At 38.5% G+C, this 71,427-nt stretch overlaps 4 protein-coding genes and 1 pseudogene across 5 annotated transcripts; all 5 read left to right on the forward strand.

Moving 5' to 3' along the window:
- The first annotated feature begins 10,860 nt into the window (after positions 1-10,860).
- On the forward strand, positions 10,861-23,359 carry LOC133420721 (E3 ubiquitin-protein ligase TRIM39-like). Its single transcript, XM_061710500.1, has 8 exons — positions 10,861-10,984; positions 12,300-12,784; positions 12,885-13,076; positions 13,923-14,018; positions 18,644-18,877; positions 19,908-20,055; positions 21,714-21,740; positions 22,366-23,359. Exons 1-8 carry the CDS (start codon positions 10,963-10,965, stop codon positions 22,893-22,895), a joined length of 1,734 nt encoding a protein of 577 aa, XP_061566484.1. The 5' UTR covers positions 10,861-10,962; the 3' UTR covers positions 22,896-23,359.
- A 5,491-nt stretch (positions 23,360-28,850) lies between these two features.
- LOC133420851 (nucleolar protein 58-like) lies at positions 28,851-31,719 on the forward strand (annotated as a pseudogene).
- Positions 31,720-31,903: 184 nt separating this feature from the next.
- Positions 31,904-44,481, forward strand: si:dkey-46i9.6 (E3 ubiquitin-protein ligase TRIM11). 2 transcript variants are annotated; one of them, XM_061710238.1, is made up of 7 exons: positions 31,904-31,965; positions 34,147-35,098; positions 38,118-38,213; positions 38,308-38,538; positions 42,514-42,661; positions 42,761-42,787; positions 43,659-44,480. In XM_061710238.1, exons 2-7 carry the CDS (start codon positions 34,190-34,192, stop codon positions 44,210-44,212), a joined length of 1,965 nt encoding a protein of 654 aa, XP_061566222.1. In that variant the 5' UTR covers positions 31,904-31,965; positions 34,147-34,189; the 3' UTR covers positions 44,213-44,480. The 2 variants fall into 2 exon arrangements, with proteins under 2 accessions (XP_061566222.1, XP_061566223.1); XM_061710239.1 differs by having other exon boundaries at positions 31,951-31,965; positions 34,215-35,098; positions 43,659-44,481.
- A 4,637-nt stretch (positions 44,482-49,118) lies between these two features.
- Positions 49,119-55,586, forward strand: LOC133420549 (E3 ubiquitin-protein ligase TRIM41-like). Its single transcript, XM_061710243.1, has 6 exons — positions 49,119-49,779; positions 50,611-50,706; positions 50,791-51,024; positions 52,437-52,584; positions 52,659-52,685; positions 54,855-55,586. Exons 1-6 carry the CDS (start codon positions 49,213-49,215, stop codon positions 55,394-55,396), a joined length of 1,614 nt encoding a protein of 537 aa, XP_061566227.1. The 5' UTR covers positions 49,119-49,212; the 3' UTR covers positions 55,397-55,586.
- Positions 55,587-60,236: 4,650 nt separating this feature from the next.
- On the forward strand, positions 60,237-68,951 carry LOC133420547 (E3 ubiquitin-protein ligase TRIM47-like). The gene is made up of 3 exons (XM_061710240.1): positions 60,237-60,295; positions 64,033-64,590; positions 67,686-68,951. The coding sequence occupies exons 2-3, from the start codon at positions 64,051-64,053 to the stop codon at positions 68,010-68,012; spliced, it is 867 nt and encodes a 288-aa protein (XP_061566224.1). The 5' UTR covers positions 60,237-60,295; positions 64,033-64,050; the 3' UTR covers positions 68,013-68,951.
- The last annotated feature ends 2,476 nt before the right edge of the window (positions 68,952-71,427 follow it).

Below are 71,427 nucleotides of genomic sequence, written 5' to 3' on the forward strand. Positions count from 1 at the left end.
TGTAATGATCCGGTACAGAATCAGTATTTCAAATGGAAAATGTATTTTGCAATTTGTTATTTAAAGTCAGAGGTGTCAAGTAACGAAGTACAAATACTTCGTTACCTTACTTAAGTAGAAATTTTGGTTATCTATGCTTCACTGGAGTAATTATTTTTCAGACGACTTTTTACTTTTACTCCTTACATTTTCACGCAATTATCTGTACTTGTTACTCCTTACATTTTAAGGAATGCGAATACTTTTGACACCTCTGTTTGGGATATTTAAGAATGCAGATGCTATGGTTTTGACTTATCGCTTTTTTTATTTTTGTTAGAAATGGCAAAAATGTTGGGAGAATTAAAAAAAGACAATTAAAAAAAAATTAAAGAGCCCTGATTCAAATAAAACTGGTAAAAAGGGAATCTAGTGCTAGTAATAACTGAGTAATATTTCAGACAACAGTTGATTGTAATGATCCGGTACAGAATCAGTATTTCAAATGGAAAATGTATTTTGCAATTAGTTATTTAAAGTTGAAAATGTGAAGTACTATATACTGTATATCTCTTCATTGCTTTGTATTTTGTCGGTTGAAAATACTACAACACTTTCTGAGATTTGTACGAGGTGTCAGGGCGATGGTATTGAAACTGTAAGGACAGCCTACCTGGAGGCCGGTTCAGGTGGAAGAGCAGGGACGCAGCTGTGATGAAGCCTGGCGGGCCGGCGAGGTTGTGATCATTTAGCTGACATGGTTACCCCGGGCTGCCCTCTGCATCACTGAGCTTCGTTCTCAGACCCTTCCAGGCCGACTCACAACCAGCTGTGGTGGTCTGTTTGTTTGTAAAACCGCTTTTTGGAACACAGTTGGTCCACAGAGACTGACTCGCTTTTGAGCCAGCCTTCAGTAGCGAGTCAAGGAAATGCAAAAATATGAATATTTGTGGTTTCGCATCAGGCCAGAAAACTCGATGTATGTGGTGTGAGGGCCTGTGCAGCCAGGCATGTTCAAAAGTTACAAATCTCTTGAATCACATGTGCAATTCACACACAGATGGGTGCTGGACTTAGAAACATTAAAGCCTGTAAGCTTTTCTAACACACTCACTCCAACCAAAGTATGTGGTTCAAGTGAATATTCCTTACTTTGAGTAGATCTTCTGAGACAAACCAAAGCATATCCACCCTCTAGGAGTGAATTTACAGCTTCCTAATCGACCAGCAGGTGAGGTTAGGACAGCTCACCCCTGAACACCCCTGAACCCAGGGATCTATACTCTCTCCACGTTCTTCTCCCTCGACACTAATGACAGCACCTCCTCCCGTCTGTGAAGCTCCTGACGTTCACTATAACACCACTGTTATCAGTCTTCTCATCCAGAATGGAGATACGTCTGCGTATCGATGGCGAGTGGATTAGCTGGTGCTCTGGTGCAGTAGGAACAGTCTGCAGCTGATGAAAAGCCCATTCCCCTCTCTGACAGTCCTCAACAACGCTAACTTTTCTTGCATATTTTTGCTTTAAAAATGTTATATTTTTCCCTATTTTGCACTTTTTTTTTAAAATTCCTTATTTATTACGTTTTTGTCCACCAGAGAGATGAGGCCTGTGTGTGTAGACGTATTTGTTGAATAAAATTGATTCTGAGTTGAAAGATGTTTAAATTTGTGTTGGCATATGTTTTTAAAGTATGGCACATCTGACAATAAATGAAAGTGCACGTGTGGAAAGACGATATAGCAAAAAAAAATAATGAATCCAAAGCCTTTTATTAAAAAATGTATATAAAAAGAAAAACTGTGAACAGTAGTGCAGTAAAAATGTTAAATGTGTGTTTTTGCATAAAGATTGGTCATCATTCCTTTGTGAACTACTGTGTAGTTGCATCAACAGTGCACATCTTCAAAAGGATGTGAATACGTAAATATATATATATATATATATATATATATATATATATATATATATATATATATATATATATATATATATATATATATATATATATATATATATATATATATATATATATATACACACACATACATACAGGGCCGCCACCCTGTATGTAAGGGGTGTAAGGGGTGTGCGAACTGTGCGACCACACGGGGCCTCGCGCTATGGGCCGTTTTTTTTTTCATTTTTTTTCCTTCTTTCCCTTATAAATATCAACTAAATGTGTACTAGTCTGTGCATATCAATAAATATATGTGCAATGATGTGCTTGCTGATTGATGTCGCTGCGCGTGTCTGTTCAATACAACTGCGTCAGACCAAGCGCAGACACAAGCTGCTCTGATCCAGACGGGTGTAGTGTGGAACAAACTGTCACACAATGTCGAGAGAACGAGACAGATTCAGGAAATTTCCATTAGGGAATGAAAAAAGAAAAAAAAAGAAAGAAAATGGAAGAGTTTAATGCCTCTCTGAAAGGCTCGTTTGATAAATTTATTTCAAAAATCACTGATCCGACCGGGTCTCAAGCAGTCGCGGGGCCCCGTGTTGAGGCAAGCCAAATGATGATGAGGCAGGGGAAGGTATCCAGTATTTTGCTAATTGGAGAGTTAAAATTGCGCATATAGACACCCGATCCGACCCGAAAAAACCCCAAAATTTCGAGGGTCCCCCCCAGCCATTTCGCACAGGGCCCCGCAAATCTCCCAGACGGCTCTGTATATATATATATATATATATATATATATATATATATATATATATATATATGTGTGTGTGTGTGTGTGTGTGTGTGTGTGTGTGTGTGTGTGTGTGTATACATTTAGAATATTAAACTGTTTTCTAATAATGAATCAATGACCAGACTGATAAGGATCACTTGTCATCTGTAATAGCTACAGCATGTTTCAATTGGCTAAATGCTGCATAGCGAAGGATTCATGCAGGAGCTTGTTCTCGGAGCCTTCAGCTCAATGAAACTGTTTGGCCTGTTTCCAAACTTCAAAACAGCGTTTGGATTGCTTGTTACTTGTATGAGGCTTATCCAAAGACCACCTCATCCTGCAGCAGGTTAGAGCAGGACTGATGCATGTTTTCCATATCAATGTATGAATGTGTTGTATGTCCATATTCATGTGTCAACCATCTCTATAGCTGATTGGAAAGTTACAGTAAGTTAAAAGTTTAAAAAATGAAAAAGTAATGCATGTTCAGTCACACAAGACTTTGATGCACATTAACTCATTTTAAACCAGACAGTCCAATCAGAGAAATTAAACCGCTTTTCATCATGTTGGTCTGCAAATGAAACAAATCACAGTAATGAAAATCGCATAAACTTTGGTTTTATTTTATTAGTTTTATTGGGAATACAACTATTTTATGAACACAGTTTTAGCAGGGAGTTCAATTTAAGTACATTTATGTTTGGATATTTTTAGATCCTGCTCCCCCAGTAATCTGCCATTGTGTCTTTGGGAAAGACACTTCACCCCAGGATTTCCAGTTATGGACCAATAAACCTATTTGTCAGAATTAAAATGTGAACACCTGAATCAAATATTCATTGGGTGATTTGACAGTCTGAAAGATAACAGTTCTTACTCTGCAGAACGTTACTGCAAATACCCAGAGTTGCATTTCTTTACATCCAAAATATAATAGTGGTGTCATCCTCATTTGTTCTCAGAAAATGAGCTCAGTTCTGTTATTTTTTTTCTTTTTTCTTTTGTATGGAAATCCATCCATCCATCCATCCATCCATCCATCCATCCATCCATCCATCCATCCATCCATCCATCCATCCATCCATCCATCCATCCATCCATCCATCCATCCATCATCTCCATCATCTCCACCTGCTTATTACAAAAGCACACTTTTATTCTGAGTTTAATCTGCACATAGAGAACATTTATTTAAATAACCCAAATAACACAGAGAACTAGTCAACTAGAACTAGTCAAAGAGAGACCTCTGTCCTCCCTTTTGACCAGTTTGATGTTCTCTTCTTTAGTCTTGTTATTTTTTTTCCTTCTTTTCTTTTTTATCTTTGAAGCAACAACCTCTTCTGCCGCTGGGACGCCAGTTTCTACAATCAAGCGTGGAATAAGCGAGTCATGTGTTGTAGTACCTATCTGCGGTGGAGGGAGCTCCTCATTGATCTTGCACTCATCGTACTTTAGAGGGACTTCTTTGTTGATCTGATGTTCATCATTGTTTGTAGGAAGCTTTGGTTCTTCTCTTTTCTTTCTCCTGCGTCTACATCTCTTTTTGGTCTCATGTCCAGGCATCTCTTCTGGTTTGGAGACCAGTTCCTCTTCATTTACGGGCAGCAGCTCAGAGACCTCTTCTGTTCCTGCTGCTTCAGTTTGGCCCGTTTGTATTTGGTCCTCCGTCTCAAAGGACAAATTCTCCGTTTGGCTGACGGCATCAACTTTTGAGACGTTGGTCACATCTGGGACTTTTTCTCTGCGCTCGGCCATTTTCCACTCAGGGTCTTGTGTTGCCTGTTCCTTGGCTCTCAGTTTAGAGGTCAGTTGGTGGACACAGTCAGTTCTTGTATCTGATTTTTCAAGTTGTTCAGCTCATCACTCTCTGCTTCAGATGTTTTAAGTGACTGTTGCAAAGATGCAACAAGACCTTTGCAGTGACTGAGCTCATCTTCTGGGGCCAGTAGACGCTGCCGTTGGTCCTCAAAAGCAGCGTGCATCCCCTGAAGCTGTTGCCAGTAGCTGTGTACGTAGAACTCCGCTGTAGCCCTGCTATTTCTTTCTTGAGAAAGAAATGAATTATATTTCTGAAGTCTGCTTCTCATATCGTGCAGTTGATATGTCAGTTAGTCATTCTGTTCTCTGTCCTCCTCCGGTGGTGGTGGAGGAGAGTCTTGGGCTTTCTTTTTAAATGATGGTTCTTCAGAGCTGAGAGGTGGTGTTTGGGGTTTCTCATCTCCGTCTCCTCTCAGGTTGTTAAAGACGAACTTATCCATCCCCGGGTGTTCCCTCTCAAACCCCTCGTCATCCACCATGTCGCCCCACTGAAGTTTAGGAGAAGTTGTTTTAGTTTGACTCATTTTGCTCATTTCGGTTTTTCAGTTCTGGTAAGAGACACTTTTGTCAACGGTGTTTACTACAAGCTCATCCATCCCACCTTCCAGGGATTTTCTCACTTTCTACGGAGAAATCTCCTGTTTCAACACATCTGCATTTGAAGTGTTTTTATTCTAATTATTACCTGGTCTTAATACAGCTTCATCTGCTGCTTCCCTCAATAAAACACTTTCCATCGTCATGGAAACTCATCATAACAAATGTTTAAAAATGTCAGAGTTGCGATTAGAAATCCCTTTGAACATAACTGTATCAAAAGGGGAAAAAATAAGATAAAAATGCTTAAAAATTACAAAGTTGGCAGAAAAAGTGAGGAAATCTGTTTGGTGATTTATTTCTTAGTTATTTCCTTTTTGAATGGTCTTTAGACAGCTTTATCTGCAGCTTCCCTAAAACACGTTCCGTTGTCATGGAAACACATCACAACAATTAAGATTAATGACTCCAGAGTTTAATAAATTTGCTAGTTTGTTCATGTCAGTCCTAAAATTCAGACAGAAGCTGTTCACTTATTGATTCATGATATTCTGGAGCTGGTTAGTTTTATTATCTTCATCAGGAAATTGATTGAAAAAAATCAAAAGTTAGAAAACCTTATCCATGTCTTTCTCCATCTCTTTTTCCAACTACCTTCAGGTTTGACGCCGCGTCTGCCATCACTGCGGTCTGTGATTTCCAGCACAGATTCTGGGTGGGATTCATGTCTGAATTCTAGCTTTCTGATATTATTTTATCTTAATTATTCATGAATCACTTTAAATGGCTATTTCACGTGAGAGGGTAATACGTGTTTTAAAAAGCACGTAAAAATCATAGTCAAACTTAAATCATGGCTTTGTAGGTCTATGGAGCCAAATCAAGGCCAAAAGTTTTGCTAATTTGAAAATAAAATTTGAACCTGAAAATTCTTTTTTACAGTTTCAATTTTTTTTTTCGGTATCAGATCTTTTTTTCAGTTTCAGAACTTTTTTTTCAGTTTCACATCTTTTTTTCCAGTTTCACTTCTTTTTTTAAAGTTTCAAATCTTTTTTTTTCAGTTTCAAATTTTTTTTTCAGGTTCAGACTTTTGGCCCCGATCTGGCGTGGGGGGCGTGGCATCAACGGAGAGGGGCGTGGCATCATGAGTGACAGCAGAACAGAGAAGGCGGGGGACGTTCCTCAGTCATGTTGCCTTCAGGAAACATAGGTTGCAGAAGTTATCAGTAGGAGTATGATTCAACACTGTATATACACTATATTCACGTGATTGGCAGTGGAAAAAACGGATACTAGTGACATATTTCTGTTTAAAAAGCTGTTTTAGACCGTACTTGGTAGTATGTGGAAGTGGGAAATGTCAAACTTTAAAGTGTGGCTGTTGAACTGTACAGTCTGGCATAGTTTATTGCTTTTATACTGCGATTGGTGCCAAGTACGGTCTAAAACAGCTTTTTAAACAGAAATGTGTCACTAATATCAGTTTTTTCCACTGCCAATCACGTGAATATGGTGTATATACAGTGTTGAATCATACTTCTACTGATAACTTCTGCAACCTACGTTTCCTGAAGGCAAAATGACTGAGGAACGTCCCCCGCCTTCTCTGTTCTGCTGTCACTCATGATACCACGCCCCTCTCAGTTGATGCCACGCCCCCCACGCCAGATCGGGGCAACTGGAAAAAAAAGATTTGAAACTGAAAAAAAAGAAGTGAAACTGAAAAAAAGATCTGAAACTGAAAAAAAGATTTGAAACTGAAATAAAAAGTTCTGAAACTGAAAAAAAGGATCTGATACCGAAAAAAAAAATTGAAACTTTAAAAAAGAATTTTCAGATTCAAATTTTATTTTCAAATTAGCAAAACTTTTGGCCTTGATTTGGCTCCATATTGGTCTACCAGAAAACCACAAGCTGAAAGCTGGGGGGCCTATCTGCTGACTCGGCAAGATGTTGCAGGCAGCTTAAATCAATTTAGGTATGAACATATTTGCAAAGGGAAATATATATTCTGATGAGTCCTTTGAGCAGCTGCATCAGTGTAACATAAAATTATATGTTTCCCATTTAGTCCTTTCAGCCATGAAAAAAAATGCTATTCAAATTATCCAGAAATTACCAGAAAAGTGAAACTAATGAGTCAAATGATGTCCAGATGTTGTCAGACCATGACATGCTCCACAAGGATGTGTCATTACTAAAGCTGATTTGAACACAGAAGATGGTTGGAAATTTTTTTTGGTTCACTATTTTATGCCATTCATCAGTAAATATATAAATACCCTGATTTATCACTCTGATCATTATCTTCTGTCCTTCGCTGACAGATCTCAACAAAGTTAACAAAGATGCAGGCTCTACATCATACTGAGCACCAAAAACTAAAAGATGTATTTTATCCCTTTTCTATATGTACAACTATTGACCCCAACCTTTGCAGGGCCTTTGCTTACTGGCTTTGATGACTTAGATGAAAGTCATTCCAGACTTCCAGTTAGACCAGCAAACTGCATAGAAAGAGAACAGTTTATCTGCTGCAACTCAAGGTCTGACCCCAGGTGAGCACTACTGGGAGGTCAGGGTGCAGGAGAAACCTGCAAACAACGCACTGGCACTGTGTCCAGAAAAGAGCAGTGGACTGGATGAAGAGCAGCTCTTTGCTTCATTGTAAAAGGGGGTGGAGTGTCTGTTGATCATGAAAAGGGACGGCTATTACGTTTGATATGAGCTGAAACATGTGTGATCTTTCGCTGGTACAGAGAGAAAATTATAATAGTAACGATGTACGGCAAAATGAAAAACCTTCAACCTCATCAAAAACATCAACCAACCAGAAATCAGTTTGATATCTCATGTTACACAGAGATGACTTTGCTATTTGTTCATTGCATGTGTAGTTATTTATTCATTCAATTTGGTCTAGGATACATTTCCATAAAAGAGGAGGATAAAATCAAATATAACTGCATTTTCACTAGTATTACTTTTAACTAAATTCAGCAGGCTGTTGTGATCAGTTACCACTGAGGCTGTTTTACGTCATGCCTTGCAATACGTCTCTAAACTGATGCACCTGATTTATGATTTATATTTCAGGCTGCAGAATATTAACTCGGAGGTTTGTGCAGCTGCAGTCAGCAGCTATAGTCTCGCTTAGGCTGAGGTGTGAGACAGGAAACCAACAATAACAAGGTTATAACAAGGTGCATGCTTAATATGTTACAAAAGTGTTCAAATGTCATGTGACTTTTTCAGGTTTTGCAGTTGCCATGGCACCAGTGGAGGGCGTCATTGCTCCACCACATCTATGGCTAAGATGAAAACTTAGCCTTAAAAATAAAAATATCCCCACGATAAATCATAATTATGAGATAAAAAATCGAAATTATGAGATAGAAAGTCGAAATTATGAGATAGAACGTCAAAATTATGAGATAAAAAGTCGAAAGTATGAGATAGAAAGTCATAATTATGAGATAAAAAGTTGAAATTATGACTTTTTATGTCATAATTATGACTTACTGTGGGGTATTTTTATTTTTAAGGCTAAAATTTCATCTTATTTTTTTCTTTTACTGGCGGAAATGGGCTTCGATAGACATATGTTTTAACAGCCCCCCAGGCTGGGACCCCTGCTCCGCCCCTGAGTCACCATTTCCATTATTATCACAATTTTATAAATGCCCTGCTGTGTCTTGTGAGATCTGCTTTGTTTTTCTTTTAATTTATTTATATCTTAAAGTGTAACAAGTCAAATTAAGTTCATGTCTACCAGAGAGTAAACATGAAGAGCTTATAAGTGCATCCATGTTTTCATAAAATGTTGTAAATTGAATTAAAAGTAAAGCTGAAGCCTTTCAATTAAATATATTGAAATTAAGAATTGTATTGTTTGTAAAATGACACTGATTCAGTCAAACTTCAAGTACTTTCTCCTTTAGATTAACACATTTTGGTGTTCTGGCTCAGATCCAATCAATCCCCATAAATCAGGCACTCTTAGAGATATTGATGACTATATTTTATCTTATTTTTGACACAGAAGTAGGGTCAGACAATAATGTTCAGGTTCAGAGTGGATTGGGTAACTTGCCGGGTAACACCGTACCGCTGACGAGTCACCAGAACAGCTCATTCCTGATGTGCAGGATTTTGTTTTGTGGAATGAGGCTGGAGTTCCCGGAGAAAGCTCAAATGTGCTCATGGAGAACATGAAAAGCCAGTGAAGGAAAGTCCCAGCGGAGATTCGGGAATTTAGCAACCTTTAGTTGTAAATTAAACGGGTAAAACACCTCTGTCCTATTTATAATCTCCAAATTTAAACCCTAAAATCGTAGCACGTGGCATTCAGAAAACCGATCGGTCCTGCAGGCCGGCTCGCTGGCAGTGGGTTTCCTCCCGCCCTCTTCTCCCCTCTGTGGGGTTGCTGGCCTGGGTTCCGGGTTCTTCCTTGTCGGCCTCTGATCTTGCGGCGATTGATTAAGTATTAGGTCTATGCCATTTCAGTTATGCTAATATTCAGTGTAATCTGGCTACTATAATGCAAGTTCAAGTGGATAATTGTGTTTATCTTTAATATTTAAAATTCATCTTTCATCTCCAAATTAAGTACCGTATTTTCCGCACTATAAGGCTCACCTAAAAGCCTTTAATTTTCTCAAAAACCGGCAGTGCGCCTTATATATGATCATTACGGTAATTTCTGTTACTGTAGTCAGGGGGATTGTAGGTAATGTAGTCGGTGTCGCCGAAGTAATGGCGCTAAAAATGTCAGGAATCGTCACAGACGTTCAAGACAACAGCAGCGACGCTGACTCGCATAATGGCGACTTAGACGAGATGGAGCAAAGCTGGTTTTTATTTTGTTAATAAAGTTTGACATACGGTACTTTTCTTCTTTTTTTGCATTTGCAGTAGGATTTTGTAACATTTCCTGTAGCGCAGCTCCATCAGGTAGATACGTAACTCAACCCCAGCCACTATAGTACGGTATTTTACCATATATTTAGTGTGCCTTATAATGCGGTGCGCCTTATACTGTATATGCAAAACGTTTTAAAATACGTAATTCATTGAAGGTGCGCCTTATAGTGCAGAAAATACGGTACAATTTAAATCAGTAACATTTACTATTCAGACTTTCTGAGGTGGAGGGGGGTGTATGAGGCTGGTTATTTTGTACATTATACATTATACATCAGACATCCACTTCTCTGTGTTATTGTGCTGCAGTTGAATACTACCACATATGGAAAATAAGCAGCTGAACCAGGATGGTGCTGATGTTCTACAACTCACACAAGATGATGAAATAACTAGGTTTTTTTTTTTTGGTCTCGGTCTCAGCGTTGGAAAAAGTGGTTCTCAGGAGAGTGGGGTTAAGAGTGCAGAGGAGGAAAATCTTGCAGGATAACAAGTTGGGCAGTGTTCCTGTTCATTAGTTTGGTGTGTATGTTGAGTGTGCATGAGCTGAACTAGTCTTGGTCTTGGACATGTCTTGATACTCTCTGGTCTCGATAGTGTCTTGGTCTCATTTTAGGTGTTCTTGACTAAAAGTCTATGATTAGCTACGGCTAAATAGTCATCCAGCTAAAAGGTACAGAACAGAAACAAATCAAACTAATTAAATGAATAAAAACAGCGTATGAATTCAGATTAAATAAGAAAAACGTCTGTTGTTTTCATTGTCCCACAGAAATGAGTCTGAGCAGCCAGATAGCTGCTCAAACAATAGGAGCACAGCGGGATCCGTGCTTTTAGAGCTTTGAATATCTGCTGTTCACACCCACCAAACTAGGGGGAGGGCACTTGGGGGAAGTTTGAAGTCTAGGTGTGTCGCACTGAGAGTGGGAGGGCCACTTCAGGTTTCAGGAAGAGCAGAGTACCTGTCGTTAAGATTTAAAGCAAAGTGCATGAAGCGGAGGACTGCGGCATTCCATGTCTGACAAAAACATGCAGTGTAAGTTGCACTTTTTCCTAAAAGCTTTCATCTGACGCGTTTAAAACATATAATTTTGTTGAATCATTTGTATTTCCTGCTGATCTTGTGTCATATACAGTAAAAGAGGTCAAAACATGTGAAAAGAGAAGTCTCATAAGAGATTTCAGAAAGTAACTTTGAGTATCATATATTATCAAAATACTTTAGCAAAGTATTTATCTGAATATCTTTTGTAAAGAAAAAAACAATCCATACTAGCTTGTTTACATGTAATTGTATTCAAATTAGTGGAAGCCAGTCTGCTTAAATCTTTAATTTATTTCAAATTTGCAACTAGTTCAAATGTTGGCGTCTGAGGGCTGTTTATGTTTGAGTTAAAGTGAAAAGCAGGCCGGGTTACATCAGTGCTTATGCTGTTGTTTCTTCCTTCCCGGACCTGGAGCAGATGCTCTGTGGAGGAAAGTCCTGATTGTCTGCATTCTTTGAGTACTGTCTCGCTTATCACTGGATGTGGTTTGAATGCTTATTGTTTTAGATTCCTTAATGTTTTATATGCATCAGAAAATTGTTTTCTGGAGATGTGACATAATGTTTTTCTTATCTTACTCAAACTGATTAAATTGCCTTTCCTGCACCGACTGTTTGCAGACCTCGGTTGGTCCTTCAGGTGCAATGCATCGTTCTACTGTTTGGTTTGTTCCCTCTCGTCTTAGCGCTTCTTTTTCCCGATTTTGTTGTTTCCATAGCAGCGTACAAGCTTGAGTTCTTTTTTATGATTACTCGAGCTCAGTAAATCCAACCTCCCAGTGAAACAATTCAGGTAGAACAGCTCATCCTGTGTTGCTGGATTGGTGGGTCAACCCTCAGCTTCCCCCACCTACATCAAAACAAGATAATGATCCCCATTAAAGTGGTTAGACCAGCACCTCTCATCCCGGTTCACTGCCACTGATGAGAGGGTAAACGTTGGAACGACGATAGAGGGTTTCAACGACCGTGATATAAAAGTGAGCCACGTTTTTCAGGTTGAACGAGTGTTTCCCAACATTTCTTTGTCTTAACTCTCATGCAGCAAAAAACATAGAGATTTATATTCAGGTTAAACTTCTTAACTGGTGTCTGAAACTGATTCAAAGTAAATAAAAGTTATAAAATGTATGCAAGTAAACTGTGTCTTGGACCTTCTGTGGTTAGCAGACAAAATTAAGTGTCTTGAATCAGTGATGCAGACTGTGGGTTCATGGTTTCCTTCTTCTGGATGTGGTGGACGTCAGTGATACGGAATCACGTCCAAAGACTTTAAACCTGTCCCTTCCTTCCTTGTACTGTCCAGGCCCGAAGTCCCCGGGAAGCCCAGTCCTCTCTGAGGACCAGTTCAGCTGCTCCATCTGCCTGGAGGTGTTCGTGGAGCCCATCTCCACCCCCTGTGGGCACAGCTTCTGCAAGGCCTGCCTGCAGGGCTACTGGAACCACAGCAAAAGGTTCCAGTGCCCCATGTGCAAGAAGTCCTACTCCAGAAAACCCGAAATGAGCGTCAACAGAGTGCTGGCTGAGATATGTTCCCAGTTCCAGGGGCTGACGGTGGCTGGAGGGGCCGGGGGGGCCGGTGGGGCCGGGGGCACCGTCTCCCGGGGGGGCCATCTGAACGTGAACATAGACACAGGCCACGGTGATTCTCCAGGACCAGATACCGGGGAGTTTGCTCGGCCCGGGGATGTTCCCTGTGATGCCTGCATCGGGAGGAAATTAAAGGCCATGAAATCTTGCATTAACTGTGCCGGATCTTATTGTGAGACCCATCTCAGGCATCACAAGAAGGTCTGTTTTACTTTCCCATTTTTGGTTTGTTTCCATGGGCTTGTTCCAGTCTGGTATCATGTCTAAATTCGGCTGTCTTCCTCCCCGAAATGCCCGACAGGTCAAAACTCTGACATCGCATCGCCTGATCGAACCCACCTTCCACCTGGAGGAAAAGATCTGCAAGAAACACGAGCGCCTTCTGGACATCTACTGCCGCACGGACCACGCCTGCATCTGCGCGGCCTGCGCTGAGGCCACGCACAAGTCCCACGACATCGTCTCCATCGACCACGAGTTCAAGAAGAAGACTGTGAGCCGCCTTCATCTATTCATCTATTCCAGGGGTCGGCAACCTGCGGCTCTAGAGCCGCATGCGGCTCTTTAGCGCCTCCCTAGTGGCTCCTGGAGCTTTTTCAAAAATGTTTGACCTTTTTTTCCCTTTTTTTCTTCTTTTTTCTTTTTTCCTTTTCATTTTCTTTTTTCTTCTTTTTTTCTGCTTCTTTTTTTCTCTTTTTTCTTCCTTTTTCCTTTCCTTTTTAATCTCGACAATTTGACTTTTTTCTCAAAATTTGGACTTTTTTCTCGACATTTTGACTTTTTTTCTCGAAATCTTGACTTTTTTTTCGACATTTTGTCTTTTTTCTCGAGATTTTGACTTTTTTCTCGACATTTCGACTTTTTTCTCGAAATTTTGACTTTTTTCTCGACATTTCGACTTTTTTCTCAACATTTTGACTTTTTTCTCAAAATTGTGACTTTTTTCTCAACATTTTGACTTTTTTCTCTCGACATTTTGACTTTTTTCTCAAAATTGTATTTCAACATTAATCTTGACATTTTGACTTTTTTCTCGAAATTTTGACTTTTTTCACGACATTTTGACTTTTTTCTCGAAGTACATAATGAAAAAAAGAAATCCTCCCCCAGCATGTGTTGCCTTCATTCTAAGGTTTATACAAGACTTTTCATTTTTTGCGGCTCCAGACGTATTTGTTTTTTGCCTTTTTGGTCCAATATGGCTCTTTCAACATTTTGGGTTGCCGACCCCTGATCTATTCTATCCAAATAAGCGTCACTTCTGAAACAGCTTTTCTTTGATGGTGAAAAACTGTACACATTCAATTCGATATCCACAATTTGGGTTTTCCTCTTTCAGAATAATCTGGGAAAGAGGAGATCCGAGCTGAAACATCTGATCAAAGAAAGGGCTAAGAAGCTGGACGAGATCAAGCAATCCATCAAGGTGATAAAGGTGAGTCTCGTCAATCACTTTTCTAAAGAACCAATCATTTAAACAGTTATATGAGTGTGATTTATGGCTTGGATTACAAACTCATGTCATAAAATAGGTATGCTAATGATTTAAAAACCTCAACCAGGAACCTTTATTGTCGTCTTGTGAGTGGTACCAATGGTCCAAACTGACTAGTTAAGAGTAGGGTTGCCACCTTTCAGAAATAGAAATAAGGGACGCCCTGATTTCAGCAGCGCAGGAGCCAAAAAAAAAGCCCTAAAACTTCTAAACTGAATAAAAATGTGTTTATTTTATATGAAAAAACAAAATGCTTTGATTTAAGGTTTAAAGTGCTTTAATAGCATTGAACTTTCATGACTGTAGAGACAGACAACCATATAGCAACTGAAATAGCCTCCTATGCTACGTATGTCCATATCAGCCCAGATGTATAATATAGCTACAGGTGAAGAATATGGTGTAAAAGTTAATTTATTTCAATAATCCAACTAGAATAAGGTGTAAAAGTTAATTTATTTCAATAATTCAACTAGAATATGGTGTAAAAGTGAATTTATTTCTATAATTCAACTAGAATAAGGTGTAAAAGTTAATTTATTTCAATAATTCAACTAGAATATGGTGTAAAAGTTAATTTATTTCAATAATTCAACTAGAATATGGTGTAAAAGTTAACTTATTTCAATAATTCAACTAGAATATGGTGTAAAAATTAATGAAAATACGGGACAAATCATGTCCCGTATTAGTTCAATACGGGACGCAACATTTTTTTCTCAAATAAAGGACAATTCCGTATTTTACGGGGCGGGTGGCAACCCTAGCTAAGAGTGACTCAATACCATGTTTGTTATAAACTGATCTTGGTGGTTTCATAACCAATGGTTATGAATCCATCCGTACCGGCTGTTAAATATTTATTCAATCTGCGAAGTAGCCTACTCCTCTGAAGTTCAAAGGCTTCATTAACACCCTCTGATCCCGGCTGCCTCATAAAACATGGACTGGTTGCTGCTCAAGGGTCCTTTGATGCAAGGCAGCACAGATTTTCACCCCTCATATCAGTGATTTCTCCTGCTTTGTCAGAGATTAGGAAGCGTGTATTGGCACAGCGTTGTCCTCTCCAGGTCTGCGCCGGAGAAGAGAGCTGTTTCTTTTTCTCACAAACACACAGGCACACGCTCATATCCAGGTCTGAACCCGTCCAACCGGTGGGACCGGTCCAAACACTTGTACCTGTCGTCCCTCACACCCAGCCGGTGCTCACAACCTCGTTGCTGTGAACCGCAGCAGTAAGAGAGGACGGCGAGAGGAACGACATGCCTGAAGGCTTTTCCGTGACAAACATGCGAGCGAGGGCCAAACCCTTGAGACAACATCTGATCGGGCAAACATTGAAATAGATGAGGTGGTCCATATTGCACATTTCAGATCGCAACACTTGGACACTCTTCCTCAGACTAGTTAACCCTCCAATCTTTGACTCACATCAGCAACATTTAACAAGTCAGGTTCAGTGTCACTCTCTGTTTCCTGTCTGACATTTGTATCTGCTTTGTCAAATACATTGAGGATTCAGTTACAACAGGGTTGTATACCTGGATAACCACATTGGTTTGTTTACCACACACACACACACACACACACACACACATACTCGCATTTGTCACTCTATGGGGCCACCCGTTTTACACCCACTAATGGGGCCCACCCTTTCCAATGGTCCCACACACACACACACACACACACACACACACACACACACACACACACACACACACACACACACACACACACACACACACACACACACACACACACCTGTAGGTGTGTGGATAAGGTTATATAATCCTTGATGTGTATTCCATAGACACGGAAATGATTTATATTTTAAAAAGTAAACATCATATAATCTTTTATGTGAATTAAAACCATTGTTGGAAACTGAAAAGACATTTAAACACTCTTGCAAAGATACATTTGAGATTAAATGAGAACAGTGTTTGCTTTATTTGGGTGTTTTTGGCTCGGCGACGACACAACCTGTTTGTCCAGTTGTGTAACCGTGAGTGTGCGAGCCACACTGGAGACGAGCGCCCGCTGAAACCTCACTGGGTAAAAGTCTGCGTATTTGAAGTCTGACTGCTTCGGTCATGAGGGACTGAGGGGAGAAGACAAATAGAAAAAGATAACATGAAGTATGTTTCTTATTTCACACAAAAAGCAAAAGAACGGACACTTTTAAGTTCCAGTTAGATGAAAACCTTGAAGCAGACCTTCACATGCTCCTTCCACATATGTGAAGAACTGCAGTTTGGGAAAAGTTTATCCCACACATCTATGTTTATCACCGTAAATCATAAAGCTGAACCCCCCGAAATGGAATCCTGGGAAATGTGGGGGTAGTAATGTTGCACTCAGTGAAAAGATCATGTTTATTTGCTGTATGATGGGGTTTTAACCTTTGTCTGGTGTTAGCTTTCTGTTACCATCTCCGATGTTAACGGGTGGGTTTTGACCCGTGTTTTAAATCATCTCTAAAATACACTAAAAGCAATTATCCATCATCCAATTTGTTTCTCATCTCTTGGTTACATTGTTAGGCTTCCTTATCCATGAAAATATTGGTTTTAATATTTTTGGTGTGGGGACTCTGGGCCTTTTTTTGTCAGCATAGCCCTTAATTTCAATTTTAAAAACTGGTAAAATGAGCCTCAAGAGAATCATATGAATAAATAAAAGGTTGTTGTGTTACCTGGCTATTACGGAGAGGTATTAGAACACATATCTTAAATAAATTTGTTTCAGTTATTTTTTCATTTTAATATTATTAACTATAGTAACATCTATGGTGTTATGGGTAAATTTCAACCCATTTACTTCAAGGAAATGGAAAAAAAGTAAAAGGTAACAATTTCAACCAGAGCATTTTGTAATTTAGTGAAAAAAAAATGTTGGATATTATTTTGTTGAAATAAAGGTTCCTGACGAAGTCAAAAAGCCTTGATGCAATAAACGCATTTTTGTGGTAGTTTTATGAATTTAAAACCTAAGAACGGGTCGGTGGCGACCCTAACAACAGACGAAGGTTAACATCCTCTTAGTTTTGTAAGTTATCGGGAAAAAAATCATCCAAAATGCCAATAGATCTTTGCCGTCTACGTGACCGTAGTGAGGAATTTTACAGTTTTCATTTTCTTTTTCTAACTGAATCAATAATGACACACCTGGGAAACGGCACACAGTGTGCTTTCCATTTACCAGGGAACTGCATACTGGTACAGTATTCATTGTTAGGTCGTAATATTCCACAAAAACAATTATGTTGTTGGTGGCTAATTGCATAATGGGATGGCAGTACGCCAGGTAGACTGCTCAGTTGCATGGTGGGAAAAACCATGTGGGTGGTTATGCATACTGCAGATGTTTCAGCCGTTTGATTCTACATACCATATTTATGTAACAAGTAATACTACAGTAGGTACGTACTTGTTATGTACTTGTTTGAACGACAAGGTTTGGAAAACAAACTCAGTGTTCGCAGATGGATGTGACGTAACGATATTTGGCAGTTGACTCAAGTTTTTACTTTCCGTTGATTCAAAACAGCCTTTTGCTAGATTTACCCTCGTTTACAGTTTTTCACAATTGTTTAAACACATTTCCTGATATACTACCTCACTTTCTCAAAACTCTAAACAAAAATTACAAAACTCACACACAAAATGCAAAATCCTACACTTCACTTGCAAAAGCACACTCTACCCTCAAAACAGTGTTAACTCTTCACTAAATGGTATTTCCTTCTCAAATGCCAAACACATACATCATTTGAGTAGACATTTCTAAGCACCTACTGAACACTGATGTGCAGAATGGAAGACACTATAGTATGAATGGAAAACACTATATGAATGTCTCAGTAGAATCATGCATTTGTATGTTCAGTGTTACACCTTCAGCTGTTGGATGTAATATATCACCATATAGTATTCTTATGTATAGGCTAGTCAAATAGGAAACAACACACAATTATTTACTGTGACGACAAATAATATTTTACAGTATTTGGACTCAAAATGTGCTGTCCACTGGACATCACAGCAAGCTGTGGATGAAAACTTGACAGAAAATAGAAACAAAACAAAAGTATTACAGTAGGCTGTATCCCGCCTTTCATCCCTGGCGGGCCACAGGACCTCATCCACGTCGCAGGCGATGTTCTCCCTGGCCTCAGCAGTGACATCGCCACATGTTCTCCAAACAAACCAGGAGCTCACCTGTGACCATTTTTATGGCAAATGGCTGATTGCATATTGCACAGCCTTTGGAGTTTAGAAATGTGATTGGCTGTGTGTTCTGTGTGAACAGCAAGAGAGGGAATTCAGGAAGAGTGTGCAGGATATTGGGAATTGTGTGTATTGTTGTGAGTAATGTGTGGTATGGAATGGGAATTTGAGTCTAGAGCAGTAAATGTGCTTGGAGTTCAGCAGGATTGGTTTAGCCACCTGAAACATGAGTTTCAGGTTGTGCACATTGTGTCTGATGTTCCAATAAATGTGTTTAAACAATTGTGAAAAACTGTAATATAGCTGGCGGATGACGTTCCTCCTGTTTTCCAGGTCAGCGCCCAGAAGGAGCTGGAGGAGAGCTGGCAGGTGTACGCCGAGCTGCAGCGGCTGGTGGAGCAGAGTCAGGCGGAGCTGGTGGAGCTGATCGCCACCAGGCAGCGCGAGGCGGAGAAGCACGCGCAGGAGCTGGCCAGAGGTCTGGAGAATGAGCTCAGCCAGCTGAGGAGGAGGAGCAACGAGCTGGAAGCCCACGCGCACACCAAAGACAAAGTGGTTTTCCTTCAGGTACGAGAGGCTTTCAAGTGGCTCATCACACACAAACACGCTGCAAAAGCATTTGAAGCAGGACTTAAGAAGCTATTTCTGATTTGAAAGAAATAAAAGAGTCTCTCCTCAGCATGTTATAAGTTATTCATCCAGCGGAGCCTACACACCTACAGAAAACAACATGAATATGCATCTGGTCACAGCAAGAGAGCTTTTTTCCTAAAAAGGTCAATTGTAATGGAAATCTGAATTATATCTGCCTCAGAAGATGAACACATCTGATAAGTTATGTTAAAACACGGTTGGAACAGCATATTGTAAAGGACACATATGCAAAAGTGTCCTTCCAACCTCCCATGACGCGTCTGATGTATGCTGCAAGCGTGAAGCACAAAGCTGTCAGATTTAAATATAGCCGAACCCACAGAGTACGAGCTGGAAGAGAATCAAATGGTTGATTCAACTCATTAAAACATCCTGCCAAGGACAGAGCTGTAGATACATGACTAAAAAGGGAGCTTTTGCACCTTATCCCTGTGGACTTTTAGTAAAAGTATGTCACTTTAGTTTTCATTGACCTTGTGTCAGGTTTTGAAAGAAAAAATGTTGCAATTATGCCTCCTTTAAATATTTAACTGTAAAATATATCCACTGTAAGTGAAGATGCTGTGCCTGGCAGCCAGAGGACCTTCGTACTGAGCAGCTGTGGTTATTAGAAGATCTGAAACACAACTTCAAAAGCCTCCAAGAACAGAAGCAGCTTCTTATGAATACCCCGCCTTTGTGCCTTTATCCAGGACTGTTTATGTGCTTAAAATGGTGATTGTTTCTCACATGAAAGATGTCTTTGAGGGTAGCGGTCTGGGATATGTCTATATAGTATGAAACGGAGGGGGGCAAAGTATGGCATCCACAGAAAAAAGTGATTCCTAGCATCATATTTACCGTCATGTGTTCTTTTCAGCCCACAGACTTTATTTCCCTGGAGGGGTCATTAAATCTTCCTTTCATCTTACCTCACGCATCATGTCTGTTCCATTTCCCACAGAATTTGGCAACGCTGTCGCCCCCGCCCGAGCCCATTGATTGGTCAACAGTCACCATCAACACAGACCTCTACCTGGGGACCATCCGCTCCTCCGTCAGCGGCCTCGTTAACAAGTTCCAGGAGGAGCTCAAGCGCCTGTATGGGAAAGGTGAGGCCGTGGACCGCAATGAGGGAAAAACGGCTCTGATAGTGGTTTCAAAGGTTATTAAAATAGTGCTTTGCTTGCTAGTACTCATGCTTCCAGGACTGCATGGATGAAAATGGACACATTCAATACTACAAACTACAGAATGGAGCACTTTAAGTTCAAAATAGCTCGATATTTTATATATATATATATATATATATATATATATATATATATATATATATAAATATATATATATATATATATATAAAAATATTGAGCTATTTTGAACTTAAAGTGCTCCATTCTATATATATATATATATATATATATATATATATATATATATATATATATATATATATATATGTATATTCCTTTAAATATATATATATATATATATATAAATATATATATATATATATATATATAAAATATATATATAAAATATTGAGCTATTTTGAACTTAAACTTAAACTTGAACTTAAACTCGATATTTTATATATATATATATTTTGAACTTAAAGTGCCCCATTCTATCTATATATATATATATATATGTATATAAAATATTGAGCTATTTTGAACTTAAAGTGCCCCATTCTATCTATCTATATCTATATATATATATCTATATATATATATATATATATATATATATATATATATATATATATATATATATATATATATTTTTTTTTTTTTTTTTTTTTTTTTTTTTTTTACTTATTTATTTAGCCTTTATTGATCCAGGTTAATCCCATTGAGATCGGGGGTCTCTTTTACAAGGGAGACCTGGCCAAGATTGCAGCAACATAGTTACAGAATTAAAAGATAGAAAACAAACAAACAAATAAATGAATTACATAAAGACATAATTAATTAAAACACTTGTCTGAACTCCACTGTTTTCACCAGGGCTTTAAATTCAGTCACAGGTATGATGTTTCGTAAATGCAGTTCGGATTGAAGTTTATTCCAAGCATCTGGTGCTGAAAACCTAAAAGCTTTCTTCCCCAATTCTGTTCTTATATATATATATATATATATATATATATATATATATATATATATATATATATATATATATATATATATATATATATATATATATATATATATATATATATATATATATATATATACAGATAATATTGTGATTTGCATTACATGTACTGTTATCTTTTTAAATTGGAGCAGCAAATCTAAAGGAAAGCATACCACATTTAATGAGCTTTGGGTGCTTTGTGCTATCCCTATTGATCCGTCCCAAATTACAAAAAAAAAATATTACAAAAACGAAAAACTCTCCTCACTTGCCTGGTAGAAACCAAGCATCTTATTCAAAATCCAGTCCAGAGATATGCAGGTCACTAAAAGTGCTTTTTGAAATAGAAGAGTGAGTCATCCTTGCAGCGCACACTCACTCACTCGCTCACTCACACTCCCAAGACGGTTGGACAGATGGAGGTGCTGTTGATGCTGCAGCTCAGCCGCATGGAAACACCAGCGAGGTATCTGAGTGACGGCGGCACATGTTTCCTCTACTTACCGCTTCAGAGCAGATCTACGTGTTTCACACCCACGCCAGCCATCTGCTTTGACTTAGAGTTTTCTTTGCTGAAAGACTTTCTGACTTGCTCTTCTCTCTCGCTGTCTGTCCTGTCTATCACTCTCAGAGCTGAGGAAGGTGCAGAATTACGCAAGTGAGTAACGCCCACATTTGAGCTGGCATGCCCAGATGTTATGGAGGATTTTTTGTGCCAAAATTAAATGAATAAATCATTAATTAATTAAAATGGGAATGAAATGTATCATTAATTAATTAAATGTGTCATTAATTAACTAAAATTAGAATGAAATGTCATTAATTAATTAAAATATAATTCATTTTAAGTAAAAATATATATTTATTATTTCAGCATTTAATTAATTAATGACACATTTAATTAATGATTTCGTGTTGCGTGTGAATCATGAAATGTAAAACTGCATTTAATTAATTAATGACACATTTAATTAATGATTCCGTGTTGCTGAATCATGAAACGTAAATGTAAAACTGTCAGTTAATTAATTAAATGCTGAAATAATAAATATATATTTTTACTTAAAATGAATTGTATTTTAATTAATTAATGACATATTTGATTTCTAATTTTAAGTAATTAATGACACATTTAATTAATTAATTATATATTTCATTCCCATTTTAATTAATTAATGATGTATTTATTCATTTAATTTTGGCACAAAAAATCCTCCATAAGATGTAAGAGATCCATCCATGATTGAACGTTCTGCCTTCGTATTCCTCTTTGTCCTGTCCAGGTGAGGTGATTCTGGACCCGTCCACAGCCCAGAGGAACCTGGTTGTGTCTGACGACGGTCAGCAGGTGAGATACGAGGAGCGTAAGACGTCCCACACCGAGGGGCCCAAGCGCTTCAGCCCAGCCCTCTTCGTCCTGGGTCGGGAGGGCTTCAGCTCCGGCCGCCACTACTGGGAAGTGGACGTGGGGCGCAAGACCGCCTGGACTCTGGGTTTGGCCCGCGCCACGGCTCGCCGCAAGGGGGAGATCAAACTGAGCCCCGAGGGGGGATACTGGTGCCTGTGGCTGAAGAACGGGGAGGTGAAGGCCCTGGCAGAATACCGCCTGCCTCTGATGCTGCCGGCCCAGCCCAGTAAGATCGGGGTCTTCCTGGATTATGAAGCGGGCCAGCTGTCCTTCTACGACGTCAAGGCCCGTCTGCATCTCTACACGTTCCTCGACAAGTTCAGCGAAAGTATCTATCCGATCTTCAGCCCGTGTCTCACCCAGGAGGGCAAAAACACCTCCCCACTCACCTTAACACACATTTAACACGGCCGAGGGTGTGGGGTGGAAGTGTAGAGACAAAACAGGTCGTCTCCTCTGAAGCCAGGCCATCTCTGACAACGTTTCTCGGCTACAATTAGAATTTTACCTCAACTTCCAGTCTTATGAAATAAATGTCTTTTTGTGACACTTTCCATCACTCTGGGCTACAAGACTTTATTGACTGACTGCATGTATTACGCTATGGAGGATTTTTTGTGCCAAAATTAAATAAATAAATACATCATTAATTAATTAAAATGGGAATGAAATATATCATTAATTAATTAAATGTGTCATTAATTAATTAAAATTAGAATGAAATATGTCATTAATTAATTAAAATACAATTCATTTTAAGTAAAAATATATATTTATTATTTCAGCATTTAATTAATTAATGACACATTTAATTAATGATTTCGTGTTACGTGTGAATCATGAAATGTAAAACTGCATTTAATTAATTAATGACACATTTAATTAATGATTTCGTGTTGCGTGTGAATCATGAAATGTAAAACTGCATTTAATTAATTAATGACACATTTAATTAATTATTTCGTGTTGCTGAATCCTGAAATGTAAATGTAAAACTGTCAGTTTCACTTGTCAAACTCAGTGGTTACTTAAAATGAATTGTATTTTAATTAATTAATTACATATTTAATTCTAATTTTAATTAATTAATGACACATTTAATTAATTAATTATATATTTCATTCCCATTTGAATTAATTAATGATGTATTTATTTATTTAATTTTGGCACAAAGAATCCTCCATATTATGCTGTATAGTCTTTAATTTTACTGAAATGTTGTGCAATCTAACTCATACTCAATAAACAATGAACATGTGAGATCAAAAGTGTAAAATAATTTAAAGATGAAGATAACCCGACCTTTACTGATTTTATTTGTTGTTTCTTTTCTCTCTGACTCACCTGGACACTGTAAGATGATAGCCAAACTTTAAGTAAATCCTTACTTTTGGCACTTTCCTTACTGTGTAAGACTTTATTTAGCTGAAGCAATGAGGCTTTGGAGATATTGTATATTAAATATTGAAGCAATGAAGTTGTAACATGTTGTCGGGAGCTTGCTGGGAGAACCAAATGAGGGCTTGTTGCACATTTTTCCAACATGTATTACTTTTTACAATTTGATGAGAAGCTATGATTGTTTGAAGGGGCATGGATTTTCTGTATTTTTGTATAAAACGTTCCTTCTCTCCTGTTTTAATAAAGATGATCACTCGTGAGATGTGTGGTATATTTGTCTTTCACTTGTTTTTTTCCTATGTGATTTTCTTGCTTGTGTTCTCTCAGATGTAAGTCGCTTTGGATAAAAGACAGTAGTAGTACTTTGTCCCCATCAGCACTAAATTCCTATTTTTAGAGGAGGCACTTGGGCCAGAAATTATTCAGATTGATTATCATAAACTGCACTAATCAGTATTGCTGTAGATAAGACCTGAACTCAGACTTATACATGTCAAACTTAGAGCTTTTTTCTGTGTTTTGATCCAAACATCTCTACATTTACCTGTTACCTAATCAGGATTGTGCATCCGAACATCTGTGTGGTGTGAAAAACACCTTTCCCCTCCATTTGACCCCTGTTAACCATAAGAATATATAACATTCTCATCAAAAAGACTAGACTAAGGATTTGGTGCTTTTCTTTAGGAAGGTATTTTGTCTTGTGAGGCCGTTTTAAGCCAAACCCCCAGTAACAACCACTGCATTATACATGATATATAAATATACATCAATACTAGGGATGTCTCGATCCGATCAGGTGATCGGAAATCGGGCCGAATCATGTTACAGACTTGATCGAAATCGGACGTTGCATTCCGATCAGGGATCGGATATATTAATCTGCACACAGCAGTGTTTCAGTGGAGGCAAATAAATAAAAGTTAAGTTACAAGGGTGACTGAAAACTGAATGAAGCTGGTGTTGGTGTTGCTTTCCTCAGCTGAGCCTTCAGAAAAACGCAACAGGCTGTCTCGCGCATTCTGCCAACTTTGTGTGCACGAGGGCTTCCATTCTCAACGCAGTGTGATGGAAACCCTGGTACTGGGTAAGATTGTAGGTCACTTCAAACATCAACATTTTATTCTTTAAACCAGAAAAGGACAGTAAGAAATTAAAGCTGCAATCAGCGATGAACGGGTCCTCGCACTCATGGCCACCGTCCCCCATAAGCACAACAGAAATGACACCACCCACGACTTCCTATGTCAAACCATTCAAAAGTTATAGCAGAAAATAGGGACAACCAATCAGAAGAAGGGGCGGGGTTAATTTTCACCAATTATGGTCAAGGACTCAATACCGAGTCCCATGACACCACCCACAACTCTCTATGTCAAACCATTCAAAAGTTATGGCAGAGAAAAGTTTTCTAGGGGGCGCTGTTGAGCCGTTAGGCCACGCCCATTCATACAAACCATGAAATATCAAATGTATCGCCAGGCCTGGCTTGCATGCAAAATTTGGTGACTTTTGGGGAACTATTAAATATGGACCAATCAGATGAAGGGTGGGCGCGCTTTTTGACGTCTAGCGTCACCACGGTAACGCTTTTGAAAGAGAAAAGTAATGCGTGTTGTCGCAGGATGGAGACGCACATTTTGATGTATAACACACCTGGGTGCACGTTACGGTTCGGGCCGTATTAACTGCCGAAGGAATGGCATACATTTCGTCAAAATAACACAATTAATTCAAAATGGCCGACTTCCTGTTCGGTTTCGTCCATGGCGCCAAGAGACTTTTCTTTAAGTTGCGCCATGATACAGGTGTGAAGGGATTTTCGTGCATGTACGTCAAACCGTATTGTGGGGCTTGAGGCACAAAGTTTTCTAGGGGGCGCTGTTGAGCCATTTTGCCACGCCCATTAATGCAAACCATTAAATATCAAATTTTTTGCCAGGCCTGGCTTGCGTGCAAAATTTGATGACTTTTGGGGCACGTTTAGGGGGGCAAAAAGGCCCTCCTTTCGTCAGAAGAAAAATTCCTACAGATACAATAGGGCCTTCGCACTGTAAGTGCTCGGGCCCTAATAAGACTACAGTCTAAGAAGCACATTACTGGCCTTACTTTATGACACTGTTGCTCTTTCATTTGCTTATTAGTTCACATGCCTTCTGGGTTGAGCAGCTGTTTTTATCTAACTCAAATTATGTTTAAATTTGCAATATTTTTACTAGTTAATAGTTGCATATTATTACTTGATTGTTCAAGCTACCTCGAAGAGAACTGCTCTGTTTAAATGCAAAATAAGGTGAATAGATTAAAATTGGGGACAACCTGGATCTGTTTATTTTGCATTTGTTCATTTTTTTTAATGTGCAACGAAAGTATCAGATTGGGACTCGGTATGGGCAGATACTCAAAATCAGATGACTCAGAATCGGATTGGGGCCCAAAAAACCTGATCGGGACATCCCTAATCAATACCTGTTTGACTTAGAAGGTTGGGTGTGACGGAGCAGATGTTGCAGCTGTTACAGTGGAATTTACCTCAAATATGGAGACAATAAATCCTGAGGAGCAACTGTTTACACACATACAGTCGTCAGGGTTTCAATGTCCAAGATCAGGAATTAGAGGCCGGATGTGAAATGTGGCCACCTCTCACCCTGTTATTATCAAAGACCTTTTTTCTGAGACAATTATGTCACATCAAATTTGACCTTTGTCCATCAGAGTATAATACTTGTATCTCTTCAGACATAAAAGCAGTTAGAGATTAACTAATTAGAAACATGACCTTTATGTTTAACCACCAAAATATTATCAGTTCATCGCGTTTAAAACCTTTGAGCCAAAGATAATGGAATTCCTTCAGATAGTTTTGTTGTCAAAGCCGCTGAGGTTATGTTGAGCATAGCTGATGCACTTCCTGTGTCAACAGCAGGTGACCCCAGGCAGCTTTCTAACTGGCTGCTCCCGCTCTCATAGGTGGCCACGCTACAGTTGTTATGATGTCACATGACGTTAGGTCTCGTGGGAGTAAGGAGGCTGCGGTCAGGGAGGGTCACGGCTGCAGCTGTTGCTCACTGGCTGTACCAGCTGAACCGCCTCCGGGACCATGCAACTCTGCCTGGATTGGCCGAACGCTTCACCGATGTGATTGATTTTTTTTTTAATTCCCAGAGCTTTTGTGTCCGGTGGCTGTCGCTTCCAAATGTGATGTCATTTATTTGAGCAGCTCACTTTTCCTGCTCATTTTGTCATATCCACATTTCCATCACATCAGGCTAGCTCTATACACACTCCTGTATGCCTGGCTTACTGAGGCGATCAGCTTCCAACTTACACCTGATGATGAAGATATAATAATATATATATAGTATATATCTATGCAGAAAGGGAAGTTTTTATATAGGAGGCTAATTCTTTATGAATTATTAGTTTCAAAATATCTCACCATTATCACAGGAGACACATGTGAGTTGCTGCAGTATTTGATTAAAAAAAATAAATTATATCCTTTCAAAATAAGGCATAAACCATAATTTGTTTTGATATTTTTATTAGGGGGTAAGGCACAGTTGAACAGGAATAAACAAAAAAAGATATACAGTCTACCTCCTTTTTTTTTTTTTTTTTGGATTAAGAACAGAACAAAAAATCCACACAAAATAATGACAAATACATGAAAATTATTATATTCTTATATAGAAGTAATATTTAAGTATTAAAGCTAAACAGTATGAATTAAAAAATAGATGAATAAAAAGGGGGAGAAAAAAAGAAAACAAAAAAAAATCCAAAGCAAAAAAAAAAAAAAAAAAAACATAATTTGACCACGATTTAAGGCAAAGTCGTTCCACGGGTGTCATCTTCGGACATGCTTTTAGAGAGCGAATGTTTCGTCCCGTTTAGACTACAAGCTCCAAGCTGATTTCAGGCTAAACAGGCTGTAATCCTGGATGGGTTTATAAAGTTGGAAAAAGCAGAACATGACACAATAACATGAAAACCAAATGAGCAGATGGTGTGAAATCAAAACTGTACATAGAATTATTTATTTATAACAAAAAAAAAAATATTTTGAAAGCAAGAAGACTCCATAGTTTAAGAGGATAGTTTGCACTGATCACTTCTTCTCCTCCACCAGGTCAGCTTCTCCACTACACTGATCACCGGACACGACTACAGTTCCCAGGATTCCTCAGTCCTCAGTCATTCATCATGGTCTGCACCTGTGACCTCCTCGTTAACCTCATGTGTCTCACCTGTGTGGACAGTGTGCCTCTGCCGCCATTGTGTAGTAATGTCTCGTTCATGTCTCCACATGAAACCTACACCGACTAACTCTCTCTGTTGGTTCTTTTCTACGAGTATTAAACTTATTTCATGTGACGGCTGCGCGTGAGTCCAGACCTCACGCAGGCGTCATCGTCATCATCATCATCATAACCTGCAACACCGTAGAGGAAACAGAAGCACAACCACCAGCAGTAGTGATGGGCAGATGAAGCTTCAAGCGCCGCCCCCGTTGCTAGGTCGCCCCTGTTGCCAAGTCGGACAAACCTGTCATCTCTCCCGTCCACTTCCATTGTAAAAACAGGGTTTTACATCACTTTCTTTCCAATTATTGAACCAAAGAAAATCAACCGAAACTAGATATAAATAAAAAGGAACACTTCAGGTACCGTGTAGTGAGTTTAAAAACGGAGGTTTTCAGCAAAAACTAGATCTTTTGATTAGTTTAGCTCAGGGGTCGGCAACCCAAAATGTTGAAAGAGCCATATTGGACCAAAAACACAAAAAACGAATATGTCTGGAGCCGCAAAAAATGAAAGGTATAAACCTTAGAATGAAGACAAATGGTGAAAGGAGAAATGTCGAAAAAAAAAAGTCAAAATGTGGAGAAAAAAGTCAAAATTTAGAGAAAAAAGTCAAAATGTTGAGTTAATGTTGAAGTACAATCTCGAGAAAAAAGTCGAAATGTTGAGAAAAAAGTCGAAATGTCGAGAAAAAAGCCGAAATGTCGAGATTAAAAAGGAAAGGAAAAAGGAAGAAAAAAAAGAGGAAAGAAAGAAGAAATAAGAAAAAAAAACAAGAAAAGAAAGAAAAAAAGGAAAAAAAGAGAAAAAAGAGAAAAAAAGAGAAAATAAAGACAAAGAAAGAGAAAAAAAGGAAGAAAAAAAGAAGAAAAAAGGGAAAAAAAGGAAAAAAAGAAGAAAAAAGCAAAAAAACAAGAAAAGAAAGAAAAAAAAGGAAAAAAAGAGAAGAAAAGAGAAAAGATAGAGAAAGAAAGAGAAAAAAAGGAAGAAAAAAAAGAAGAAAAAAAGAAGAAAAAGAAGAAAAAAGCAAAAAAAACAAGAAATAAAGAGAAAAAAGAGAAAAAAAGGAAGAAAAAAAGAAGAAAAAAGGGAAAAAAAGGAAAAAAAATAGAAAAAAAAGAGAAAAGAAAGAGAAAGAAAGAGAAAAAAGGAAGAAAAAAAGAAGAAAAAAAGAAGAAAAAGGGAAAAAAAAAGGTGAAACATTTTTGAAAAAGCTCCAGGAGCCACTAGGGTGGCGCTAAAGAGCCGCATGCGGCTCTAGAGCCGCGGGTTGCCGACCCCTGGTTTAGCTGATGGCACGGAGGAAGGGTTGAACTGCGAGTGTGGCCGTCCACATAGCTTTACAGTATCTAAAGTAGACATTCTTCGTAATTTACCGTTGGTTTTGGGGCTAGCGGTTGTCCAAACACACCGCTTAACCATTTTAAGATAAATACTGTAACTAAAACACTTCCCCGGTTGTAGCCTGCTGCCGAGCCGGCTTTGTTTTGGAAGTACGGATCTATCTTTTGCCAGTTTGGGGATAAAAATACACTGCACCCTCACTACGCTGTGTGCAGTGTTATCCAAAGTGTTTCTTTTTACTAATACAAAGATTTAAAAAAATAATCCAGTGATTTAAATTACAATACAAGGCAAGTAAAAACTACGCTTTTTACATTGATTCTGATTGGTCAGTCAGGGACTAATCAGAAGGCTGACAAAGGGTCAATTGGTTCACTCCTGCACGAAGCTTCTTGAAGCTTCATTTGCTCTAGTAGGACATCTAGTGGACGCAAAAATATCAGTTGGAAATGGTGACGATGGAAATGATCATTTACAGTGACTTAAGTGAGGTTGAGGTTAAGGTATGGACATGATTGTGCTTTTGTAACGTTGAGGTAGTGCCAATGACACATCTTTGGTTTTTATTTAAAAACAACAGTTTCTCCAAACTGTCTCCAAACTCTCACTGACCGCAACTCTCCATCATACACACATTTTGAGTGGAGCCTGAGAGGTTTATATCGCTGTCAGAACTTGCGGCAAAATCTGAACCCCTTCCTGAATCAGTCACGTGGTACAGCCAGGCAGCGCGGCTTCGGACGTCATCATTTTCACCCCTGAATGAATCCAGCCTCGATACACGCATCACTTTTTTTAAATTAATGATTATTGTTGTGAAGATTAACTAATATGAAGTGAAATTTACATTTTCAATTGAAAGATGTTCAGTATCCACCTTTGTAGTGCAATTTCTGGATCAAATAAAATGCAACATTAACTGTTCCTTATTTAAAAATGGTTGTCATTCACAGATCCAGCAGTGGGGGTGGAAGAATAAAACTGTTTTTTCAGTGTCTAGGGCATGATGAAGAAGATTATTCTCAGCAGCAGGGTTATCAGGAACTCTTCCATGTACTTCACTGGATCGATGTCTCAGAAGAGGGTGGTGCAATATTTAAAAACTTTCTATCTTATTTTTTAAACCGCATCTGTAGTTTAGCATCAGCCGAACTCTCCATCTTCTCCCCAGCATGGAGATGCTTTGGAAAGCTATGAGCATGGCCTTCTGCCAGAGTTGTAAAAACAAGTCCTGCTTTTATTCACATTGATACATAAATTAAAAAAAAAGAAAAAAACATTCAATTGCATTACGATAAACTGAGTTTAAAATGTATATTTTCATGAACGAATATCCTCCCTTTGTATCCGGGTACCAAACCCTCTGAAGAAACGGACACACCTCTCACTCCACATTTGGTTAGTCCAGGGGTCGGCAACCCAAAATGTTGAAAGAGCCATATTGGATCAAAAACACAAAAAACTAATATGTCTGGAGCCGCAAAAAATGAAAAGTCTTGTATCAGCCCTAGGATGAAGGCAAATGGCGAAATGTCGAGAAAAAAGTCGAAATGTCGAGAAAAAAGTCGAAATGTCGAGAAAAAAGTCGAAATGTTGAGAAAAAAGTCAAAATTTCGAGAAAAAGGTTGAAATGTCGAGATTAATGTTGAAGTACAATCTCGAGAAAAAAGTCAAAATGTTTAGAAAAAAGTTGAAATGTCGAGAAAAAAGTCGAAATGTCGAGAAAAAAGTCAAAATTTAGAGAAAAAGGTTGAAATGTCGAGATTAATGTTGAAGTACAATCTCGAGAAAAAAGTCAAAATTTCGAGAAAAAAGTTGAAATGTCGAGAAAAAAGTCAAAAATTCGAGAAAAAAGTCGAAATGTCGAGATTAAAAAGGAAAGGAAAAAGTAAGAAAAAAGGAGAAAAAAAGAAAAAAGAAGAAAAAAAGAGAAAAAAAGAGAAAGAAAGAAAACAAAAGAGAAAAAGAAGAAGAAAAAAAGGAAAAAAAAAGTCAAACATTTTTGAAAAAGCTCCAGGAGCCACGAGGGCGGCGCTAAAGAGCCGCATGCAGCTCTAGAGCCGCGGGTTGCCGACCCCTGGGTTAGTCAGATAAGACAAGAGAAATCTAGCATAGAAAACTACTGTTTATGTAAATATAACTGTCATAAAAGTGATATGAGCTCCTCGGGCTGAACATCACCAGACGTACAGTAACTCTCTTTGCACCGTTGCAACGAGTTCCTGTTTCTGAGTCAACTGAAGGCCTGCAGCGGTCACACCATAACTAGGGAGTGTAAATCTGTATCTGGGGTAAAAGGAGAGGGCGGGGGGGGTATATTTTGGGTCTGAGGTGTGGGAGAGTGTCGGGCAGCTGGAGGTGTTGTGGTCACAGTCTGTCTCAAATATCAGTCCACAGTGGAGACTCGAGGCAGCTGCTCTCTGGTGAGTGTCGTCCTATCTCTGCGTTTGGTGTCTGCCGTGTGTTTTAGTTCGTCCAGACTGTTTCTCTGAGCATACGCACATCCCTCTGAGGAGTGTTGCTGGACGGGTTTGTTGTTGTTATTCTAAATAGGATAATGATTCTGAACTGCTCGGACAAGAAGAGGGACATTTCTTTGGTGGTCACTTTTATACGACGGAGTATTAGGGCCAAACTAAGACAAAAAAAATTGGAAATTACGAGAATAAAGTCATAATATAATGAGAATAAAGTCGTAAAATTACGAGAATAAAGTCGTAATGTTGTGAGAATAAAGTCGTAATAGAATAAAGTCATAATATTATGAGAATAAAGTCGTAATATTACGAGAATAAAGTTGTGACATTACGATAATAAAGTCGTAATGAATAAAGTGTTAATTTATGAGAATAAAGTCATAATATTATGAAAATAAAGTGGTAATTTATGAGAACTCTAACAGGAAGAGCAGTCTTCTCCCTGTGTTAAAATGAAGAATAATGAGCATCTTGTGAAGTTATTTATATATTAATTTATAATATATTACAACTTTATTCTCGTAATATTACGACTTTATTCTCGTAATATTATGACTTTATTCTCATAATTTTACGACTTTATTCTCATAATTTTACGACTTTATTCTCATTACATTATGACTTTATTCTCGTAATTTCCTTTTTTTGTTTTTTTGTTGGGCCCTAATACTCCGTCGTACTTTTATACTTATTGAGGTACTATAATAAAAATCCTTTTATCAAGATAATGTGTTTCATATTTTGAGATTTTTAAGCATAAAAATAAAAGAGTGAAAGCATGCCAGTGCAGTAGGTCAGTTAGCAGACCGGACCTGTATTTTTGGAAGGATGTTAATCTGGTCTGTCATGAATACCGAGGCCTGGAGCGTCCAGCTGCTTGTGTTGGAGCTCAGCACACTTCAAGCTGCACAGACGCGCTGACGTTACAACACTGAACAAACTGTACGTTTCAGTTTAACGGCAACGGATGTGAAAGCCTTTTATCTGAAATGAAAAGTTCTGTATATAAAGATTCAACTTCACATGATTATTTCATAAGTGGATATTATTTATTTCTTGGCTCAAATAACTACAGTGCAGAATTTCTAAAATTGTGTTAGCATCATGAAACGACATGCCGCAAGATAATTTGTTCTATGTACTTTATTTTAGTCTACATTTTAGTTTATGTGTTTAATATAAATTATGCAAAAATAAAAAATAAAAACATCTTCTACATTATTTCCTCCATGTCACTTGATCTGGAGTCTCATCCCAAATATTTGAATATTTTCATTTTCATTCTGATGAAATTATGTTTGCAGATTAAACAAGTTGCTCATCAGTGAAAACATGTAAAAACTGATATTTGAATGGTTCCCTCTTCGAGTCTCTGAGAACTCATGTATACATAAAAATATAATTGTAATCTCTGAATCTACTACTTACTGTGTAATTATTTCTATTTTAATTTTTAATTTTATTGCAACTTTTTTCAAAAACAGTGTTGAAATGAAACAAATAACTCTTCATATATATATATATATATATATATATATATATATATATATATATATATATATATATATACATATACTGGATATATATATATATATATATATATATATATATATACATATACTGGATATATATATATATATATATATATATATATATATATATATATATATATATATATATATATATATATATATACTGGATATATATATATATATATATATATATATATATATATATATCCAGTATATATATATATATATATATATATATATATATATATATATATATATATATATATATATATATATATATACAGTTAATACATTTTTATTCAGGCTTTCAAATATCAGCATGGATCAAGTACCTGAGATGAATCAGAATCAGAATCAGTTTTATTTGAACATGCCAGACAGGGAATTTGACTCCGGCTATTTTGCTATAAAAATAACCTGTCTAGCAACACTTCTTAAAGACTCACAAGGGACTCACTTATTAAGTGATAGCAATATTAGTACAACTATTTAAATTCCAATGAATGAAAAATGAATGTGGGTGTGCGTGGTAGTTTTGCATGAACATTTCATCATTTAAAGTTGTGCCCTCTAACCTATAGCAACTGTATCACAGCAGGTTTGATGCCCCTTTCAGAGGCTGCTTGCTTTGGCTGAGAATGACCCTCCCTCTCCGCCGTGCAGGGATGGCCGCCACCACCGGGAACCTCTCCGAAGAGCAGGTGCACTGCTCCATCTGCCTGGACGTCTTCACCAACCCCGTGTCCATCCCCTGCGGACACAACTTCTGCCAGGGCTGCATCCTGGGATACTGGAAAACCAGCCCCCTGTACCAGTGCCCCATGTGCAAGAAGTCCTTCTACAAGAGGCCCGACATCAGCGTGAACACCGTGCTGAGGGAAATCGCAGAGCAGTTCAAGCAGATCCGGGTGAAGGGCGTGGACGGGAAGGCGGGCGGGGAGGAACGGGAAGAGAAGGCAAAGAAGTGGACGATGGAGAAGAGGAAAAAGGAGGATGAGGAGCGGCTTTTGGAGGGCGATCAGAAGCAGCAGCTTCTGGAGGAGTTGAAGAAGAAGCAAGAGATGAAGCTGAAGAAAGAAAAGTCAAAGGAGGTCTTGCCACCATTAATCCCTCCAGTTTCAGCAACTTCTCGTCCATCATCACCCCAAGCTGCAGCTCCGCTGCCCCGGACATCACCCCCACCCTCGTCCTCTCCCCCTCCTCAGACTGTACCCCCTTCCCCGTCCCCCTCGCCCCCGTCCCCCCCCTGGGAGGAGGTCCTGTGTGACGTCTGCCTGGGGGACGGCCGGCCCAAGGCCGCCAAGTCCTGCCTCGTGTGCCTGACCTCCTACTGCGAGGAGCACCTGAAGTCTCACACCGCCAGGTTCACCAAGCACAAGCTGATAGAGCCCGTGGCCAACATGGCGGACAGGATGTGCCCCAAGCACGAGCGGCTGCTGGAGCTCTTCTGCAAGAAGGATCAGACTTGTGTGTGCGTCCTCTGCACGGAAACCGACCACAGAGCGCACTACACCGTCCCTGTCGAGAGGGAATGGACCGAGAAGAAGGTGAGACTGATGACCATAGCCGGATTAAATAAATGGACTACACTAGGCAGACGGTGATTTTTGGGCCCCCCTCCATCAATGTTATTAGGGCCCGAGCACTTACAGTGCGAAGGCCCTATTGTATCTGTAGGAATTTTTTTTTAAATTTATTTATTTTTTTTCTTTCTTCTGACAAAAGGAAGGCCTTTTTGCCCCCCTAAACGTACCCAAAAAGTCACCAAATTTTGCACGCAAGCCAGGCCTGGCAAAAAATTTGATATTTAATGGTTTGCATTAATGGGCGTGGCAAAATGGCTCAACAGCGCCCCCCGGAAAACTTTGTGCCTCAAGCCCCACAATACGGTTTGTCGTACATGCACTAAAATCGCTACACACCTGTATCAGTACACAACTTAAAGAAAAGTCTCTTGGCGCCATGGCCGCAACCCAACAGGAAGTCAGCCATTTTGAATTAATCGTATAATTTTGGCGCAATTTATGCCATTCCTTCGGCAGTTAATACGGCCCGAACCGTAACGTGCACCCAGGTGTGTTATACATCAAAATGTGCGTCTCCGTCCTGTGACACCACAAATTACTTTTTTCTTTCAAAAGTGTTACCGTGGCGACGCTAGACGCCAAAAAGCGCGCCCACCCTTCATCTGATCAGACAGAAAAAACTTTGTGCCTCAAGCCCCATAATACGGTTTGACGTACATGAACGAAAATCGGTACACACCTGTATCATGTCGCAACTTAAAGAAAAGTCTCTTGGCGCCATGGCCGAAACCGAACAGGAAGTCGGCCATTTTGAACATTTTGAATTAATCGTGTAATTTTGGCGCAATTTATGCCATTCTTTTGGACATATATTTTTATTTACTTGATATTTTTTTGTATCAACCATTAATATGTGTGCAGACAAGGTTTTTTTTTTTTTTTTTTTGTCCCTCTGCCTGGGCCCCCCCCCCTGCCAATCGGGCCCTAGGCACATGCCTAGTTTGCCTTTGCGTTAATCCGGCTCTGCTGATGACCCGTCCTTATATGCAGTTTAAAAAGATGCAAATCTGGTTGTAGAATAAAATATCTGCTTATTTTCAAAGCTGAATTCAAAGCGTATCAAAATATCCAAAATTATGATCACAAACCTGTTCAGCATTTGCAGAGATATTCCAGATCTGTCGACTTTTATGGAGATTTCAGACCATCAGCAGACTAAAACAAGCTGAAGCATCAGGGGCCTCAGCCGTGATGAGCTTTATTGTTATTTAATCTTAAATCTTAGTTTTATAAGATATTAAGCTCTGTAAAGGGGTTTTATACATCTTAGAACAGGGGTCGGCAACCCAAAATGTTGAAAGAGCCATATTGGACCAAAAAGGCAAAAAACAAATATGTCAACAAAAGTCTTGTATAAACCTTAGAATGAAGGCAACATATGCTGGGGGAGGATTTTTTTTTTCATTATGTACTTCGAGAAAAAAGTCAAAATGTCGAGAAAAAAGTCAAAATGTTGAGAAAAAAGTCACAATTTTGAGAAAAAAGTCAAAATGTTGAGAAAAAAGTCAAAATTTCGAGAAAAAAGGTCAAAATGTTGAGAAAAAAGTCACAATTTTGAGAAAAAAGTAAAAATGTCAAGATTAATGTTGAAATACAATCTTGAGAAAAAAGTCAAAAGGTTGAGAAAAAAGTCACAATTTTGAGAAAAAAGTCAAAATGTTGAGAAAAAAGTCAAAATTTCGAGAAAAGTCACAATTTTGAGAAAAAAGTCACAATGTTGAGAAAAAAGTCGAAATGTCGAGAAAAAAGTCAAAATTTCGAGAAAAAAGACAAAATGTCGAAAAAAAAGTCAAGATTTCGAGAAAAAAAGTCAAAATGTTGAGAAAAAAGTCACAATTTTGAGAAAAAAGTCAAAATGTTGAGAAAAAAGTCAAAATGTTGAGAAAAAAGTCACAATTTTGAGAAAAAAGTAAAAATGTCAAGATTAATGTTGAAATACAATCTTGAGAAAAAAGTCAAAAGGTTGAGAAAAAAGTCACAATTTTGAGAAAAAAGTCAAAATGTTGAGAAAAAAGTCAAAATTTCGAGAAAAGTCACAATTTTGAGAAAAAAGTCACAATGTTGAGAAAAAAGTCGAAATGTCGAGAAAAAAGTCAAAATTTCGAGAAAAAAGACAAAATGTCGAAAAAAAAGTCAAGATTTCGAGAAAAAAAGTCAAAATGTTGAGAAAAAAGTCACAATTTTGAGAAAAAAGTCAAAATGTTGAGAAAAAAGTCAAAATGTTGAGAAAAAAGTCACAATTTTGAGAAAAAAGTCATAATGTTGAGAAAAAAGTCGAAATGTCGAGAAAAAAGTCAAAATTTCGAGAAAAAAGACAAAATGTCGAAAAAAAGTCAAGATTTCGAGAAAAAAAGTCAAAATGTCGAGAAAAAAGTCAAAATTTTGAGAAAAAAGTCAAATTGTCGAGATTAAAAAGGAAAGGAAAAAGGAAGAAAAAAGAGAAAAAAAGAAGCAGAAATAAATAAGAAAAATGAAAAGGAAAAAAGAAAAAAGAAGAAAAAAAGGGAAAAAAAGGTCAAACATTTTTGAAAAAGCTCCAGGAGCCACTAGGGCGGCGCTAAAGAGCCGCATGCGGCTCTAGAGCCGCGGGTTGCCGACCCCTGTCTTAGAAGCACATCTGGACAAAGATGATGGAACACAGTATGTTCACACTGTACCTTTTCTTTTTGGAGCACATGAGGCCAAACCTTGACTTGACAAACTTGAGCAATAATGATTCGTCGACAACATAAATCTCGACAGATGAGCCTTTTTTTTATGATTATTTGAAAGCTGTCAGCTTTGGTGTGACATCTTTTCACAGCTCTGATCTACAACATGTTTCCAGGTGGTCCTAAACACATAAAGCGCCTGCTCCTTTTAAAAGTTACACTAATGTTTCGTTGGACAGCCTCTAGCGCTGGTTACAGCGCCCATTTGTCGCGTTGAATAATTAAGATACCTTTCATGGCCTCGGTTTATGGGGATTGATGTTGTGCAGGCACAGCTGAAACGGACCGAAGTAGACGTCCAGCAGATGATCCAGGACCGGGTGAGGAAGGTGGAAGAGATTAAACATTCTGTGGAGCTCCACAAGGTGAGTGTAGGTGGTGTTGAATATCGTCCCAGATGGGCAGATACGAAGCAGCCTGATCACGTAAACCTGATTGTTGTGTGGTTTGAATTTTCAGGCCAGTACCAAGAAGGAGGTGGATGAAAGCATGCAGGTCTTCTCGGAGCTGGTGCGCTCCATCCAGAAGACTCAGGCCGAGCTGGTTCTGGTCATCGAGGAGAAGCAGAGGCAGACGCAGAGGTGGGCCGAGGGCCTCATCGCCCAGCTGGAGCAGGAGATCACCCAGCTGCAGAGGAGGAACACGGATCTGGAAAACATGGCTCGCACCGACCACATTAACTTCTTAAAGGTGAGTGAATAAGGGAGGTGTTGCACTTCATTTACAGTACCTGGCAGCTTCGGTTTCTACCGTAGTTTCCCGTCCTAATATGATTTGATCTAGGACAGGGGTCGGCAACCCGCGGCTCTAGAGCCGCATGCGGCTCTTTAGCGCCGCCCTAGTGGCTCCTGGAGCTTTTTCAATAATTTTTCACCTTTTTTTCCCCTTTTTCTTCTTTTTTGCTTCTTTTTTTCTTCCTTTTTTTCTCTTTCTTTTCTCCTTTTTTTCTCTTTTTTTCCTTTTTTTCTTTCTTTTCTTGTTTTTTTTTTTGCTTTTTTCTTCTTTTTTTCCTTTTTTTATCTTTCTTTGTCTTTATTTTCTCTTTTTTTTTCTTTTTTCTCTTTTTTCCTTTTTTTTCTTTCTTTTCTTGTTCTTTTTTTCTTTTTTCTTCTTTCTTTCCTTTTTTCCACTTTTTTTCTTCCTTTTTCCTTTCCTTTTTAATCTCGACATTTCGACTTTTTTCTCAACATTTCGACTTTTTTCTCGACATTTCCACTTTTTTCTCAACATTTGAACTTTTTTCTCGAGATTGTACTTCAACATTAATCTCAACATTTTGACTTTTTTCTCTAAATTTTGACTTTTTTCTCCACATTTTGACTTTTTTTCGACATTTCTCCTTTCACCATTTGTCTTCATTCTAAGGCTGATACAAGACCTTTCATTTTTTGCGGCTCCAGACATATTCGTTTTTTGTGTTTTTGGTCCAATATGGCTCTTTCAACATTTTGGGTTGCCGACCCCTGATCTAGGATATTACTAAATATTGTACGATGCTTTATACTGAAACTGACTTATTTCAACAGAGACAGGCAGCTAGAGTGCACTGGTTCCTTACACTCACACTAAACTACGCTGCGTTATCATATAGTTAATGTACATGATTCCGCTGTCAGTGCTGAAGGAAAAATACATTAAGCAAAATAAAATAAAAATATCCTCAGAGATGCTGTTTTTCTTGTTGACTCTTGCTGAGAGCAAGGAGATTTTTGTTAAATCTACTGTTTACGCTTCATCCACCTGGAATAAGCTTGAAACTGTTTTGAAGCGTTTGGAAAAAAAAAGAAACTGTTTGAAGCGACAGAACAATAGACAGTTTTAAGCAACCTGATTTGTCCAAAATAATAAATTGCACACACAAAGACCTGCACAGCTGGGTCTTAACAGGCGAGCAGTGATTCAAACCCGTGATAAAAGCCCAGCTGATCAATCACGTTCAACAGTTTGCTGCTCCTGCTGTGCATGAAATCATGTTACTTCTGACCAGCAGGGGGCGCTGCAGGTACAACTTACAGCCAACATGACCAACATGTAATAATCATAGTGTAGCTTCATCTGTTACTTTAAAAGAAATCCCTAATTCTCTTTTATATGAGGAATAACATATTGATATTATATCCATTCTTAAAACAGCACCAGGTTTGATTGTGATTGTGCTTTTACTAAAAAAAAGAAGATGAACCAGACATGAATCCTTTCCGTCTTCTTCTCCTCCTCCTCTCTCCAGTCGTTTAAGGTGTTATCACAAAGTGACCAAAGTATAACTTCAGTTCTCATTTTTTGATTAATTTATTAGTCTTGAATTCCCTTTATTTGTAGTCCAGCTCAATACAACATGTATCTTAGTTGCATGGTAGTTCTGGTCTAGTAGTGTGGGTTTGAGTTACTGTAGCTGTATGTTTATCTACAAATTTAAAAAGAGAAAAACACATTATGATGAACAACTCGAAATGAAATAACAAAAACACCATAAAAATTATTAGCTGTTTTCTTCATGATGCTATACTTTTATGTTAAATGCATTTTAAATTAATCTGTTCATGTGGTAAAACAACATAATGTACGACGGAGTATTAGGGCCAAACAAAACAACAAAAAAAGGAAATTACAAGAATAAAGTCATAATGTAATGAGAATAAAGTCGTAATATAGTATAAATATATAAATATAACTTCACAAGATACTCAATATTCCTCATTTTAACACAGGGAGAAGAAGCTCTTCCTGTTAGAGTTCTCATAAATTATATTCTCATAATATTACAACTTTATTCTCGTAATGTTACGACTTTATTCTCGTAATTTTACGACTTTATTCTCGCAACATTACAACTTTATTCTCGTAATGTTACGACTTTATTCTCGTAATTTTACGACTTTATTCTCGTAATATTACAACTTTATTCTCATAATATTACGACTTTATTTTATTACGACTTTATTCTCGCAACATTACGACTTTATTCTATTACGACTTTATTCTCGCAACATTACGACTTTATTCTCGTAATTTTACGACTTTATTCTCATTATATTATGACTTTATTCTCGTAATTTCCATTTTCTTTTTGTCTTAGTTTGGCTCTAATACTCCGTCGTAATAATGCATTTCATTTTCTTTTAAAAAATGATTTAGGACTTAAGTAAAACTAGCTGGATTATGATTTCTCTTTCACCCTTTTATGCGCCTTGTTGCTTTAAAAAAAAACAACAAACAACTGACTAAGCTTACTTTTTTTGTCCCCAACAAAACAACCACTGGATGGATGTTAATGCGGGGTTGGATCCTGGCCTCAGACAGCGCTGAACAGACAGTTGTGTAAAAGAGGTCAACATTTCCCGAAGCTTCTCTGGACTCCGTGACCACAACAACCACCACAAAGCTTCTCGTGACCACGGCGCATGTAGCATCCAGTGTCAAAGGAAGCAGTCTGGGAGGATACATAAATGACTGCAGTCGAGCAGATTGTTAATATTTCTTCCTGGCTGAGATCAGAGAACAGTTGTTACACGCAGCCTCAAACACCCAGGCTTCACTCATGGGCTCATTTTTTAATGCAGGTATTCACTTTAAAGTCTAGAAATCCTTTCAAACTTCCAGGCTGCCGTCTGCTAATGAGGAACTTGGGTCTGTGGTTTGCTTCTTCAGGCGTGAACCACAATAACATCACTCAGGTGCAGGCCAAAACAACCAAACCGAGACCTGCACAAAGATGGGATCTCCATTCCAATGAAATGGCCCGGTCTAGTACAGTCCTTCTCGTGTGATAGCATACTGACTCAAAACTGGACCAACAGCTTAAAAGCATGTTATCTTTTGGTCAGAAACATCCGACCAGCTCTTAGGTGGTTTGAGGTTAATACATTTTGGTGCGCTTGGATTTTAGTCCAACCAAACTAAATGATTGGACCAGATCTAATGAACTACAGCAGGGGTCGGCAACCCAAAATGTTGAAAGAGCCATATTGGACCAAAAACACAAAAAACAAATATGTCTGGAGCCGCAAAAAATTAAAAGTCTTGTATCAGCCTTAGAATGAAGACATCACATGCTGCATCACATGCTGCTGGGGTTTCTATATTAGTTATAACTGGGGGAAGATTTTTTTTTTGTCATTATGCACTTCAAGAAAGTCGAAATGTCGAGAAAAAATTCGAAATGTCGAGAAAAAAGTTGAAAAATGTTGAGAAAAAAGTCAAAATGTCGAGAAGTCGAAATGTTGAGAAAAATTCAAAATTACGAGAAAAAGTCGAAATGTCGAGATTAATGTTGAAGTACAATCTCGAGAAAAAAGTTGAAATGTTGAGAAGAAAGTCGAAATGTCGAGAAGTCGAAATGTTGAGAAAAATTCAAAATTACGAGAAAAAGTCGAAATGTCGAGATTAAAAAGGAAAGGAAAAAGGAAGAAAAAAGAGAAAAAGGAAAAAAGAAGAAAAAAGAAAAAAAGAAGAAAAAAAGGAAAAAAAGAGAAAAAAGGAAAAAAAGACAAAAAAGAAAAGAAGAAAAAAAGACAAAAAAAGAGATGGATTACCCTTTTTAAAAAGGAATGAGCCCTAAAAGGGAGGAGAAACCCCATTACATATGTCTTTAATCTTTGTAAACATGTTATTTTATTTGTTCATTTCTTTATTTGCGTGAGTTGTTTGTGCTGTTCTTCTCTGCAGAGCTTCCCGGCCCTCAGCACTCCTCCAGCGGTGAAAGACTGGTCTGGGACCAGTGTTCCCACTGACACCTGCGTGGGCATGATCAGGAGATCTGTGTCCCAGCTGGAGGCAACGTTAAGAGAAATGATTGAAAAGCTGTCTGAGAGTGGTAGGACATTTAACATGTTCATGTTGCCTGTAAATAAATGAAAGTATGAGCACAAGACGCTCAATTCACTGAATCTTTTCTTTTGCTTTCTCTCTTCAGAAATCAAAAAGATTCTGAAATATTCAGGTAATGTTTTTTTCATTCCGGTCTTCCTGCACTTGGTCTTGTTTTGTATCTGGCCCCTCCATGAACCCCCGGTTTGGTTTAGTTTAGTTTAGTTTAGTTTATTGTTTTGCACAGTTTTAAAAAATATACAGGAAATATCAATGATAAACACTATACGGTGCAGGAAGAGGCAAAAAACCCAATGGGCTTATTTGAAGCCTCCACCGAAGATATTAAAATTTCATGTCAAGATTAACATACAAAAAAACAGAAAGTAAAACTACACAAAAGTGATGGCAAACTAATAATGCAATATATAAATAATAAAGAATAAAGACAAAAAATAAATGTGTGTGAGTGTGCATGGGATATTGTTTTTACAACTTATATTATATTGACTCCTGAGCAAATAAGACTGTACATGTCACTATGAGTGAAACACAAAAAAAAACAAAAAAAAAAAGAACATGGATACATAAACAACAATACATTGGGAAAACAGTTACAAAACAGCAGTCAAGTGGTCCTTCAAACGTCTTTTGTAATATTTCAGAGAGGACGAGCTCTTTGCCAAGTGGGAAAAATCATTCCACAATTTAGTCCCTAAATCTCACCGAAAATTGACCTCTGCAAGTGAGAAATTTAGGAGGATGAAGATCTGAGGATTGTCGAGTTGAATAAGAATGAATCTCTGAGTTTAATTTAAAGTAAGTCTTGAACTGTCCAGGAATATTACCTTCACTTGAATTTAGCTTATAAATAAAAAGGCATATCTGAAAAATATTGATATCATAAATAGTAAGAATCTGGAGTTTTTGAAATAAAGGAGTAGATGAAGCGAGTGACTGTGATCGAGTTGCAAGCCTAACAAAACGTTTTGGTGTTTCTGCAGTGGACATCACTCTGGATCCCGACACAGCTAATCCGTGGTTGCAGCTCTCCCAGGACCGGCACCAGGTGAGGCACCTGGGGGCCTGGCAGGACCTCCCCGACCACCCCGAGCGCTTCGACACCGTAGTCATAGTGCTCGCGCGCGAGGGCTTCACCTCCGGCAGACACTACTGGGAGGTCCAGGTAGGGGACAAGGACGACTGGTACTTAGGAGTGGCCAAGTCCACTGTCAACAGAAAGGGCAGGATTTCTGTGAGCAAGGGCCAAGGCTATTGGGCTCTGGCCATGAAGAAAGGCCAGGGGTATCGGGTGTCAACATCCCCACCGTTACTGCTCTCCCTCGATGCAAAACCCAAGAGAGTGGGCGTATACGTGGACATCGAAGAAGGTCAATTGTCTTTTTATGACGTCAAAGCTCTGACCCACATTTACACATTCAAAGACACCTTCACAGAGAAGATCCTGCCCTTCTTCTACCTTTACTGCTGCGACAAAGCTTCCGATACCATGGTGATATGTCCCGTGAACGAGAGCAGCCTAATAAAGCAGAGCTAAACAATGTTTGACAACAAAAACAATGGTGAAATAGACTTGTACTCCTTAAATTGATGAAATCATGAGTTTATGTCAGGGGTATTCAATTGGCGGCCCGCGGGCCACATGCGGCCCGCCAGGAGCTTTTATGTGGCCCCTGGTCATATTTCAAAAAGGGGGTGTTTGTTGAAAAAAAAAAAAAAAAAACAATTTTTTTTTTTTTTTTAATAATATTTTTATAACTGGCTACTATGGACTAAAATGGTTGTGCTCAATGCTTAATATAATATTCAAATAAGGAAATCTTGGTGGAAAGTGGTGCTTTGTCATTATGGCGTGTTTTATTAAAAGTAGGTCAATATCAATTTCATTAAGTTTGCACAATGCATGGTTTCAAAATGAACTTGCATTCAAAATAATATTTCTTTATCTGAATATTATATTTAACATTTACAATTACTAAATCTGGAGACAATTAATACATAATTCATATGTAAACTAGATATATTCAAATGTATAATACAAATGTATTATATTTACATAAGTCTTCGTCTTTGAGTGCAAAATACATTTTGAAAACCCCCACATTTTCAAATTGTGCGGCCCTCTCCATACAGTCCTTTTGCAGATGTGGCCCCCGGCCGAATCTAGTTGAATACCCCTGGTTTATGTATTTAAATGTGATTGCATGCAAATGTTTGAGCATACAGAGTATGCAAAAAAAATAAAAATTCAAGAAGCATATTTGCATTTTTGGAAGATACAGTAAAATATCTTTTTAAAGGAACCCAAGCAGAGATAACTCCTCAGTTAATACAAGATCATCTGTAAGATTTTTTTGTAGCTCTAATGGCCTTCATTAGAAATGTGGCTGGACAGGAAAAACCTGGAGTAGAGAGGAGGGAAAGACATGCAGCAAGGAGTCACAAGAGCCTGCGCGGCCTGCATGAGGGCGAGGGCCTCTATATGTATATGTGGTCCGCCTGCTCAACCAACTGAGTCATCCAGGGCCCACAGTCTCTACTTTTTCTAACATATTTATTTGTCTGAGGCAAAGTGAGGCAAGTTTAATTGTATAGCACATTTCATCAGTGGCGTCAATTCAGTGGAAGCTAAGGTATGGCAAGGTTACGAGTCACAGAACTTAACTAGAGTATCAATCAACACATCCAGCAAATACTCATCACAGAAGTCTGCTATGTAGCTAATCTGTGTGGTCAAGAAAACTGGAACTTTTTCAAATGCAGTCTCGCTCACTGCAAAAACTCAAAAAAAAGGAATATTTGTCTTATTTCTAGTTAAAATGTCTAATTTTTTGTCAAAAAATCTCATTACACTTAAAACAAGAGTCATCACCAGAAAAATTACTTGTTATTTTACCATGTTCACCTGTTTCAAGTAAATTTTCACTTGAAATAAGTAGAAAAATCTGCCAGTGGGACAAGATTTATCTTCTCATTACAAGCAAAAAAATATTGTTCCACTGGCAGATTTTTCCACTTATTTTAAGTGAAAATCTACTTGAAACAGGTGAAAATGGTTGTTTTTGAGTCTTGTCTTAAATGTAATGAGATTTTTTTTACTTAAAATTAGACATTTTAACTAGAAATAAGATAAATATTCTTGTTAAGATTTTCAGTTTTTGCAGTGTATAATAACTAGTGAAATCGATCATGTTGTTCTGATTTGCATTTGTAGTTATTCTATATGTATTAAGTAATTGAATAATCAATAAAAATAGACACAGAGTAATTCCATAAATGTATTAAAAAAACAAACATTTACATTTTCCCTTGAAGCCAAGGTGTGGCGGCTGCCATACCTTGCCATACTGAATTGACGCCCCTGCATTTCATGTACAAGACAATTCAAAGTGCTTTAAAAATCTCTTTAAAAATGCTTTAAAAAGTAAAATAGTTTAATAGCAGGAAATACAGTCAAACAGACATAAGTTAAAAAGGATAACACAAATGAGATGCAAGAAATAAAGGTTGTAGTGAATTATGGTGGATCACTGAAATGCAGCAGTAAATAAAAAGGTTTTCAACCTTGACGTAAAGCAACTGAGAGTTTCAGCAGCCCTAATGCATTCTGGGAGTTTGTTGAAAACTGCCACACATAATTTTTACTGTTTGGTTTTAACTCTGAGGACCTGAGGGTTCTGGTTGGTTATAATGGACCAGGGGATCAGAGATGTATTGTGGTCCTAGACCAGGGGTAGCCAACACGATGCCCGCGGGCACCCAGTTGCCCGCAGGGACCACATGAGTTGCCGGCAGGCTCTGCTCTAAAAACAGCAGTCATCAATGTCTAAAATGCATCGCTATTCTTTTTAAATCCCATTTGCATTTATGTCCATTTGAAAATGCCAGTATTGAATAAAGAGTGAAACTAACAAGATGAAAGAATACATTTCAATGTAGGTTTATTATAGTCCTATGAGTTCATATACAGTTAGGCCGCCTATATATAAACCTAAATAAATAACTTTTTCTTTTCGGGTCAAATGTCGAAGCTGTGCACAAAACTAAGATGTACCTCAACTACTCATTACTGAGACATGCTAGCTATGATGGAGAGCTACGTTTTTTTGCCCCAATACATGGCAGAAAAGAGAAAAAACCCACATTTTCACAGTGACTTTTTTTGGACATGGACAAGTTTTTAAGTTAAGTTCAGATGAGACATCCGTCCTTTAATCTTCAATATGTTTTGGTGATAATAGTCTCCTGGTGAGATGGTTATATAGATTTGTGTGTCATCTGCTTAGTTATGGTAACACATTTTGTTCTTTTTCATAATTTGAGCGAGTGGGAACATTAAACAATAGAGGCCTCCGAATTGAACCTTGAGGAACTCCACATGTTACTTTTGTTAGCTCCTATTTATAGTTACCTAAATACACAAAATAGTCATTGTCTTTTAGATAGGACTCCAACCAGGCAAGGGCTGTGCCAGAAAGTACCACAGAGTTCTTCAACTAGTCTAAAAACTGTTTCCAGAGTATCAAGGCAGGAAGTGGTGGAGTTCAGGTGATGTATGATGTCATCCAGGCTCTTATGAGTGATTGGACAGAATTGTGTCATGATTTCACTCAGTGGACACAAAAGCAGCACATACCCTGCATAAGGCCTGCGTATTTTGCATAAATATAATCTTTATATAATATGTAGCACTTTGCTTCTACATACCCCTGTGCATATGACTAAGGGTGCTTTAATGCATGATGGGACTTGGGATTGATTTGTTGACCATCCAGATACCAAACATCAATAGCTACTACTGGAAGCAGTTACAATTTTTGGGATGTGGGTGCCCAAATTTTTGCATCATTCAGAAGCGTTACTCAATGAAAACATAATCCATACATACACCATGTCTAATCACATATGCTCACTGAATACAAATGCTTATTGAGTCAATCTGGCATTTTGAAAAACATTTGCAGTTTTGCACAGCGAAATGGGTCAGCAGTTTGAACATTAAATATTACACATTTAGCCACTGTTTCTGTTTCTGCTGGAGTGTTTGGCTGTGAGTTGGCTCTGAGCACCCTCTGTAATGGCAGAAACATTTCACTGGGCTGTTTTTTAAAAACACAGCCAGTGACAGCTAAAGAGTGCTTAAGAACTCAGAGAGCGATGGTTGGTTGTCCTAACTGCGTCTTCGGATGGACGTTAAGTTGAAGTTAAGATAAAGTTAAACTTTATGCTAATACTTTGTGCCAGTTTTTGCCATTTCGAAGACTACTTAAGACTTCTGTCAATTTTGTTTTGTGTACAAAACAGTTTCTAAAAAGCAAAACAGATGGTATTCTGTATTTGTGCAGGGCGAGGCCTACACATGGCTGCAGCCTCAGGCACCTGTCTACCCATGTCTTATGTCGTTTGTTTTTGTTTTTTTGTTCTCCTTGGGCAGGCTGTGTTGAAATGTATTTGGTTGTGCCGGGACATTGGCTCAATGCTAAATAAAGAATCATGAATCCTGAAAAATGAAACTGACATGCATAAATGTCCATGAAAAGCTTTTTTTTTAACCTATAAGAGTTTTTTCATTGTTGCACTGGCTGTTTGTTTGATCGTGATAAAAATGGAGGAAAAAATGTTTAACAGAATTGTACTGACACGATTTCAACATTTTTGATTTGATTTAAATGAGCAGGATATAATTTGTAAGCTATAAATATTCAGTTGAGTAAATATAATTGTTGTTTCTCCGTGTTTATTAACCATTTCCTGAGCTACAAGGCTGCTGGAGTTTACTCCATATTTGAGGAATATACCCAAAAACCATATTTATTTTCTCATGCATGTCCAATTTTACTTGTATGGCAAACAAAAATACAAGGAAAAAACCTTTAGTTTTTCTTCGACTGGTATTATTGCATGCTGATGTTAAGTGTGACTAACACTGCAGAAGATGTATGTTGTAAGAGGAAGATTTACATCAATAAATGTTCTCAATAAAAAAGAAAAAAAAAGCCCAAACATCTTTGTCTTTCTTGCTTTAAAAACAAAACACTTCAGTTTCATTTCAGCAGAATGCTCTGACTGAACCACACCCACTTCCCAGGATCCATAAATATCAATTTCAATGTTTGACAAGAGCAGTGCAGGGTTGGCAGTGTCTTTGCTGCATACAATCCTGCATGGACGAAACAGCTCGAGTTTCTGCAGGGCTACCAAGAGCCAGGTGAGTCATTATTTAACCTATTTAGCTTTTTCTGTTACGTTGCCTTTTACAAATAATGATTCGTAAGAATATCATGTGCATTTTCAGTGTGGAGCAGCACTCATGTGAACATGACTCACTGGGCAAGTCTGGGTTGGCACAGCACACGCCCTTAAATAGAGCTGCATCCAAATGCCTATCTACATTTTTGGTTCCTTTCTCATTTGTTGTTTTCTTATACCCCTGATTATATGGAGAAGACTATGTTATTGTGTTATGCAGAATCTTTGATGTGAAAAACCTGACAGAAGAAGCTTAAAATCACTCTTTCCTTCTACAGAGAGCCCATTATGTCACTCGCGTCACTGCCGGAGAACTGTTTTCAGTGTTCAATCTGTTTGGACGTCTTCACCGACCCCGTCTCCACACCTTGTGGTCACAACTTCTGCAGGACCTGCCTGTACCGACACTGGGACGACCATGACTTATGTCAATGCCCAGTGTGCCATAAGCGGTTCCACCCGAGGCCGGAGTTCTCCACCAACGAAGTTATTGCGGAACTTTCCGTCCAAGTGAAGAAGAGAAGATTGGAGATGCACCGAGACATGGATGCTCCGTGGCAGGTGACGTGCGACGTGTGCACACAGTTCAAGTTCAAGGCCCTGAAGTCGTGCCTGGTGTGCTTGACGTCGTACTGCGAAGCCCACCTGGAGCCTCACCAGAGAGTCCCGTCCCTGATGAGACACACGCTGGTGGACCCGGTGGAGGATCTGGAAGAGAGGGTTTGTGCGAAGCATGCGAGGATCCTGGGCTTTTTCTGCAGGGATGAACAGGCCTGCGTCTGTCTGCTCTGCTGTGAGACGGAGCACAGAGACCACGAGACCGTTCCTGTGGAAGAGGAAGCAGCTCAGCAGAGAGTGAGACGTTTATCTTACTACTCTAGAACAATGCTTCACATCTCACAGACAATGCTTACTTACTTGGCTTACTTACTTATACCCAGTACTGGAGATGAGGGGGGATGAGGGGGGATGGCATCCCCCCCCGAAATAAAAACGGTCCAAATCATCCCCCCTGTAAAACTGCCATCCCCCCTTTCCATCCCTTATGTCATTTCATCAATGAATGTGGTTTTACTGCTATTTCAACATTTAGAGTCATCACCAGAAAAATAACACCAGAAAAATAACTTATTTTGACAATTTTCACCTGTTTCAAGATTTATCTTCTCATTACAAGCAAAAAAATCTTGTTCCACTGGCAGATTTTTCTACTTATTTTAAGGGAAAATCTACTTGAAACAGGTGAAAATTGTTGTTTTTTCCAGTGATGAGTCTTGTTTTAAGTGTACAGAGATTTTTTTACTAAAATGAGACATTTTAACTAGAAATAAGACAAATATTCTTGTTAAGATTTTGAGTTTTTGCAGTGATCTATTTGACTTATCCTGTGAAGGACAGACTCATATTGATAAGTTCAGAAAACAGTTTTTTATTGTTGTGTTTTGATGTATTTGATGTAAGCCCAGTGGATATTTAAAGCTTAGAGAAGGCTGCATTTAACTGCTGCTATGTCATTCCTGCAGTATTTCTGCAGGTGTTTTGGTCACTGCTATTATTTGTAATATATTATATTATTTGTAATCAGCACAAATTATCTGTTCCCATATGATAAAATCCACCATCCCCCCTGATTCTTTTTTACAACTCGAGCACTGCTTATACCATATGTAAATTTTTATATTTCAGGTAAATATAGAGTCCAAACAAGCAAAGATCAAACTAATGATCGATGACAGAATGGAAAAGATCAAGGAATTTACTAATTCTTCAGAAATGAGCAAAGTGAGTCTTCAAGCAGCTTTACAAATTAAAAATGTATCATTCTGATTTCAATTTTCACCATTAGACTTTTTGTCCTTAAAAAAGGTGAAAGCAGATAAAGAGATTGAAGACAGCGAGAAGCTCTTCAGCACTCTGACTGACAAACTACGAGAGATTCAAAGCAAAATGAGGTCAAACATTGAGGTGAAGCTCAAGAAATCCCAGGAGAGGGGGCACGCAATGATTCAAGCGCTGCAGGATGAAGTTGCAGAGCTGCAGAGGAAACACTCCCAGCTGGAGGAGCTTTCAGAGACTGAAGACCACCTTCAGCTTCTGCAGGTCAGTCCCCCTGCCCAGTCTCACAGCAGAACCGCAAACAGAAACGACTTCTCTAAATGCCTTCTCTCTTCTCTCCCTCCCTGACAGTTCTGTGTGACTAATGTAGTCTTCAAATATTAATAGATGGTTAAAACAGTTGGAAAATACATTAAATTAGGTTTTAAAATGTCTGTTGTTGAGTGTCTGACCTCTAATGGGGAAAAACGGAGCTGATTTCTTTAAAAACCCAAACCAAACTGCTTAGAAATCAAATCACAAAGTCCACACCTATAATACTAAATATTAAAGTATCATGTTTCATGATGCAGCCGAGCTTTCAGCAGAGTCATCATGTTAGCAGGAAAGTCAGTTTGGCATTGGTATAAGTGATTGATATATATATATATATATATATACATATATATATATATATATATATATATATATATATATATATATATATATATATATATATATATATATATATATATATATATATATATATATATATATATATATATATATATGCCTCTGGATATAAAATCCAATGACAACCAAAGTACAAGAATGACAGCTTGGTCCTTGTAGCACCCTATAATGTAATAATTTCCTGAAAATGTAATAACGCCTGAAAATGTAATAAAATTTTCACTTAACTCATTGGAAAATGTAATAAAATCCAATAATGTAATAACTTCACCAATAATGTAATAAAATATCCTGACTGATAATAACATTTTTACCGATAATGTAATACCTTATTACATTATTGGGAATTTATTACACTTTTTTACTTTTTTTTCCAAAACTGATAATGTAATACTTGACAAATAATGTAATATTATGTTCATTTTCAGTCCAGAGTTCTACATTTTGTTTTTTAAGCATCTAAGAATGTTATATACACTGGATTTGAGTACCATGTAATAAATTCCCAATAATGTAATAAGATATTACATTATCTGTAAAAATGTTATTACAATATCAGTCAGGATATTTTATTACATTATTGGTGAAGTTATTACATTATTGGGTTTTATTACATTTTCGATTGAGTTAAGTGCAAATTTTATTACATTTTCAGGCGTTATTACATTTTCAGGAAATTATTACATTATAGGGTTCTACAGTCCTTCATTTGTTGAGGTGTTTGTTGTTGTGTATAGTCTCTCTAAGATCTGCTGTACTGAGTCCTGAATTGAATCTAATTTCTTCTGTGAACGGTCGTTATTTAGTTATCAGATCCAGAGATGGAAGGATCGATTTGTCCAAACTTAAGTGCTCTGTTGGTTTATTCATATGTAACAGGAACAGCTGGCTTGTGCATCAAAAACCAAAAGATTTTTTTTCTTTTAACCCCGTTTTCCTCGTGTACAAGGGTTGTGTTTAAAAAATGCAACCACTCAGTATCATGCACGTGTGATTCCTCCCAGACATTACAGGCTGTCAACACCATGTCAGGCACCAAGGACTGGTCCAACATCAAGGTGTACCCGGACCTGTGCATGCAGACAGTGAGGAGAGCCATGTCTCATGTTATACACGCGTTTCAAAACGAGCTGAAAAGTCTGACACAAATAGGTAAGTTTTTGCAGATTTGTTTTAATCATAAATGTGACTCTTTTTCACGGCATCTCGTGTTTCACCTCCTATAGAACTGACCAGGATGACGCAATACAAAGGTGAGTTCACGAGCGTAGCTCATTTATGGCGCTTTTATACTAGTACCTACTCAGCGCGACTCACGACGCCTCATCTCGCCTCCACTCGCCTTGTCCTCGTTTGTTTCTAGACACCCAGATGAGAAGTGGGAGGGTTGGAGTGAAGCTGCTGTGACGTATTTGATTGTGTGATCTAAACGGAGAAGATACAGCACTAAAGACGTAGAACATGGAGGAGATGATATATGTGCTGCTGGGTCTGTGGTTTACGGAAGAGTATTAGGGCCACTTAAAAAAATAAAAAGAATTCTGAGATTAAAGTCAGAATTCTGACTTTTTTGTCAGAATTCTGACTTTTTTCTCAGAATTCTGATTTTAATCTCAGAATTCTGAGATTAAAGTCAGAATTCTGACTTTTTTCTCAGAATTCTGACTTTTTTCTCAGAATTCTGAGATTAAAGTCAGAATTCTGACTTTTTTTCTCAGAATTCTGACTTTTTTCTCAGAATTCTGACTTTTTTCTCAGAATTCTGACTTTTTTCTCAGAATTCTTATTATTTTTTTTTTAGTGGCCTAGAATTCTGACTTTTTTCTCAGAATTCTTTTTATTTTTTTTAAGTGGCCCTAATACTCTTCCGTAGTGGCTTGTGTTCGATATCAAGTTAAAAAATGAGAGTGAGAGAAGCTTCAAGCGGCAACGCTTTTTTTTTTTTTGTTTGTTTGTCTCGGCGCAGCTGAAAAGTCAGCTCGGAGCCGCGAGCGGCTATGAAGTGACAGAGCTCCAGGTAGATCTGGTCGTTCCTTATCGCCCGTCTAGATCCCTTTTTAATTCTCTCCTCAGCCACCAGGTTTATGAACATCTGCACCTCAGAGTTGGATCACCAAACAGACTTTTGCGCTGCCATTGCCTGTTGAATAAAATGAGGAAGCTGCGAGCCGCTCTTGTATGGAGGATTTTTTGTGCCAAAATTAAATAAATAAATACATCATTAATTAATTAAAATGGGAATGAAATATATCATTAATTAATTAAATGTCTCATTAATTAATTAAAATTAGAATGAAATATGTCATTAATTAATTAAAATACAATTTTAAATACATTTTAAGTAAAAATATATATTTATTATCTCAGCATTTAATTAATTAATGACACATTTAATTAATTATTTCGTGTTACGTGTGAATCATGAAATGTAAAACTGCATTTAATTAATTAATGACACATTTAATTAATGATTTCGTGTTGCTGAATCATGAAATGTAAATGTAAAACTGTCAGTTTCACTCGTCAAACTCAGTGGGCGGGGCTAACGCAAATCCAGCAGAGGAAGCAGAGGAACTTCCTCTGCTTTACATGCTACATGCTCGGGGTCAGCAGGTCCTGCTTCCACATACTCTGCAAGGTCGAAGATATGATATCGCTCACCAACTCTCTACAAAGTTCACGAAAATCCTCCGAACTCACAGCTGTCATGTTTAGAAAGTCTCCTCTTCTACCTCCAGTTTCAGACCAAAGCAGTGGATTCCACTGGATTTGCGTTAGCCCCTCCCACTGAGTTTGACGAGTGAAACTGACAGTTTACATTTACATTTCATGATTCAGCAACACGAAATCATTAATTAAATGTGTCATTAATTAATTAAATGCAGTTTTACATTTCATGATTCACACGTAACACGAAATCATTAATTAAATGTGTCATTAATTAATTAAATGCTGAAATAATAAATATATATTTTTACTTAAAATGAATTGTATTTTAATTAATTAATGACATATTTAATTCTAATTTTAATTAATTAATGACACATTTAATTAATTAATGATATATTTCATTCCCATTTTAATTAATGAATGATGTATTATTTATTTAATTTTGGCACAAAAAATCCTCCATACTCTTGCGCTGATTCCCGTTTCCTGATTCAAACGTCTGACGGCCCCGCCCCCCGACCAATCGGTGGCCTGTATTGTGATGATGTCAGATCCAGGGCCGACTCAGCACGCTTAGAACCTCGGCAGAATAGGTACAGAAAAAGTATCTACTCGGCACGCTAGTGTAAAAGCGCAAAACGGGGGCGTGGCGAGTCCAGTCGCGCTGAGTAGGTACTAGTGTAAAAGCGCCATTAGTTTTCAGTTATCCTTTCTGAAGATGATGGCTTCAACTAACCTCGCATCCTCTCCAGAATCCTTCAGCTTTGACGCGTCCACCGCTGGCGCCGGCCTTGTGATATCGGACTGTGGGACACATCTCAAGTACAAGAAAACAGCAAGTTCTCCCTCATCTTCCAATCACTCACAGAGGTTTTATTCCCCCATGATCTTTGGGAGCAAGGGTTTCACCTCTGGCCGACACTTCTGGACGGTCCAAGTGGGCTTGAGAAATGACTGGGACGTTGGTGTTGCCATGGAAACAGTTGACAGGACAGGAAAGGTCACTGTGACAAAAGCAAATGGATTCTTTGCCTTGGAGAAGATGGGAGCTGATTATGACGTAGAAAATTCACACCGCATAGTTATCCACTTGTGTCCCCGGCCAAGAAGAGTGGGGGTTTATTTAGACTACGAGGAAGGCAGGGTGTCATTCTACAATGTGGATGAGAAGATGCATATTTACTCATATCTGGGGGAGACTTTTACGGGGAAACTGTTCCCGTACTTTTATCTGTACAGCAGAGCAAAGAGATCCGAGGCTTTGGTCATCAACTCAGTTTGGTATCTCCTCTAACTCATTCAGTCTCTTAAACGAGATAAAGAAAAATAACTGAACATGAGCATTATTTATGAGCATCAACCCTTAAAACTAAAGCACCACTGTTCTGTGCACCCTTGGTAAAATGCTGTGGGAATAATAGACAACTCCTTATATGGAAGTCACAGGGCCGTGTGTTTATAGGGAGCAAGCTTCAGCTTTACAAACTGCAGTTTTCAAATCATTTTATGTTTTGTCTCTATTCAAAGTTATGATTAACTTTATATTGCTTTTGTTTTTTGTGAGTTGTGTGTTTTTTTTTTACTGGAAGTCACAATAATTGCACCAAACTCATAAAATAGACAGTTTTTCTCTTTTGTCCATAATCAGAGCTGAGTCAACTTTGACTTGTGATGTATTTTACTGACAATAGATAAGAAGTTAAATTGTTTTTTTCTCTCTCTCTTTACTTTTTATGTGTGAATTGTCTTGTTGCTGAACTGTCTATACCGGGGGTCGGCAACCCGCGGCTCTAGAGCCGCATGCGGCTCTTTAGCGCCGCCCTAGTGGCTCCTGGAGCTTTTTCAAAAATGTTTGACCTTTTTTTCCTTTTTTTTTCCTTTTTTTCTTTTTTTTCTCTTTTTTCTTTCCTTTTTTCTTCTCTTTTTTTTCTTTTTTCTTTTTTTTCTCTTTTTTTCTTCCCTTTTCCTTTTTTAATCTCGACATTTCGACTTTTTTCACAAAATTTTTACTATTTCTTCGACATTTTGACTTTTTTCTCGACATTTTGACTTTTTTCTCGAAATTGTACTTCAACATTAATCTCGACATTTTGACTTTTTTTCCTCGAAATTTAGACTTTTTTTTCAACATTTCGACTTGCATAATGAAAAATAAATCTACCCCCAATTATAACTAATATAGATACATGAAGCATGTGTTGCCTTCATTCTAAGGCTTATACAAGACTTTTAACTTTTTGCGGCTCCAGATATATTAGTTTTTTGTGTTTTTTGTCCAATACGGCTCTTTCAACATTTTGGGTTGCCGACCCCTGGTTTATACAAATAAACTTGCCTTGCCTTTTCCTTGCCTTGCCTGAAAAAAACAAATAAAAAATAGTCATCACATTACCGCGGTTGCTCTGAAATAAAATGATATAAGATAGTATATTGCAGTCTTATAGCCTCTGTACGTTTTAAGATCGTGTTAAAGAGAAGCCGCCTAAATGCTCTGACTTTTAAGAGTTAACGAAGCATGACACGCTGTCCTCCACTGAGGAGACCAACTCTACTAGAAGAGCACTCACAGAGTTTATCAATCAAAAAAATAAAGAAAAGAAAACCCAAACAATTAGGTCTCTTTATGGAATTAAACAAAACTGTTAACTTTAACGCTGTTGTATCGTAGCATTGATAAAATGGCACGCTAATGGTAACTCTTTACTGCAACACTGGCCCAGTCTGGATATTTAAGGTGCAGCAGTATTTCACATTTTAGAAATACACTAGTAATCCATCACCTTTTTTTTCCTCCTTTTTCCTTCTTTCATTCTTTTTTTTTATGATCCCATCAATAATTTATAAACACTTTTCTTTATCGGGGGTCATAGAGGGCTTGTCCCAGCCGTCTGTGGACAAAAGGGAAGCGATTTACCGGGGAGAGGTTGCCAGTCCAACACAGGGCCACACACAGGCAGACAACCACCCACCTACACACACACGTCTATGGTCAAATCAGATGATCTTTTTATTTTTGGACTGATGAAACTAGACAACCTGTGGGAGAACGTACACACTCTCCATGGCCAGAACTTGAACCAGGAACCCTCTACCTGTGAAGCATCAGTACCAAACACCGAGCAACCATGCTGCTAAAGAAATTGCTATTGTTTAGCTATAATTAGGGGTGTCAAATTAGCGTGTTAATTGCAATTAACTATTTACAGGCATATTTAGATTGTTATGTTTTTTAATCTGTTTTTTCTTAATCTTTAATTTCTCTTTTTATGTTTGCGAGTTGCCTTTATTATGAAATCTGTGTTTGTGCTTGAGTTGTGGAACTGACCTGGAAACAAGCATTGTGGCATAGAATCAGAATCAGAATCAGAATCAGAATCAGAAAGGGGGTTTATTGCCAAGTTTGTTAACAAACACAAGGAATTTGTTGTGGTGATTGGTGCAATACAATAAAAATAAAAATATAAAAAACAAACAAATATATATAGATAAAATAAGAGATAGAATAAAATAAAATGTATAAACAGAAATAAACAGAAATGTACAATATGAGGATTAAAAAGTGCCGGATATGAGTCTTTACAAAAAGTGACGTAGGATGACAGATGACAGATAAAATGTATGAACAGAAATGAACAATATAAACAGAAATGTACAATATGGGGTTTTTAAAGTGTCGGATGTGAGTCTGTACAAATGTTACGGGGTTGGAATATTTACGTTAATGTAAGAATGAGATGGGGGGGGCAGTCCCTTGGTAGACGGGGGAGAGGGTGGTCCGGGGCCTTGTTGACGAGGACAGCTGCAGACGGGAAAAAACAGTTTATGTCCGGGGTGGGAGGGATCTGCTGCAATCTTTCCTGCACACTTCACGGTCCTGGAGGCGTGCAGGTCCTGGAGAGATGGGAGGTTGCAGCCAATCACCTTCTCTGCCGAGCGGATGATACGCTGCAGCTGCTCCTGTCCTTTACAGTGGCAGCAGCGTACCAGATGGTGATGGAGGAGGTGAGGATGGACTCAATGATGGCCGTGTAAAACTGCACCATCATTGTCTTTGGCAGGTTGAATTTCTTCAGCTGCCGCAGGAAGTACATCCTCTGCTGTGCTTTTTTGGTGAGGGAGGTGATGTTCAGCTCCCACTTGAGGTCCTGGGTGATGATGGTCCCCAGGAAGCGGTAGGACTCCACAGAGTCTGCTGGGGAGTCACACAGGGTGAGGGGGGCCGGTGGGGCTGCGTTCCTCCGGTAGTCCACTATCATCTCCACTGTCTTTAGAGCGTTGAGCTCTAGGTTGTTCTGACGGCACCAGGTCACCAGCTGGTCCACCTCCCACCTGTAGGCGGACTCATCACCATCAGAGATGAGTCCAATGAGGGTGGTGTCGTCCGCAAACTTCAGGAGCTTGACGGACTGATGACTGGAGGTGCAGCTGTTGGTGTACAGGGAGAAGAGTAGAGGAGAGAGAACGCAGCCTTGAGGGGATCCGGTGCTGATGATCCGAGGGTCAGAGACAATTGTCAAATTGGTTTAATTCACCATACGAATTGTTACAGATTACTTTTGTAATACTGTATTTGACCCGGTCTTTGTATGTTTTGACCGTATAGAAACGCAAATACACCTAATGTGCCCGGTAAATCTAAAAAAATCAAGTTTAAGGATCAAAGACATTAGAGTCACTTATTTATCTATTTATTTTAAAGTCAGAAGTATACTGAGGCAGTGGCCTCATTCACAATATAGCCGAGCTGTTACAACAACAGAAAAACCAGTGTTTGAAAAAGGTAAAATAATAAAACCATTAAAATAAATAAGAGAATAATAAACAAAAAAAAATAACTACTATATAGATGAAAAGGGAAAAAAGTAGTTCCTACCAGCAACGTGTTTAGTTGCTGATAGTTTAATTACTTTCCACCGTATTCCTGTCAATGATCAAAAGTATCGATATTTTCATTTGGGAATCGATTTTGGGGCATACAGATCTGGTATCGGAAGTATCGATATTTCAGTATTGATCCATGAAAAGAAGAGAAGTGAGAATGGAGGAGCATGTGAAAGTTGTCGGTCCAGTGAATGGGGAATTTACATATTTAAAACGCCCCAACGGCACCTTTGATAAAGGTAGAGTGAAATGTCTTTGTAAAAAGACTTTGCTGACCAACGAAGCAGTTCAAGTTTAGCCACATAAACGCAAATGACCCGGCCGCGGGCGCAGCCACAGCTAACATTAGCAGCAACCATGTTGCCACAGCAACGCTCTTCCCCAAACTAGACTCGAGGAGAGAACCCCGCACGTCTGCGACAGAGAGGCTGGTGGATGTAAATGGCTAGGACTGCGTCTGTTCAAGTCTGTTAAAAACATATATAAATGACTTTATAAAGCCACTTTTTTTGTTGTTATATATCAATCTTTTGATCTGCCATAATAATGTACTGTAATGAGTTTAAAGGAAAACACCTCAAATTGAGGGCTTTTCTCAGCAATTTTTAGATTAAATTAAAAAAGAGATTAATTAAATTTATTAATTACAGATCTTAATTAATTAATCAACTACAGCTTTTTGATCGCTTGACAGCACTAAATATAATGCATAACATATAAACATTTTTATCTCATTAAATGTGGATAAGAGCCTGTACTTCTTCTGCTCACCCTGGTCTCGATTCAAAAACTCAACTCCAAAGCTTCACGTCAGCAAAGTGATGTCAGACGAACTTACTCCTGACCTTAAACTCTGCTCGTTTTCTAATGAGATTGATTGATGACTTTGATAATCTTTATGCTTAAATAATTTTTTAAGAACTTGGAAAAACTATTACCATACTGTATAGTATCAATTATATAGAAGTTATGTTATGATTTTCGTTTCATTTATTTATCATTAAGGACCTTTTCATGAGTCTTCTTTCTTTTTACTGTATCTTTCATGCTTACCTAAATAAACAATAAAGACTATACATTCCTACTTTTTGCCCTTATGTGGTAGTTATGAGGAAACTGATGCTCTGCTATGTTATCAGCTTTATCAGCCGTACATACGTGTTTATGAGCGGGAAATGACGGAGCAGGAGAGGCACCTCGTCTTCCCCGCAGCGCTGGGCGTGTCCACACCTGAAAACAACACCAAACGTTCAGGTGCATCACAACGCTGTCAGAGCCTCGGAGCAGGCACGTTGGTAGGTGCTAAACAAAGGTATGTGACTTCTGCATTTCTCTTTTACTGATCTGATATCCTTAATGTTGTGATCATGGCAGTGGATTTCTGTCTGACTGATGTGCCAAACTGCAATTTTAGACACTTATTTCATTGGACTTGTACCGGTTGTGTTTCATTTTCATTTGTGGTGTTTATAGCAGGCTGACATGTTCAAACACAAACCCACAACCAGGAGCATGTTTTTAAACTTATACTTATGTATCAATCCAGTCCACTTGTCTTGAATGCATTATTTCTTTTACTGTGACCTAGTTCAGCTCTGATTTTCTGGGGGATGTGCAGTAGCTTGACATGACCTAATGGCTCTGCCGTAATGTCCTGACAGCAGGTGTCCGTAATAAGGAAATCAACACTGCAGCGATGACTGTCTGCAGGTGTACTGTACTCCACTATGTCTGGTATGTGCAGCAGAGTGACGGAAACCCTGTCATGCACTCTGACCAAATGTGTCTGACTTGGGCAATGAAGGCCGTCATCTTACTGTAAGTGCTTGAAGCGTTTCCTCTTGCCTTCCACCACCTTGTCCCGTTCCAGCAGAACCTCACCTGTGTCGAGATTGTTGAGGTCATTTTTATTGTCACTGATGATCACTTTGCTTTGCTTGATACCCGTCACTCATGCCAATGTCACATAGACTTGTAGTCAAGAACGCCTACAGTAAACGGAGACCAGAGCCGGATTAACGCAAAGGCAAACTAGGCATGTGCCTAGGGCCCGATTGACAGGGAAGGGCCCCAGACAGAGGGAGAATTTTTTATTTATTTTTTTGTCTGCACACATATTAATGGTTGATACCATGCCGATAAAAACCTAAGGCATCTATTTATGTGTATTATTACTATATTTAGTATACATATACGCATACATACGCACATGGCCGCCGCAAGGGGTGTGCGAACCGTGCGATCGATGGGGCCTCGCGCCCCAAGGGGCCTCGCGCTATGGGCCGGTTTTTTTTCTTCAAAATGTTTAATTTTTTTTTTTTTCGTTTTTTTTTTCCTTTTTTCCCTTATAAATATCAACAGTCACATTCGATTACAGACCTAAATGTGTACTAGTCTGTGCATATCAATAAATATATGTGCAATGATGCACGTGTCTGTTGTTCAATACAACTGATCAGACCAAGCGCAGACACAAGGTGCTCTGATCCAGACGGGTGGAGTGTGGAACAAACTGTCACACAATGCCGGCTCTGACCAAGACACTACCAAGACCAGAGAGTATCAAGACCAAGACCAAGACTAATTCAGCTCAAGACCGAGACCAAAAAAAAAAGTGTTATTTAGTCATCTTGCGTGAGTTGTAGAACATCAGCACCATCCTGGTTCAGCTGCTTAGTTTCCATATGAGGTTGTATTCAACTGCAGCACAATAACACAGAGATATGGATGTCTGATGTTGAACTCACTATAAATGTTTTCATCAATCAGCTGAGATCAAATATGAGTGGCAACTGCACTACTGCTATTGCTTTTAAGGATTGACATGATTACTAACTAATCCCAAAGTCCTCTAACAGCATAACCAGCCTCCAACACCCCCCTCCACCTCAGAAAAGTCTGATGAATAGTAAATGTTACTGATTTAAATTGTACTTAATTTGGAGATGAAACGTGAATTTTAAATATTAAAGATACAATTATCCACTTGAACTTGCATTATTTACCATTATAGTAGCCAGATTACACTGAAGAACTGGGGATCACAAGATTCTGTCACCTTGGTGTGCAATGGCATCTCAATTATCCGAGTTCGAGACGTGGTGAGACTGAGAGACCCGAGACCGAGACAAGACCAAAACCACAAAAAGTGGTCTCGAGAACTACAAGTCTAGTGTCACATTCTTCGTTTTATCAACATATTTTGTGATTTTGTCTTGAGGTTTTTTGGATTGTCATATTCTTTATCTTACTTCCATACTTTTTACGGTAATTTAAAGGTTCCCTTTGGTTAGAGGCAGATTCTCATCTCATCTTTGTCTTCCCAAAGCAGCTGTTGTCTTTTTTGTTTTTGTTTTGACAGCTCTGATAATAGCTGATATCCATTTCTTCTGTCTGTATTAAAGTCCTTGTGTGACATGACACTGCCCCCATGTGTCAGCTTGCTGTTGGTTCCTCTACGCCGTCCTTGACTTTATTCCCTCACGTCAACATTTTGCACAACAGCTGGATTTGAACTTAGGACTGGTGTCCCATCTGAAGTCACCGTCCTGGTAAATCATTTAAAAAGTACCAACAACATAAGACGATTAAAGACTTTACACAGGTTATTAAGATTGGGCGTCAACATGTGGGACCTTTTCAAAGAAGCATAAAACCATCTCGGCCTCTGTCACTACCGGTAAATACAGTTAAAGAGAGACTATGGAAATAAAAATACAGGTTAAATGATCAGTGAATGGGGGTAGGACTAAATAAGTTTACACTTCTTCCTACTCCTTTTTTGGCACATGTAAATCAAGATAGCAAGTTTTAAAGGATGAAATTCTTTGTTTTGTTGTTTTGTTTTCTTAAACTTCTCATGAAGTGTTGTTTCTTTTTTTTTTTTACATGTACAAAAATAAAATAAATCAAATCAAATAAAAAAAAGATAGATATCCAAAACTAGCAAGACATCCGTCCATCTTTGCTGTTAAAAATGTTGCGTTTTCTCAAAGCGACTGCACATCCTGGTCAGTTTATTTCCTGTCAGTCCAGCATTAAACGCGCACGTCTCCGAGAACACTAGTCTCTTTCTAAAGTCTGAAGTCTCTTCTAACAGTCCCATCTCCAAATGTTCATCCCAAGAGCATCAAAACAACCCTCAAATCCACTGTGAAAAGGCAGCAGATTGACAGACGATGAAACACAAGATTATGCAAACACAGAAAATCCCTCATGAGGCCTAAAGCAAAATATGATGTAATTCAGTGTGAGCTGATGTCATCACGACATCTCCCCCAGAGGAATAAGATAAATTCTCCCAGAAAGCTTCTACTATGCTTTATATTTACTTGTACACACCTGTTTTTATTTGTTTTATGTCTCTCTATAGTCCCATTGGATGATTATGTTGCTTTTGTGCTAATTTGAATGAATGAATGAATGAATGAATGAATGAATGAATGAATGAATGAATGAATGAATGAATGAATGAATGAATGAATGAATGAAAATATATTTATTTCGGTCAGGTCATTCTTAATGTACACACCAACTGAAAGCATTAGTTCACATAAAAAAAAAAAGGAGACCTAACCGAAAAGGAATAGGCTGAAGCTATTGCTTATTTACGCCTACCCTTCTCACATGATCAACTTATTCAGATCAAACATACAAAACATAGTACAAAAAAAAATAAATCATATTGTTTACACAATCCCGAACATAATTCCGTAATAGTATCATCTACTGGATCCCTCATATTTTTCAAACACATTATACTTAAACAAACGTTTGAATGCATGAATCGACTGGCACATCTTCAATTTTTCATCAAGGGCATTCCATATATTTACACCCCTTACAGTAATACATTGATCTTTAATTTTAGTCCTAGACTTTGGTTTTTCAATCATACATTTCCCTCGAAGCTCATATCTACTTACTCTTATTTTAAACATGCTTACAATTTTACTAGGTAACAATCTGTTGAACACTTTGTACATTATCAATGCTATTTTGTATTCCACTAAATCCATGAATTTAATTTGAGACGCTGTGTGTTTACAGATCTTTTTCCCAGACAGCATGCAACAGCAGACTTTGAGTTTGGGCCTGGGGTCGGGGGCTCCCGCATGCTGCATCTGCCTGGAGGAGTTCAGCAGCCCCGCCTCGCTCCCCTGCGGACACCGCTTCTGCCTGAGCTGCATCGGAGAATACTGGAGGATCTGTGAAGTCTGCCAGTGTCCCCTCTGCAAGGCCGTCTTCCCCAAGAGGCCGCAGCTCAAACCAGACCACGAACTCAGCAATCAGGAGGCGTCTCTAAGAGCCGGGGAGGTTCCCTGTGACCTCTGCCCTGCCAAGCGCCCTGCAGTCAAGTCCTGCCTGGTGTGCATGTCCTCCTACTGCGCCGCTCACCTGGAGCCGCACTACCAGAGCGAAGAACTTGGGCGCCACCTTCTGATCAGTGTGAGCAAGAACCTGGAGGACTCTGTGTGCCGGCTGCATGGGAAGCAGCTGGAGAGGTTCTGCAGGAGTGACCAAACGTGCATTTGCACTAAGTGTGCACGGACGGAGCACCACGGACACCACATCGTTTCTATCAGCAAAGAAGCTGCGAAGAAAAAGGTAAAAACGAGCAAAAGCAGGACACGAGGAATTACTGCTTTTGATGTGTGAAAACATCACTCTTTCAAAATAAAAATCTGAATTTGAAAAGCTTTTACAGAAATTCATAGTGGCAAAGATTTTCAAATGTATATTGAATGAATGAATGAATGAATTGTTTATTTCGGTTACATTACATTATTTGCAATTCAAACTGTGTGTGTGTGTGTGTGTGTAAATGACAAAACACTTTCATACAAGTTTACACTCATCAGTTTCACACAAAAAATAATAATAAACTCTGTAACCGAAAAAGGAATAGGCTGAAGCCAAAGCTTATATTTGCCTAACTTTCCAACAGAAAACCCAGATTATCTGCAATATGAAAAGAAACAAAAAGAGAAATTTCCCTTTAAATTGTTCTGCTTAACCAAATTATACTCCAGTCATTTAGCATTGTAATCCTTAATTATTTTACTTTTCAATATTTTTTTTAAATTCAACAGAGATTTACACAGTTTCACTTCATCACTAAGTTGATTCCATAATTTGATTCCCAAAAATGAAACACATCTATATTTAACATCTATATTCTTTAGAAAGTCTGCTGACTTCATAAATCCTGAGTCACACCACTGCTCGAGTTGCCCTGTTACTCCCAAATGCCAAGGACCGTCACCCCCTCAACATCTGTTTCATGTTCCGCCGTTTAGTTTTAGTTGAATTCATTGCACAAAAACTCACTCAATCAATGGATTTTGTCAGAAACATAATGTTTATTGCTCTCGGACTCCAATTGCCGGTTGAACTTTGATCCAGAATGTCAGCAAAAATGTTGTCTCAAACTAAACCATTGATTTTTCTGTCATTTCCAAGTCATTAATCATCTTTGTCCTGAGTTTGCTTGAAATGTTCACAAATGCAACGGACTTGCACTTGTTGGGTCATCACCATGGCAATGGTTGAACCCCACGGGGAACAACTATTAAATTATGTCCGACAGTGAAACTATGTGAATTCCTGTTAGCCTGGTGGGTGCAGCTTTGAGGATGTTACATTCACTGTCATTAGGGAATAAATAGCGTTGGTTCTTATATGCTTATTGTTCAAGGCAGTTAATCTGTTTTATTTTTTATATTCTGTGGAAATACACTCCACAATAAATGCAGCATCAGTCCCTGGTAGGGTTGCCATTTATTTCAATAATTCAACTAGAATATGGTGTAAAAGTTAATTTATTTCAATAATTCAACTAGAATATGGTGTAAAAGTTAACTTATTTCAATAATTCAACTAGAATATGGTGTAAAAGTTAACTTATTTCAATAATTCAACTAGAATATGGGGTAAAAGTTAATTTATTTCAATAATTCAACTAGAATATGGTGTAAAAGTTAACTTATTTCAATAATTCAACTAGAATATGGTGTAAAAGTTAACTTATTTCAATATTTCAACTAGAATATGGTGTAAAAGTTAATTTATTTCAATAATTCAACTAGAATATGGTGTAAAAGTTAATGAAAATACGGTACAAATCGTGTCCCGTATTAGTTCAATACGGGACGCAACATTTTTTTCTCAAATAAAGGACAATTCCGTATTTTACGGGACGGGTGGCAACCCTAGTCCCTGGGCTGTCTGTGGGGCTCTGGTGTTGCTTTTAGTCCTACATACTGTGGGACTACAGAGAAATCTCACTGTTTCTACTTCTGTAATCAGCAGAAATAACTCAGCCGCTTTCGTGAGTCAGCGTCAGAAAAACGACTTTAGAACTTTGAAGTGAGACAAGAATAAGGCAAAGGAGATGGCGATGGATTTTAGTACGACCTGGAATAATTAAAAACTATTTCCATCACAGGAGAAGAGGTGGAGGGGATGAGTGATCCCCGGGTTTATCATGGTTGATTGACTGGAACAGAAAAGCAGATCTGATCCTGTCGAGAGGCAGCGTCAGTGTGTGGGGCAGCAACATGTTGCATAACTACTGTAAGATATATAACCTTCAGCTGCATGTTAATTAGCCACAATTTTGTCCTGAAAATGAGTGCAGGGACCAGGAACACTTCCAGATTTCACCATCACGGCGCCATCTTCAAATGCAGGTGCTGTTACCTGCAGCCAGGGGCGCCTCCAAAAATGTTTCATAGGGGGGGCCAGATGGGGCCACTTAAATTCTTGGGGTTGAACCAAAACTAAAAGCCGTCATTACAGGATTGTATTATACTGTTGTAGTATAAGGGCTCAGAAATACTTAAAAAAACGCCTACTGATATACTTGGGTTTATTACGGAAGAGTATTAGGGCCATGCAAGAGAAAAAATATTTGAGAGGGGAAGATTTTTTTTTATTGTGCACTTAGAGAAAAAAGTCGAAATGTTGAGATTAATGTTGAAATACAATTTTGTGAATAAAGTTGAAATTTCGAGAATAAAGTTGAAATACATTTCATCTTTTTTCTCGAAATTCTACTTCAACATTAATATCTACATTTCGACTTTTTCCTTGACATTTTGACTTTTTTCTCGACATTTCGACTTTTTTCTCGAAGTGCATAATGAAAAAAAATCTTCTTCCTCTAAAATATTATTTTTATTTTTCTCCTGCCTGGCCCTAATACTCTTCCGTAGGGGTGGCCAGTGGGGAGGCCAGCAAATTTGTAGGGGGGGCCGTGGCCACCCTTGGCCACCCCCTGGTGACGCCACTGCCCGCAGCGCCGTCATCTTCTCTGTACTTGAGCATTTATGCGAGATTTGCATCAACTTCCTTTTTTTTCTTGGTCGACTTTCTCAGAGGGGCGCCTCGAGAAAACAAAAGGATGTGAAGGGCAGGAAACTGCAACTTGTGAAAGAACATCTGGTCTTGATGTTAAAACCACAGGCGTGGCAGAATTGTGTCAAAAATGGTATTTCATTCACATTTGTCATGCAACATGCCACTCCGCAGTGGTCACAGCTGCAGAGCAAATACAGCATCCTTGAGCGGGAAACAAGACTTTGATGACCGGGCGTCAAAGGTCTTCAACATTAGGCCTGACTGCATTACAGCACACGTCAGGGTGTAATCAGAGCGGGATTTCCTCTACTAAGCTGCCCAATTGTTGTTTTTTTCCACAGGTTAAACTCAAACGCAGGTGTGTGAAACTTCAGCAAGAGATTCAAGAGAGACTGAGCAAGCTCGAGAAAATCAAGGCCCCTGTCGCTGGAGAAGATCCAAAAGCAGCCTGGGTCCAAAATAAGGAGCTCACAAAACACCTGGAGGAAGAAATCAATGAGCTGCAGGGGAGAAAGGCTGAGCTGGAGCGGCTTTCACTGACTGAGGACGACTTGCATTTCTTGCAGGTCTGTGTCCTGCTCGGAAGTGAGCGGATCCAGGACAGCAACTATCAAGCATCCTTTAATCCTGCCCTGTCGTCACGGAGACTCCTCGACTCCGCCTCCTGACTGCAAGAACACGATGATGCTTCATCTCCACGAGATCTCCAAAGTAATTTCTCTGAAATGCCTCAAGTGTGTAACATTCAGACGGACATAAGAAAGGATGGCATTATTTTGGGCTTGGCGGCTTCATCCCACGGTCCAAAAACATGTTTGTCAGATTGATAGGTGACTCTAAACTCTGCTCGGGAGCAAATGCAGCGTTGTTTGTGTCGTTGGAAATCCATGTCTCTGTGGTTGAGAGCCCTTGCGTACACTTTGAGGGAGCCCTAAACTGAAAATATGTCATACGGTGAACCATCCAGATTTGCAGAGTACTGTGACATCACAGAACCAGATTTGGTTAGATTTATCTGGAGCTGCTGTGACATGGTTGAAAAGCAGCCGCCGTATTGGCATTTTGAGTAAACCACGTCTGAAACACTTCATTTTCCCAGGTACAACTTGTGAATAAAGGGCAGTTTAGGCAGTGGTGGACAATAACGGAGTAAATTTACTTGAGTACTGTACTTAAGTACATATCCAGAGGATTTGTACTTTACTTGAGAATTAGATTTCTTTGGTACTTATTACTCTTACTTGAATACATTTCCAAGACAAATATTTTTACTTTTACTCGAGTAAATTTCTAGGAAGGCTGAAAAGTACTCGATACTTTCAGGTCTGCTCTTTTTTCTTCTTCCCTAAAATCCTATTGGACACAAGCTGTTTTTGTGAAAGGAGGAGACCTATCACAGTGCACGCTCTCCACTGGGATGTACGTAAAGCGGAAATACGTCAAGCCTCCTCAAAACGATACCGCCAAAGTAGCCTGCGTTTGTCAAGACAGAGCCGCAACAAGTCAAGACATAGCCGCAACAATGGCTACGCCTGCTTTTTTTGCAAAGCAGTGGTCTTTGAGGGGGATCCAGACTTAGTTGGATGGTGCAGGTTCATTTGGTTTCAGTTCATGATTGTTAATAAACTCTTACGATCCCATTCATTTGATTTGTTTTTGGTGTTTCTGCAGGTTTTATATAACATTGTGGTTCTAAAAGCAGCACATCAGTGCAGCTGGTTTCAAAGAGTTAAGTCTCAGAAACAAGAGTTAAAAGATCCTTAAATTAATTTAGAAAAAATATAGTAATTTACTGATGTGGAAAATAAGAAATTTACTCTTACTCTTACTCTTACTTTTACTTAAAGTAAATTTAAAAGCATTTACTTTTGGATACTTAAGTACCTTTAAAAGCAAGTACTTTTCTCTCTAATTAATATTTTGACTGAGCTACTTTTACTTGTAACAGAGTAAATTTTGACCAGTAGTATTTGTACTCTTACTCAAGTACTGGGGCCGAGTACTCTGTCCACCTCTGAGTATAGGTCTCCTTTAGTGATTCCACAGTAGACATCTGGATGTGTCTTGGTCTGTGGTGGAGAAGGATAGAGATACAGTGTGAGAACTAGGACGCATAAAACACACCCTAAAGTCAATATTTAATCCTGGACAGAGGCAGGTTGGATGTCTCTCACTGGGCCGACTAAGTTCAGGCTAACCAAACCAGCTGGCAGTCGTAACCTACCCGGAGTGTACGCCGGCCTGTCGCCCGAGGACAGCTGAGATGGGCTCCAGCAGAGCTCTGTGACCCTGAACAGGGATAAGTGACACTAGATGGAGGGATTAGGCATTTCTAATAATCGTGTCTAATTCTCCATAAGAAACCTGATGTTCCCTAAGATGGCAAAGCTTTGCTCAAAGGAATACATTTGAATGTTTATACCAGGGGTCGGCAACCCAAAATGTTGAAAGAGCCATATTGGACCAAAAACACAAAAAACAAATATGTCTGGAGCCGCAAAAAATGAAAAGTCTTGTATCAGCCTTAGAATGAAGGCAAGCGGGGGAAGATTTTATTTTTCATTATGCACTTCAAGAAAAAAGTCGAAATGTCGAGAAAAAAGTCAAAATTTCGAGAAAAAAGACGAAATGTCAAGAAAAAAGTTGAAATGTTGAGAAAAAAGTCGAAATGTTGAGGAAATAGTCAGAATTTCGTGAAAAAAGTCGAAATATTGAGAAAAAAGTTGAAAATGTCGAGAAAAAAGTCAATATTTTGAGAAAAAAGTCAAAATTTCGTGAAAAAAGTCCAAATGTTGACACTAAAAAGGAAAGGAAAAAGGAAGAAAAAAGAAGAAAACAAGAAAAAAAAGAAAAAAGAAGAGAAAAAAGGAGAAAAAAGAAGGAAAAAAAGAAAAAAAAGGAAGAAAAAAAGGAAATAAAAGTTCAAACATTTTTGAAAAAGCTCCAGGAGCCACTAGGGCGGTGCTAAAGAGCCGCATGCGGCTCTAGAGCTGCATGCGGCTCTAGAGCTGCATGCGGCTCTAGAGCTGCATGCAAACCCCTGGTTTATACCAATGTTTTACTGGAAATAGTTTCTTTTTAGTTTGTCGTCATATCATAAAAGACATATATGTGTGACTCCGACTCATTTAAAGAGCCAGTAAAGCTTTACGAGACTTGTACTGTGACGTTCCTTCCCTTGGTGATGGAGGAATAAAACCTGCACGTCTATGCAAGTTCACACAGGTAGCGTTTTCTTCCTGTCTGATTTTCTTTTTCAAAAACTTCGAAAATGGAAAATGAAACTAAAAGAAAGGAAAAGAAAGAAGAAAAAACTAAAGAAAAGTGAGAAAAAAAGGAAAAAAATGGAGAGAAAGGAAAGTTACGTGGACGGTGGAGCATGATGAGGATTATCCACCCTGCATGCTCCTCCCTTTTTGTTTTCTTTTTTTTGTTCTTTAATGCATTAAAAATACGATGACAACGACATCAAAAAAGAAGACAACGCTCTCCCCCACAGAGCGGGTTTATCAGAGACTACCTCTCGCATTTGGGAGTGGGGAGTGCTGACCACAAATTGTTTTATATTCCCCCCCCCCAAGCCTATACAGACACTTAAGACAGACACTCACAGACTTAACTCACACATTCCACACACACCACACTTATTATACAACTGAACAGGGAATGCTCCTCCCTTTCTCTATCCGTCCTTTTCTGTTTGTATATATCTGTTCATCCTACGTTAAAGTATTTATCCTTATAAAAGAAAAAGAAAACTTTTGTGATTGTAACTTCTGAATGTTGTTTAATGCTTCAGCATTAACGTTCCTTCCTCTGGTGGCAAATGAATAAAATGTGCATATTTATGCAGGTTCATACAAGCAGCTTTTATGTTTTCTTTCTTTCTTTTCTTCTTCTTTTGGGAAATAAAAAATGAAACTAAAAAGCTTCATATTGAGCAATGCACAAGGCTGCGTGCATGAAACCAGAATCTGCACTTTATCAAAACGTCCTGGCAAGCAGAGATATTTGATCTGCTGGTAAACATGCAACGAGCCCCGCCGCAAACAAACAGAGGGATTTTTTTGCTGCTCATTTGCC

Source organism: Cololabis saira, chromosome 20 (assembly GCF_033807715.1).
Source record: "Cololabis saira isolate AMF1-May2022 chromosome 20, fColSai1.1, whole genome shotgun sequence".
Lineage (NCBI taxonomy): Eukaryota > Metazoa > Chordata > Actinopteri > Beloniformes > Belonidae > Cololabis > Cololabis saira.

What these genes read in the sequence shown, in the direction of transcription:
- LOC133420721 (XM_061710500.1), top strand. Translation starts at nt 10,963, where the DNA reads ATGTCTGACAAAAACATGCAGT. An exon ending in CAAGCGCCTGTATGGGAAAG is followed by an intron (nt 20,056 to 21,713) that starts GTGAGGCCGTGG and finishes TATCACTCTCAG; the next exon opens with AGCTGAGGAAGGTGCAGAAT. An exon ending in GAAGGTGCAGAATTACGCAA is followed by an intron (nt 21,741 to 22,365) that starts GTGAGTAACGCC and finishes TGTCCTGTCCAG; the next exon opens with GTGAGGTGATTCTGGACCCG.
- LOC133420549 (XM_061710243.1), top strand. Translation starts at nt 49,213, where the DNA reads ATGTCACTCGCGTCACTGCCGGAGAACTGTTTTCAGTGTTCAATCTGT. An exon ending in ATTCTTCAGAAATGAGCAAA is followed by an intron (nt 50,707 to 50,790) that starts GTGAGTCTTCAA and finishes TCCTTAAAAAAG; the next exon opens with GTGAAAGCAGATAAAGAGAT. An exon ending in GAAAAGTCTGACACAAATAG is followed by an intron (nt 52,585 to 52,658) that starts GTAAGTTTTTGC and finishes CACCTCCTATAG; the next exon opens with AACTGACCAGGATGACGCAA.
- si:dkey-46i9.6 (XM_061710238.1), top strand. Translation starts at nt 34,190, where the DNA reads ATGACCCTCCCTCTCCGCCGTGCAGGGATGGCCGCCACCACCGGGAAC. An exon ending in GGGAATGGACCGAGAAGAAG is followed by an intron (nt 35,099 to 38,117) that starts GTGAGACTGATG and finishes GATGTTGTGCAG; the next exon opens with GCACAGCTGAAACGGACCGA. An exon ending in ATTCTGTGGAGCTCCACAAG is followed by an intron (nt 38,214 to 38,307) that starts GTGAGTGTAGGT and finishes TTGAATTTTCAG; the next exon opens with GCCAGTACCAAGAAGGAGGT.
- LOC133420547 (XM_061710240.1), top strand. Translation starts at nt 64,051, where the DNA reads ATGCAACAGCAGACTTTGAGTTTGGGCCTGGGGTCGGGGGCTCCCGCA. An exon ending in AAGAAGCTGCGAAGAAAAAG is followed by an intron (nt 64,591 to 67,685) that starts GTAAAAACGAGC and finishes TTTTTTCCACAG; the next exon opens with GTTAAACTCAAACGCAGGTG.